Source organism: Choloepus didactylus, chromosome 25 (assembly GCF_015220235.1).
Source record: "Choloepus didactylus isolate mChoDid1 chromosome 25, mChoDid1.pri, whole genome shotgun sequence".
Classification (NCBI taxonomy): Eukaryota; Metazoa; Chordata; class Mammalia; order Pilosa; family Megalonychidae; genus Choloepus; species Choloepus didactylus.
This window is the reverse complement of record NC_051331.1, coordinates 5,135,238-5,192,939: the sequence shown is the minus strand read 5'-3', so window position 1 is coordinate 5,192,939 and position 57,702 is coordinate 5,135,238. Positions and strand designations below refer to the sequence as shown.

Sequence of the window (57,702 nt, the reverse complement as noted above, 5' to 3'; positions counted from 1 at the left end):
AGGAGCAAGTTCTGAAAGCAGAAAGAGAAAAGCAATTCACCACATACAAAGGAAGCAACATATGTCTAAGTTGTGACTACTCAGCAGCCACCATGGAGGTGAGAATTCAGTGGCATGACATATTTAAAATTCTGAGAGAGAAAAATTTCCAACCAAGAATACTCTATCCAGCAAAACGTTCCTTCAAATTCGAGGGAGAGCTTAAATTTTTCACAGACAAACAAATGCTGAAAGACTTTGCCAATAAAAGACCTGCCCTACTTCAGATTCTAAAGGGAGCCCTATCAACAGGGAAACAAAGAAAGGAGAAAGAGATATAGAGAATTTTAACAGACATATATAGTACCTTACATCCCAAATCACCAGGACACTTATTTTTCGCTAGTGATCACACATCTTTCTCCAGAAGGGACCATAAGCTGGGACATAAAACGAGCCTCAAGAAATTAAAAAAAAAAAATTGAATATACTCAAAGCACATTCTCCAACCACAATGGAATACAAATAGAAGTCAATAATTTCTGAACTGTAACTCCACTATTTACTTCCTATATGATATAAAATACACAAACTCTAATGACAAATCAGTGGTTTTGAACTCAATGTAAAATATGTAATTTTAGACAACTGTATAAAGGTGGGGGAATGGAGGAGTATAGGAACATATTTCATGTGTCCTACTGAAGTGAAGGTGGCATCAAAGAAAAACAAGACTGATATGGATTTAAGAGGTTAATTTTAAGCCCCACATTAAACACAAAGAAATTATCAGAGCATATAACCATAGAGATGAAATGTAAAGTTTGGGTTAAGAGAAATGGGGAAAGGGGCAATGGGGAGTTAAGAAATGAGTGTGGAGTTGCTGTTTGAGCTGAAGGGAAATTTCTAGTAATGGATGGTGGGAAAGAGCATTACAATATTCTAAATGTGATTAATCCCACTAATGGAAGGCTAGGGAGGGGGTGGAATGGGAAGAGTTAGGCTGTATATATTCTTCCACAATGGAAAAAAAAAAGACAGTTCTAAATAGATGACGATTGAATGCCAAGGATGAACTTGGATGGGATTGGAGGATAGAGGACAGATGGCTCAAAGGGACAGTTGAGACATAAGGTAAAGGAAATATAGATTGTAAACTTTGTATCATTGTTGAATCTCTTGTACTTCTTAGCTGCGCTTAATGGGATTGCATAAAAGAATGTTCTTGTTCATGGGAAGTGTATATGTGAATTATAGTGTATGTTCAAGGATGTGTGCAGCTAGCTCTCATATGTTCAGAAGACAGAGCAATAGACGATGGATGATAGGGAGGGAGGGAGGGACGGAGGGAAAGAAGTAGTGATGTCACAGCACGTTAAAGTTGGCGGATTGAGCTATCAGGGGAGGGGGTCAGGGTACGACCATACACAGGAATTCTGTGTATGGGGTTAGTATTGTTTTTGCAACTGTTCCTATAACTTTGGATTTATTTCAAAATAAAATAAATAAATAAATAAATAAATAAATAAATAAATAAATAAAGGCAAAGAGATGGATTTTCCTCTGGAGCCTCCCAAAGGAACACAGCCCTGCTGACCCATTTTGGATTTCTGACCTCCACATCTGTGAAATAATAAGCTTGTGTTGTTTAAAAAAAAAAGAGACACTGAACAAAAATAGTTATCTAGATACTGCTTGTCTGTGCCTAGTGTTACATGATGAGTTTAAGACTTTTTCCAGAAAGACAAAAGCTGAGGGAGATCATCAGAACTACATTTGTCATACAAAAAAATGCTACATGGAATTTTTCAGGTTGAAAGGAAAGGACACTAGACTGTAGCTCAGGACAATCTTAAAAAATAAACATCTAAGTAAATGTAACTACCTGGGTGAATGCAATTATTCCAGCATTATTGCATTCTCAGTATGTAACACTACTTTTCATTTCTCACACGATGTAAAATACAAAAGCATAAGAAGTCATCATACGTCTATGTTGTTAGGTATGAACTAAATAAGAGGGAATGTTTTAAGTGAAGAATATTATGGGTGAGACAGAGGGGTATAAGAGCTGAGATTGCAGATGTTTTTGAAGTCAAGTTAACATCATTTCAAACTATTGTGTTATAGATTTTGGATATTAAATTTAAATCCCATGGTGACTGCAAAGAGTATGTCTATAATATACACAGAAAAGTAAATGAGAAGGAGATCAATTTACATCAGTAAAATAGATCAACTATACATGAAGGAAGGCAGCATTGGAGGAAATGAGGGACAAAAAGGTGTAAGATGTATAAGAAACTAGTAAGAAAATGACTAAATTATGTCTTGCCTTCTCAGTAATTATTTGTATGTAAATGAATTAACTTCTCCAGTTAGAAGACACTGGCAGAAGAGATAAAAAAAAAAATCCTGATCCAACAATATATTGTTTACATTCAACTACTTGAGAGTATACCCAATTCTCAAATAGTTGAATGTGAAAGGATAGAAAAAAATATTCCAAGCAAATAGTAAATAAAAGGGCTGGTTTGGCTATCTTAATAGCAGATTAAATAGCCTTTAACTAAGAATAAGTTACAAGAGAACAATACTGAACAAATCTCAGTGGAAGTTATACAACACACTCTTGAACAATCAAATGGTCCAAAAATAAATCATGTCAGAAATCAGGAAATATCTCCAGATGAATGAATTGGAAACTCAGTACACCAGTGTTTATGGGATGCAGTGAAATCAGTGCCAAGAAGGGAATTTATAGCTACGGATGCCTGTTTTAAAAAATAAGAAAGAAAGAATAAAAAATCAACCACCTAACTTCACCTCAGGAGGAACAAGGAAATGAAGAGTAAACTGAACCTAAAGCTAGTAGAATGCAGGAAATAATAAAGATTGGAATGCTAGAGATAAATGAAATGAATAGAACCAATGAAACTAAAAGTTGGTTCTTGGAAAAGGTCAATAAAATTGCAATCATTTAGTCAGACTGAATAAGAAAAAAGAGAGAGGATGGAAATTACTAAAATCCACAGTGAAATGGGGATACTATTAGATATAGAAATCAAAGGATTAATGAATACTATGAACAACTGCATGCCAACAATCTGGATAATTTAGAAGCAAAGGATAAATTCCTAAAAATCCAACTTACCTAAATTTTCTGGGGAAGAAAAAGATTTCAACACACCTATAATATGTAAAGAGACACATCAGTAGTCAGAATCCACCTATGAAAGAGAAGTCCAGCACCAGACAGCTCCCACGGTGAATTCCATGAGGCATTCAAAGAAGAACTAACTCTGATACTTCTCAAAATCTTCCAAATATAAAAAGAGGGAACTCTTCCTAATTCATTCTATGAGGCTAATGATTAATATAATGCCAAAGCAACATAAAGACATAAAGGATGCCACTTTCACTATTGCTGTTGAGGATTGAACTGGGATTCCTTGCCGAAATAATTGGGTGAGAAAATGAAATAAGAGACATCAGAATTGGAAAGGAAGAAGTAAAATAATCCATATTCATAGAAGATATGATGCTTTATATAGAAAATACAAAAGTATCCACAAGAAAACTTCTAGAGCTCATAAATGATTTCAGTCAAATGCAAGTGACAGGATTAACATGCAAAAATTGGTTGTGTTATCCCAAAGTAATTTGGGCAGATAATAAAAAATATATTTGCAGCCTCTCCCCACCCCACCCCAAGGATCTGGGGGAAGGTGCAGAAGTGTTGGGCTTCCTCACCTGGACTGGTATTGATGTTGTCACAAACATTGGGACTGGCAGTTTGATGTGCTGAGCCCTTGTACATGGGACTTGCCCTTATGAAGCTCATTACTGCAAAGAAGAGGCTAAACCTGCATATAATTGTGCCTAAGAGTCTCCCCCTGAGTACCTCTTTGTTGCTCAGATGTGGCCCTCTCTCTCTCTAACTGAGCCACTTCGACAGGTGAACTCACTGCCCTCCCCCCTACGTGGGACCCAACTCCCAGGGGTGTAAATCTCCCTGGCAATGCAGGATATGACTCCTGGGGATGAATCTGGACCCAGCATCGTGGGACTGAGAGTATCTTCTTGACCAAAAGAGGGATGCAAAATGAAATGAAATAGTTTCAGTGGCTGAGAGATTTCAAATGGAGTCAAGAGGTCACTCTGGTGGACATTCTTATGCACTATATAGATAACACCTCTTAGGTTTTAATGTATTGGAATAGCTAGAAGCAAATACCTGAAACTACCAAACTCCAACCCAGCAGTCTGGACTCCTGAAGATGATTATATAATAATGTAGATTACAAGGGGTGACAGTGTGATTGTGAAAACCTTGTGAATCACACCCCCTTTATCTAGTGTATGGATGGTTGAGTAGAAAAATGGGGATAAAAACTAAATGACAAATAGGGTGAGATGGGAGGTATAGTTTGGGTGTTCTCTTTTCACTTTTATTTTTTATTCTTATTCTGATTCTTTCTGATGTAAGGAAAATGTTCAGAAATAGATTGTGTTGCTGAACACATAACTATATGATCATACTGTGAACAGTTGATTGTATAGCATGGATGATTGTATGGTATGTGAATATATTTCAATAAAACTGAATTCAAAATGAAAAAGAAATCGGTTGTGTTTTGTATACCAGCAGAGAATGTTCATAAGAGGAAGTTTCAAAAAAATTCATTTACCACAGCATTCTAAAGAATAAAATACCTATGGATAATTTTTTGTCTTGATTTTTTTAATGCAGTTTTATTGAGGTATATTCACACACCATACAATCCATCCAATGTATACCATCCCTGGCTACCAGTATCATCACATAGTTGTGCAGTCATCAGCATAATCAATTTTAGAATATTTGTATACCTCCAATAATAATAATAAGAGGAAGATAAAATAAAAATATAAAGGAAAACCCAAAATATCCCATCCCATTTCCCTCCATATTTTTGACCCCTTGTATTGGTGTGGCACATTTGTTACTACAGATGAAAGAATATTAAGGTATTACAGTTAATTCCAATAGGTACATATTCTCCCAAATTTCCCACTTGTATTAGTGTTGTACAGTGCCAGAGAAATGCTGATATAATACAATGAATTATTGTATAACCCTGAGTAAGTGCAGAACATGAAGATATTGTGTCCTATGCAAATGCTAACCAAAGAACACCTTCAGGAGAGCAAATTATGGTAATCCGTGGCAAGTTTAGCCATTCTTTGGATGACAGTGAGCTTTTCCTTCCAGTTGCCCCTGTCTTTTCGTAATGCATGCATGAACAGAGTGGGCTCACTGGGAGGGATAGAAGTTATTCTTGGGCTGAGAGTCATTGACTTAGACTCACTGAAGCTGATTTGGTTGCAGACACTGCTGAGTTCCTCAACCTCCAACAGCATAAGTCAAGGCTGAGATCCACATGGACTCTTACCCTTGGAGGATGAGTTAACCACTTGTTGACAGGTTGATAACGTTGTAGCACTGCCTTAATGGAAAGTACAACACTTCTGATTTGATAAATAAAATGCTGTAAAAACAATTTAAAATAATCTTTCAAATATATCCCTGATCTGGCCTGAAAATAAGACAATGATTGAGCCCCAAAATAAGATAAAATAGGGAACTATTTTGGGTAGGGGAGTTCACATGCAGCTGTAATTTATTTTTCCTTCAACATGTTATTTTGCAATACTTTCAAACTTAAAAGATCATTACAAAAATGAAAGAAACCCAATCCTGGAGATACCCAGATACATAATTTATAAAAAATTTCCCCTTTTCTATATGATTCCCTCAAGTTAGACAGAAGATAAATGAAATGGAGAGAAGAAAAACAATTGAATGTACCAATGAAATTAAAACTGGTTCTTGGAAAAGTTTAATAAATTGCAAACATTTAGCTAGACTGAAAGGGAAAAAAAGAGAAGAAGCAAATCACTAAAATCCAAAAGGAAATTGGGGACACTGCTTCTGATACTGAAAGATAAGAAGTATTATTAGTGAATGTTATCAACAATTGCACACCAACAGTTTAGATAATCTGGGAGAAAATCCCTAGAACTCACAAGTTACCTAAGCTGACTGAAGAAGATCACAAGAGATATTTAGGAAGTAAAGAGATTGGATCAGTCATCAAAAACCTCCCAAGAAAGAGAAGTCCAGGCCTAGAACGTTTCAGTGGGGAATTCTATTAACATTGAAAGACAAATTAATTCCAATACTTGTCAAACTTTTCCAAACTGAAGAGGAACAAACTCTTCTTAACTCATTCTATCAGGTTGCTGTTATTGTGATACCAAAGACACATAAAGATAAAATAAGAAAAGCAAACTGAGAACCAATTTCTTTCATGAAAATAGATGCAAAATCCTCAACAAAATACTAGCAAATTGAATCCAACACTATATTAAAATAACTAACCACCATGACCAAGAGGGGTATGTTCCAAGATTCAAGGATGCTCTGCATAAGAAAATGTATCAAGGTAAAACACCACATTCACAGAGCAATGGGGAAAATCACAGGAAAACCTCAACTGATGCATAAAATGCATTTGACAGTGTCCAACGCCATTTCACCACAAAAAACACTCAGAAAAATAAGAATATAATGTAACATCCTCTACCTGATAAAGGAAACATATATAAAAACACAACTAATCTTATAGTGAGTGCTGAAAGAGGGAAGGCCTTCCCCTTGAAGTCTGGAATAACACAGGAATATCTGCTTTCACTGTTGCTATTCAGTATTGTACCAGAAGTACTTGCCAAAGAAATTAGACAATAAAATAAATTAAACACATTAAAACAGCAAACAAAGAAGTAAAATTAACTGTATTCAGAGACGACATGATGATATGGAAAATATGAAATCATCCACAAGAAAATTTCGTTAACAAAAAACAGGGAAATGCAAAGCACAAGATTAACAGGCAACAATCAGTTGCGATTTTACACACCAGGAAATAACATTCCTAAGTGGAAAGTTTCAAAAAAATTTATCCACCAAACTATTTAAAAGAATAAAATACTTGGAATAATTTTAGAGAGGTGAAGGACTTATACACTGAAACTACAAAACACTCCTGGAAGATATTAGGAAAGACCTAACTAAAAGGCAAGACATCCAGTGTTCTTGGATAGGAAAATGAATATTACTAAGATGTCAATAATACCCAAAGTGATTTACAGCTTCAACCCTTATTCATACGGAATTTCACTTCACCAGGGCTGCAGCACTACCTTAGGCTATTGCATTTATTTATTTCCATGTCTCTTGGCCTGTTCAGACTGTTTAAGTGGAAGCAAAATATCTTACTCTTTTCTTCATTCCCAGCCCATAGTTTAGTGCTTACCATTCAGTATTACTGAATAAATATTTATTGAATTACTGAAAACAAATGGATGAGTCTGTTGAACTGATATTGATAATGATGGGGGAGGAAGGAGAAGCAGTGAAATGGGAGGAAATATTGTTGAGAGAGGACAGCTCCATGAATGAGAATCAACACCAAAGGAGACAGCTTGGGGATAGAAGATATAGTAGCATACCAGAATCACTCTCTACAGCCAGTGACAGGGAAGTCATGTGTTGAAGACAATATCCTGCCTGAATTTTCAGTAGTAAAATATTTAATACAGGCAATCAGTTTTATATAAAATTATGGGAAGTGTTGGAGGATGAAGGTGTATGGCATCCCCTGCCAGATGAAAGCAACTTCTCTTGTGTTTAATGCTCTTGGTGAAAAATCATTTACCTCATCACAGGCTTTGCCCGTGTTGCAAAAGTCTGTGTTAATCAGCTGCAGAAAGAGGTCACATACTGCACTAGACCCAGCATGTAATTAATTTTCAATAATGCACATTCCATCTCTGATATATGACTTTCTCCTGTGCTGTCCACAACATAAGTTAGGTGGTGGGCATGTAATAGACATTAGGAGTCATGGATTTTCAAAATTGGGGTATCACTAATCTCTGTGATTATTCCAGTGATGTAATGTTTCTCCTTAAAAATTATTTTCATAGACAGGAACATTTTCAGGTAATTTCCCTTGGCACTTCCTACAATAACCTTGTTCATTGACACATCGTAAATAGCAATGTGCACATTTTGCACATTGCCAACCATGATTTTTTGGCTATTTATCCCATAAGTTAGGAAGTAATTCATAGCTTTAAGATCGACTGTGTTCTTTGCAACATAAGCTAAGGTGAATGCTACATTTATCACCTGACCTCAGAGCCCTTGCTTTGTTTGGCCAGCCCAAGTGGCATTTTGGGATCTGTTATTATCTGAAACAGTGTCCAATTGTGAAAAAATGATCTGATCATTTTGTTTTTTTACTCATTTCACTTTCTTTGTCAATGGTATGAATTCATCTTATTTTGTAATTCACTAACCCACAGGATGAGACTGTTTTTGGTCATACCGCACAAGAACTGCAGTTGTCAGAGAAAAGAGATTCTATTCTTGTAGTCCTAGATAATTCCTGGTTTTTGATTGTGCAATAATCTGAGAATTATAAATCCTCAAATTGTCATTTTTGGGGAAATCTCTCTAATGAATTTAAAGCCCCATTTTATTCCACATTCCTTGAATTATGATTCACAAGAAACTCATTTATCACATAAACCAGTCACTTTTCCAAAATCTTCCCTAGGCTGTCTCATGGGGTTCCTGAAAACAATGTTTTGTCAATTAGTGTTATGCATTACACTAGTGGTGTGCATTTGTCCATTGGAAATAGTTACCTTGTTTTCACTACCAAAATGTTCATATATCAATTCCTAAATTCCTAACCTGGAAGATCTGTATTTTTGCAATCAGTTCTTGTATCAAATAGTTTACCTGTGTGGCTTATTTTCTTTAAGCAGAACTCTCTTTCTGAAGAAAAGAAAAACTCCCTTTAAGGATGTTGGGAAGAAATTCAGTAAGCATTGTAATGCTTAAGTAACATTGTTGACAAGCTAGAGGTATGTCTCTCAAGCATTGTAACACTTAAGTAATATTGCTGAGAAGCTAGAGGTATGTCTCTCAAGTAATTGGAAGTGTAGATAACACTGAGAATCAGGGCATCTGGGAACATTATACTTCTTCTATCATCAGGAACATTGTGTAATCAAGAAAATGCCACTGAAATTGCTCGCTCCACAGATGCACTGCATTTTTGGCAATCTACGTAGTAGTATGCTCTTGCCATAAGTATTGCTTATATATGCATATTTCCATAATATATAAAATGATCTTACTCAACAACAAAAAGACAATCATCCAAATTAAAAACGGGCAAAAGGAATGAATAAACACTTTTCCAAGGAGGAAATACAAATGCCTAGGAATAATTTTATCTGAAGCAGTGAGAGATGAAGATACTGAAATGTACAAAACACTGCTGAAGGAAATTAGGGAAGACCTAAGTAAATGGCAAGACAAATGTTTTTTTGGCTAGAAAGGATTAATATTATTAAGCACCAGGCCTGCAGGACCACATTTGGGTATTGCATTTATTTATTTACACATCTCTTGGTGTGTTTAGGCTGTTTGAGGAGAAGCACAATAACTTACTCTTCTCAATTATCAGACAATAATTTGGTTCTTACCATGGAGTATGCTGAAGAAGTATTTGTTTCATGATTTAAAAAACTAATGTGAAGAGAGTTGGACAGATATTGCTAATGATGGGGGAGAAAGGAGAAGTAGAGGAACAATAGGAAATAATGTTGAGGGAGGGCATTCCCGTGAATGAGATACACAGGAGGAGACAGATTAGACAGAAGACATTTTAGTGCACCCAGAATCTCTCTCCAGGATCAGTGATACAGACATCATCATGAGAAACCTTGTGGTACCAGAGTAAACACCTAAAGAGAGGTGACTCCTGGGAGGAAGGAGTCCACTGAGATAAGAGGTGAACATGAAGCTCCAAGCTGTCTCCAAAGGGTCAAAAGTTGCACAAAATTTCATTGTGTTTTTCTTTCTTGTCTCTGGTGAACTAAATATCTCCAGGAGTAGAGAGACAAAAGAATAATCATTCATGGCACTCAAGGGAATGAAATCCCTGCAGGCATGGGAGATCTAAATGCTCCAACTACACTATCTCATCTACTTTACTAATCTCTGGTGAGGAGGAAACACAATCTTGCCTTCTAGAGACCTCATGAATGGTGCCATCTCCCTGCCCTTCCTGGGAGCAGAGCTTCCAACTTCATCCTTCATCCAAGGAAGAATCTGCCTCGGTGATCAGACCCCTCTTTGATAATTTCTGGGTGAGTCACAGAATCTTCACCAGAGCAGGGGGAAAGTATTATGAGGATAGTGACCAAGATATTGGTTGTATCTTTCAGGGCATCAACAGAGAAAACCCATAAAGGGAGCTTTATCGTACATGTCCCACCTAGTGAAAAAGCTAGAGAGGAGTCACTGCAATACCCTGAAGTGGCACTAAAATCCTGGTGAGGTGGGTTCCCTGTGCTTCACCTATTCAACCCTCCTCCCCACTACAGAATCCACTGGCAGCCAGTGATCATTCTATTGTCTTTATTTTTTTGCATAATCTGTAAGTTAATATAATTGAAATTATGATCATGTATCATGTTTGGTCTTGTTTCTTTCAATTAGCCATGATCATTTAAGATTCATCCTTGTCCTTTTTGGCTGGATGGAATATTTTTCTTATCACTGACTAATATTCCACTGTATAGATAGAGCAGAGTGTGTTTATCTATTCACTTACTGAAGTACATCTTGGTTGTGTTCAGATTTGGGAGATTACAAATAAAGCTGCTATAAATATTCTTTGTGGGTTTTTGTGTGGACTTAAGTTTTCAAACAATTTTACCCAAGAGTAAAATTGCTAGATTGTGGTAAGAATCTGCCAAACTGTCTTAGGTTCAGATCTTTTGCCCATTTTTAAATTGGGGGTTAAGAAGTCTGTGTATATTGGGATGCAAATCATTTATCTGATACGACTATGCAAATATTTTTCTTGAAATCAGTGGATTTTCTTTTCATTCCCCTATGAATGTTTTTCACAGAAAAGTGGTTTTATATTTGAATAAAATCAAACTTATGAAATTTATTCCATCATGTGTCTTGCCTTGGGTGCTATATCTAAAAGTTCATCACCAAACCACCCCAGATATGTTTTATTCTAGAAGTTTTAGGTTTTACATTTTAGGTTTAAGCATAGGATTTATTTTGAGTTAATTTTTGTGAAAGGCATAAAATCTGTGTGTAAGCTCCTTTTGAGTTTTGCATGTGTGTGTCCCATTGTTCCAACAATATTTGTTGAAAAGACCATACTTTTTCCATTGAATTGCCCTTGCTTCTTTGTCAAAGATCAATTGATTGCATTTGTGTAGGTCTACTTCTGGGCTCTCCAATATTAACCTGTGTGTCTATTTCACCAAAACAACAGAGTTTGGTTATTGTGTCTTTGTAGCTAGACTTGAAATCAGGTAGTATTTATCTTTCAAGTTCTTACTTCTTCCTCAGTATTGTTTAGGCTATCTAGGTGTTTTCCTTTCCATAGAAGCTTGAGAATAATTTTTCAATAGCTACAAAAGAACTTGCTGGCATTAAGAATGGGATTGAGTTGAATGTATAGATCAGTTTGGGAAGAAATGGCATCTTAACAATATTAGGTCTTCCTATCCATTAAGATGGGTTTATTTGATTGTATGTTTTTAACTTTTTATTGTAGTAACCTATATGCAACTTAAAACTTGTCATTAAACCATTTTCAGGGGTATCACTTGGTAATATTAATTCCATTCAAAATATGTGCTTCCATCACCAATATGAATTGCCCCAGCTTTTTTATCACTTGGTTCAAAATGGCTGGTCAAAATGATTGTAAAATAAAATAAAGTCTAAGAGCTTTTTCAGGGGGGTTTACTGCCTTGGGAAAATGTTTACAGTTATGAAAAAGTATGGCTACTCAACAACAGAGTAAAGGAGAATCAGGAGCAGTTGGTTTCCATTTTATTGTCAGATATTGTGCCCTAGATATGTCTATATAAAATAAGGAATAATTAATTAAATCTGTTTCTCAGAGAAATGATAGCATTTGAGTTAATTTGCTGATCACTGCTCATGGGCAAATATTCATTGTTCTGGGCTCTTTTCCAGCAGTTTCATCAGCTACATGGAACCAGAAAACCAAACACATGTTTCAGAATTTATCCTCCTTGGACTGTCAGAAGATACAGAAGTGCAGCCCCTCCTCTTTGGGCTGTTTCTGGTGATGTACCTGGTCACTTTCTTTGGAAACTTGCTCATCGTCCTGGCCATCTTCTCTGACTCCCACCTCCACACACCCATGTACTTCTTCCTCTCTAATCTGTCTTTTACAGATATGTGTTTTATCTCCAACACTATCCCAAAGATGCTGTTGAACATCCAGACAAAGAGTAAAATCATAACCTATGAAAACTGCGTCACCCAGATGTACTTTTTCATTCTTTTTGTAGAAGTAGACAACTTCCTCCTGGCTGTGATGGCCTATGACCGCTTCGTGGCCATCTGTCACCCCCTGCACTACACGGTCATCATGAACCCCCAGTTCTGTGGCCTCCTGCTGCTGGCTTCCTGGTTATTGAGTGCTCTGGTCTCTCTTTTTCAAGTCTTAATGGTTTTGCAATTGTCTTTTTGTACCGAGTTGGAAATCCCCCACTTTTTCTGTGAACTTGATCAAGTAGTCCAACTTGCTTGTTCAGACACCTTCCTTAATGACCTAGTGACATATTTTGCAACTGGAATCTTGGGTGGTATTCCCCTCACTGGTATCCTTCTGTCTTACTCTAAGATTATATCCTCAATTTTGAGAGTTTCATCCATTGGGGGCAAGTGTAAAGCATTTTCCACCTGTGGGTCTCACCTCTCTGTAGTGTCCCTGTTTTATGGTACAGGTCTTGGAGTGTATCTTAGTTCTGCTGCTACCCAAAACTCAAGGGCAAGTGCAATAGCTTCAGTGACATACACAGTTGTCACACCCATGCTGAACCCCTTTATCTATAGTCTTCGAAACAGGGACATAAAACATGCCTTAAAAAAACTCTTCAGCTGAGAAGCATTCTCTTGCTAAAAGGATCCTTTGCTCAAGTTTAGATATTTTCTTATGATTAAGAGAGGTTAAATATAGGGGCTCTATCTAGATACTCTTATGGAATTTAATCTCTTTTTGCCTAATTTCTAGAATTTTATCTTTTTACACTTCATCCATCAAAAACCCCTGAATCTTCTCTTTCTTTTTTCCTGTTTAATATAATTTTATTGAAATATATTCACATACTATACAATCATCCAAAGTGTATAACAATTATTCATATTACCATCATATATTTGTGTATTCAATACTACAATCAATTTTTGAACATTTTTATCACTACAAAAGATAAAAAATAAATACAAAAAGAATAAAAATAAAAGTAAAAGAGCACTCAAAGCGTGTCATACCCCTCCTCTCCGCTCATTTACTTTTTTAATTGTGTAAAACAATTGTTCATAGTATTATCATATAGTTGTGCATTCTTCACCACAGTCATTTTTAACATTTTCCTTACTCCAAAAAATAAAAATATGAATAAACATAGAAATTGAAAGAACAGTCAAAATGTCCCACATCCCATATTATTCATTTACTTTTTGTCCCCATTTTTTCTACTTATTTGTCTGTACACTAGGTACAGGGAGTCTGAGCCAGAAGGTTTACACAATCACATGGTCACACCATATAATCTATATAGTTATATATTTGCCTTCAAGAATCAAAGATACTGGATTGAAATTTAACTATTTCAGATATTTCCTTCTGACTGTTCTAATAAACTAAAAACTAAAAAGGGATATCTATATAATGCATGGTTACCTCCAGAATGACCTCTCAACTCTATTTGAAACCTCTCAGCCACTGAAACTTAATTTTACTTCAATTTTCTTCCCCCTTTTGGTAAAAGGACTTTCTCAACCACACAATGCAGGGTCCAGGCTCATTCCTGGGAGTCATATCCTGCAGTGCCAGGGAGATTTACAGCCCTGTGAGTCACATCCCATGTAGTGGGGAGGGCAGTGAGTTCACCTGCTGAGTTGGCTTAGCTAGAGAGAGAGAGAGATCACATCTGAGCAACAAAAGAGGCACTCAGGGGGTGACTCTTAGGCACAATTATGAGTAGGCTTAGCCTCTCTTTTGCAGTAACAAACTTCATAAGGGCAAGCCCCAAGATTGAGGGCTTGGCCTACTAAGCTGGTGGTCCCCAATACTTGCAAGAATATCAGGATTTCCACAGCTGGGGAAGTTTAATATTTCAAGATTTTTCCACAGTCCCTCAAGGGGGCTTTGTACATACTTTTTATTCTCTGCCCAAATTACTGTGGATTATATAGGGGCTTCATGCTAACCTGTACAAACAACAAGGTTTCATTCCCTAGTCACAGTTCCACATAATTATGGATTTGAGTGAACTGACCATACAAGTCAAATTACGTACTGCTACAGAAAATACATATTTTGTGCCATATCACCATCTATTCCCTTGGTCCTTTGCAGAAGCCAGAGTTCCAAAACGTGGTTAGTAACATCCTATACCCTTTAGTCAGATCTAACCCAATCACAACCAAGTTCATTTCATTCACATCTCCACTCAAAGTCTGATCTCCTTTTCAGTCTCTCTAGAAGTTGATTCTTGGGGCAATGCCAACAGTCACAGCTGTCGAACTCTGGCCCCGAGTCCCAGGTGCCACACAGACACCCGAAGATACAGGGACTGAACATGTCACACACAAAGAGCTCAGAATCTCAACAATTCAGAAATAACTGTTACAACTCATGAATAAATCTGACTGCTGTAGGAGCTTACAATCTAGGAACCTCCACACAAGCATTCCCCTGATAGCCCATGCTCCCAGATTCAATTCTCAGGGTTTACACACTGTTATTAGTCCATATTAGTTAGGCTTTATAATGTTTGTCCTTTCAATTCTGGTTTACTTCACTCAACCAACTGTCCTCATGGTCCATTCACCTCACTGCATACCTCATAATGTTATTTTTCTTGCTGCTTCCTCATGGAAATACACTCTTATATTTGTACATTTAATCACACATATTGACCACTCTAGTTTTCACTAAGTTATACAGTCCCAGTCTTTATCTTATATCTTTTCTTTTGGTGTCCTACATGCCTCTAGCCTTCCTTTATCAACCTTCCTCACAGTCATCTTTGTTCAGTGTACTTACAGGATTGTGCTACCATCACACAGTATTTTGCTATCCATCTCTGGATCTATACAATCAATTGTCTAGAACATTCTATACTCCTTCAGCATCAAGTGCCAGATCTCTACCTTCTTTCTGTCTCCTGGTATCTTCATTTCTACACTCCTTTACAAACCTCTCTCTCCTGTTTTTCCCTATCTGTCTGTAGCACTCCCTTTAGTATTACTTGTAGAGGAGGTCTCCTAGTCATGAACACTAACATTGTCTGTTTATCTGTAAGTATTTTAAACTCTCCCTCACTTTTGAAGGACAGTTTTGCCAGATAGAGAATTCTTGTTTAGCAGTTTTTCTCTTGGTATTTTGAATATGTCATACCACTGTGTTCTTGCCTCCATGGTTTCTGTTGAGAGATCTGCACTTAGTCTAATTGAGCTTCCCTTGTATGTGATGAATTGCTTTTCTCTTGCTGCTTTCAGAATTCTCTCTTAGTCTTTGACATTTGAAAATCTGATTAGTAAGTGTCTTGGAGTAGGTTTCTTTGGATCAATTTGGTTTGGGGTGCTCTGGGCCTCTTGGACCTGTAATTTTATGTCTTTCATACGAGTTGGGAAATTTTCATTATTTCCTCTATTATTCCTTCTGCCTTTTTTCCTTCTGTTTTTCTTCTGAGACACATATAACATGTATATTCATGTGTTTCATGTTGTCTTTCAGTTCCCTGAGACCAGCTCATATTTTTCCATTGTTTTCCCTATCTGTTCTTTTGAGCTCAGGATTTCAGATGTCTCGGCCTCCATGTCATTGATCTTTCCTTCTGCCTTTGTAAGTCTGCAGTTTTATGTCTCCATTGTGTTTTTCATCTCTTCCCTTGTGTCTTTCATTCCCTTAAGTTCTGCCATTTGTTTTTCAAGCTTATGAATTCGTTCTTATGATCACCCAGTGTCTTCCTTATATCCTTTATCTCTTTTGTCACATTCTCCCTCATTTTGTTGACTTAAGAGATTTGTTGAACATCTATAATTAATTGTTTCAATTCCTGAATCTCAGTTGAAATGTTAGTTTCTTCCTTTTACTTGGCCATATCTTTCCATTTCCTGATGTGGCTCATTATTATGCTGTCTTGACATGTGGATTTCTTGGTTGGTTTATTCTGGAGGTTGTTTTTTTTTTTTTTTTTTTTTTTTTTTCTCTTCTACATACAGTTTTCTTGTTGGGTGACTTGGATTTCTATCTTTTTTTTTTTTTTGTTTCTCTCCCTGGCCAGTTGTCAGATTTGTTCTGCCCCCCAGTCTTCTCTCCAAAATCAGATGCCCACCATGACCTGCCACAGGGATGGGAGGTAAGCACTGGGCACTGCAGCATATTTACTGTGACTGGTAATACAAATCTGCTGGCTTCCAGAGATGATCAGTTTTCCACCAGCTAGCAAGACCTGGGTTTGATTTGGGGCCCTTCTTTAACAGTCGGATCTTCCCTATTTCTCAACCAAAACAGGGCTTTGTTTCCATACAGGGCATATAGACTAGCTTCTGTATTCCTGTGCCAGTTTAGATATATTATGTCTCCCAGAAAAAAGCCATGTTCTTTGCTGCAATCTTCTGGAGACAGATGACTTCAAGTTGATTAGGTTGGAGCCTTTTGATGATTTCCATGGAGATGTGCCTTGTAACACTTTTGATTAGAGTATGATCTGTTGATTGGATTGTATCCATGGACATGTGGCCCCACCCACTCAGCTTGGTTCCTGATTTAATTACTGGAGCCCTATAAAAGCTGAGATATAGAAGGACTTAAGAGCATCTACAGCTGAGAGACATTTTGAAGATGGCCATTGAAAGCTGCAGCTGAGACAGACATTTTGGAGAATGCCATTTTAAAATAAAACCTGGGAGCATCAGTTCTGAAGGGGACAGTGGTGCTTTTGAACACAACTCCTACTTTTTGAAGGATGTTCCACAAACAAGAAATATTTGGTCTCTGGTGGATGCAGTCCTAAAACAACCAACACAAGAGAGTAAGTCCCTCATTAGAGAAGTCACTTTCCATTGGCAATTCACCACATCTTAGCATTTGTAATTTATTCATCATATCAATTACTGGGAAATTAGGTTTCCTGGCCATTTTAATTTATTCAGGTCTCTCAGAGCTTATAATCTTGTGGGAACAACAAGGTATAAGCAAATAAGCAAAGCAATCACCATATAATTACTTGTTGCCATAAGGCTCTGAAGAAAGCAAAGTTGGGATGCTGGGTGAAGAATAAGGGTGTGGGGAGGGGACAGTCCTCTTCAGATTGAGTGACCCTGCTCACACACTTGTAGATGATATTTGTGCTGAGACAATTAGCAGGAACCACAAGGGACATTCAAAGAGACACAAATTCAGGCAAAAGCAGGTAGTGTGTGTAGAATTCCCCAAATGTGAATGTCCTTGGTATGTTTGAACAGCCTCAGACTTGGTCCTATGGTTAGACGGCAGTAGTACGGTGGGGATTGGTGGGGTGGTAGGTGGAAATGTTAGGTAGAGAACAGTTTTGCAGGATTTTACCTTTTTTGCATGCAAAGGGGTTTGAATTTTATTTGAAATTCATTTAGAACCCAATAAAGAGTTTTAAGCAAGGAAAGGACATGATAAGTTCATGTTTTTTCTAATATCACTATGACTATTATAGATATGGGTAGGAGGTAAGTTTAGAAGCAGGGAGGTTTGGCAAAGGGCTAATCAGTTATGTAGGTGACAGCTGATGGTGGCTTCGACAATAGTAGTGATAGCAGAATTGGAGAATAATGCATATTCCATGCATATTTTGGGTATAGGAATTCCTGATCATTTTTATGTGGGATGTGAAGGAGCAGGAAGATTCAAGGGTTTTGCTAATGTTTCTGACTTAAGTAACTGGCTGGGTGGGAGGGACTTTAATGTTTTAGGAAAGCTAAGGAAGGGACAGATTTGAAGAGAAAAGATAGCATTCCAGAATTTAGTTTTGTAGATTTTTGTGGAATAACCTATTGAAGAAGTTAGTATTTAGTGGATGAGTCTGGAACTCAGAGAAGAGGTAGGGGCTATGGCTCTCCTTTTGGGGGCACCTTTCCATCTGATTAAATGTTTGAGAAAATACAATATACAGAATATAATCAAATGTATGTAAACTTGCTGAAAGAATTTCCTGCTGAGTTTTGATTCCACTTTTACGTCTTATTTTACTTATCTATCAGATTTTTTTTATTCAGTTTTATTGAAATACATTCGCACACCATACAATCATCCATAAAAATATGGAACGCTTCACGAATTTGTGTGTCATCCTTGCGCAGGGGCCATGCTAATCTTCTCTGTATCATTCCAATTTTAGTATATGTGCTGCCAAAGCAAGCACTATCTATCAGATTTTTAAAATCTAATTTTCTCATTCACACCCAAGAGTATTTTCAAAATCTAGAATTTATTGAGTCTGCTCCCTCAAGTTACACGTATTTAACCCTACAAGAGTCAGTTATGTGTTACTCACAGCTGGTTTGAGTCAAGAACCTTGAAAAAAGGTTGATATTGTGTAATGGACAGACTCACCCATGGATACAACCCTGTGAACTTACTTTCTCATTAATTCCTTTATATATATATATATACATTTGAGATTGTTTACATACCATACAACTATCCAAAGATCCAAAGTGTACAATCAATTGCCATTGATACCATCATACAGCTGTGCATCCATCACCACAGTTAATTTTTTTTCAATTTTCAGAACATTTTCATTACTCCAGAAAAGAAATAAAGATCAAAAAAAGAGACTCAAATCCTCCCATACCCCTAACCGTGCCCCCTCTATTATTGATTCATAGTTTCGGTATAGTACATTTGTTACTGTTGATGAAAAATGTTAAAATACTATAAAAAACTGTATTATATAGTTTGCAATAGGTATATTTTTTCCTATATGCCTCTCCATTATTACCTTCTAGTTATAATGCCATACATTTGTTCTAGTTCATGAGAGAGATTTCTAGTATTTGTATAGTTAATCATGGACATTGTCCACCACAAGATTCACTGTTTTATACATTCCCATATTTTAACCTCCAACTTTCCTTCTGGTGACATATGTGACTCTGAGCTTACCCTTTCCACCACCTTCACACACCTTTCGGCACTGTTATTCTCACAACATGCTACCATTACCCCTGTCCATTTCCAAACATTTAAGTTCCCCCTAGTTGAACATTCTGCTCATAATAAACAAACACCCCCCCCCTTCTTTAGCCTCATTCTATATCCTGGTAACTTCTATTTCATGTCTATGAATTTACATATTATAATTAGTTCATATCAGTGAGATCCTGCAATATTTGCCTTTATGTGTCTGTCTTATTTTACTTGACATAGTGCCCTCAAGGTTTCTTCATCAACCCCTTTCTTTTAGGACAGTTTTGTTCACACACCATACATTCCATCCTAAGTAAACAATTGATGGTTCCCTGTATAGTCACGTATTTATGTTTTCACCACCATCACTGCTATTTGTATGAGGACATCTCCATTTCTTCCCCAAAGAGGAGGAAGAGTCAAAGAAGGCATAGAGACAAAAAAAAAAAAAAAAAAAAAAAAAGAAAGAAAAAAGAGAAAGAGAGAGAGAAATAAAACAACAACAACAAAAACACATGACAACTAGAAAGCAACAAAATGCAAGAGAGTATTAACCTAAAGTAGGATAAAGAGTCAGACAACATTATCCATGCCAGGAGTCCCATATCCTTCCCTTATCCCCTCCCACCTCATATGCATTTAACTTTGTTGTATCGCCTTTGTTCTATCAAAGGAAGCATAATACAATGTTCCCATTAATTATAGTCTCTAGTTTGCCTTGATTGCATTTTCCCCCCAACCCCACCCTATTTTTAACATCTTGCAATGTTGACATTCATTTGTCCCAGTCTTTACCCTTCATCTTTTGTTCTGGTGTCCCACATGGTCCCAACCTTCCTCTTTCAACCATATTCACAGTCATCCTTGTTCAGTGTACTTACATTGCTGTGCTACTATCTCCCAAAATTGTGTTCCAAACCTCTCACTCTTGTCTTTTCCTTTCTGTCCGCAGTGCTTCCTTTAGTGTTTCCCGTAGAGCAGGTATCTTTTTCACAAATTCTGTCATTGTCTGTTTGTCTGAGAATATTTTAAGCTCTCCCTCATATTTTAAGGACAGTTTTGCAGGATATAGGATTCTTGGTTGATGGTTTTTTTATTTCAGCATCTTAAATATACCACCCCACTACCTTCTTGCCTCCAAAATACTTTCTATTGAGAAATCTGCATAGTCTTATCAAGCTTCCTTTGTATGTGATGGATCACTTTTCTCTTGCTGCTTTCAGGATTCTCTCTTTATCTTTGACATTTGATAATCTGATTAATTAGTGTCTTGGTGTGGGCCTATTCAGATTTATTCTGTTTGGGGTATGCTGCACTTCTTGGATCCATAAGTTTATGTCTTTCATAAGAGATAGGAAATTTTCATTGATTATTTCCTCTATTATTGCTTCTGCCCCTTTTCCCTTCTCTTCTCCTTTGGGGACACTGATGACACATACATTCTGGATTTTCACTTTGTCCTTAAGTTCCAGGAGATGTTGCTCATATTTTTCTATTCTTTTCTCTGTTTGTGTGTGTGTGTGTGTGTGTGTGTGTGTGTGTGTGTGTGTGTGTGGGCTTTCAGGTGCCTTGTTCTCCAGTTCCTGAGTGTTTTCTTCTGCCTCTTGAGATCTACTTTTGTATGTTTCCATTGTGTCTTTCCTGTCTTGTGTTGTGCCTTTCATTTCCATGGACTCTGCCAGTTGTTTTCTCAAACTTTCAATTTCTACCTTATGTACACCCAGTGTTTTCATTATATGGTCCATCTCTTTTGCCATATCCTCCCTAAACTTTTTTGAATTGACTTAGTATTAATTGTTTAAGTTCTTGTATCTCAGTTGAAGTGTAAGTTTGTTCCTTTTACTGAGCCATAACGTCATTTCTCTTAGTGTAGGTTGTGGTTTTCTGTTGACCAGGCATGGTTTCCTTGGTTATCCCAATCATGTTTTCCCAGACCAAAACAGGCTCTGCTCCTAGAAGGAAGAAATATTCAGTATCCAGTTTCCCTGAGGGTGTGTCTTAGAAGATTGATACACCCTGTGAGGCCTCAGGTCACTGTGCTTTTCTGCCCAGCAGGTGGCACCTGTCAGCCTGTAACTCCAGAATGGTGTAAGGAGGTGTGGCCCATGGCTGTTTTCCCCAGGCTCTGGGGTCTGGTTCTGAATGGAAAGTGGGTAGTAGAGCTGGGCCCTGCCCCTTTCCTCTTAGGGAAATAGGCCCTGTAGGGAGAGGTCATTAGCATTTCAATGGTCTCTCTCTCTCTGCCTGTGCTATCTCCACCCTTGTCTGGGAACCAAAAATGGACGAGGCTTTCTCCACTGAGCTGAAACAGGAACAGAAAGCCCCCTTCAGGGCCAGACTGGCTTTCCAAGGTCAGTCTTCACCCAAAGCCGCATGCCCAAATTGTTTTTAATGCTTAAGAATGCTATTTAGAACTTTATACCTTCTTAATTTTCTTAGATTTCTCACTTATGTTGTTTCCCATTTCAAAAAAAAAAAAGCACTTTTTAGATAACTTAAGGTAAAACAGGACAAGACATAATACAAAACAAAATTTTAACCAAACCACAAACAAAACCAAGACCAAGAATCAAAGCCAAGTCCTAGGCAACCAAGTCTTTCCAGAAATCTGAAACTTCCATTGTAGTAGAGATATTATTCTGTTAATTTCAACATTGTATCTTTGATATCTAGCACCAAGCCTAGTACATAGCAGATGCACAATAGATAAACATTGTCATGGTAGCAGTATGTTATGCCCACACTTCAGGACCCTTAGCAGATGCTATCAGTGCCCCAGTCACATCCCTTAACCCACCCAGGATATCTACATACAGATCTCTTATAAGCCTGCAGATTTCTGCATTTCTTTGTTGAAGGGCAAAACTTTGACTAGTGTTTATTGACTTTGACTAGTGTTTATGATTTCTATGTTCCAGAAATAAAGGAGAGAGAAAGATAGAAGCAAATTAAGTGGTCTGACTTTGCTGTCATTGAATTTATGGTTCTGTTAAACATGAAACCCTTTATAGAGTACAATATGAAACTTTCTGTACCCAAGTGCTAGTTTTTCCCTAAGAAATGGATAATTGTGACTTGAAAACTCAGAGCAGAGGTTTGTAGACTTTGTCTCCTTGTACCATTCACTGAGGGGAACCTGTGAGTAAAAGGCAAGATGGAATGAGTGGGCAGGATGTGGAATGGCTTAAATCCATTTCACACTCTGCTCTTTAGAAGGGGAATGTATAACACACTTTAATGTCATTTATTTTGTACTGCCACAGCCAAGAGAACCATTAAATTAAGAATGACATAAAACAGCCTACTGCAGAGATCCAACACAGCTCATCAAGGCTTCTTATTCTTCTTCCTGCCTCCTTGAGTAGTTTGAATTTTCCTGTCTGTTGTTCCTCACCTTCAATTTGAATTCAATTCAACTAACGTTTATTGAGCAGCAAATATGTAGTAGTACCTGTGCTAGGCACTGTAATGAATTTGAAAATAGATATGTTTGAAGCATACCTACATTAGTAATGGAGATGGACAATTGTTATAACACTAAGTGTTTATTTGTAATAAATACTAAAGCAATGGAGAGGAAGAATATGGTTTAGAGAAGAAGCAGGGATGTCTTTCTGGAGAAAGAAAATTCCAGCTGGGCACTGAAGCACAGGATGTGGATTTGGGCCTATATCAATGTGGATATAGGGTTTTTAGGTGGAGAAGGGGATTGGGAAAGTAAGGCACAGATAACAAGGTATAGCCAGGAGAAGACTGGGGTGGCCAGAATATGTTGGGTTTGCAGTTTGCATACTGGAAAAAAAGGGTCTGATGTGAATGCCAAACTCCTCAGGATCCCCTTATTAGCCAAAGGGGGCAGGGACAGAGCAAAGACCTTTTGACAAGGGGATTATAATAGCAGGAATGTTCGGGTGCAAATAATAGAAACTTGATCCCAGCTGTTTTGAGCAAAAAAGGAACATGTTATGATTAGGCCTGGCTGGTCTCAGGTGCTCAGATGATGCTGTCAGGTAACTTGCTCCATCTTCGGGCTTAGCTGGCATCTGGGTTGTTTTCATATTCAGGCAGCAAATGATCACCAGCAGCTTCTGATATATATACTCTCAGCTTACACTGGAGGGAGGGCTTCTATGTTTCTTTGCTCCAGAAAAAAAGCAATCATGGTCTCAGTCTCCTTGGCCTGGAATAAATCATATGCCCATTTTGAACCAATCACCATGGCAGGGAGGCAGGGCTGGATACACAGTTTGCAAAACCCAGTGCAAAATAAAAATGTGGGGCAATTTGCGAAAGAGCAGGAGAAAAATGCCATTAAAGATACTAAAATATAAAGCTATTTCATTTATTCTGCATTCCCTCTGCAGGATGTGTTAGATTTAGGTCCTGGGCCCTCACCCTATCCCCACCCTTAGGTATTTTAGAGCCACCACCCTGCCCCACCCTAGGAACCCTGCAGGTCTGCAATAAGCCACTGCCCCCACCCTTAGGAATCCTAAACATTTAAAATTTTAAACTTTCCCGCTCCCAAGTCCCTGCTCTCAAACCAGCCAATGGAAATCTGCCAACTACCCCCTTTCCCAAATGCAGCCACTGACAGACAGCAAACCTAAACCTAGCAGCCTCCCCATCCCTGGAAAAAGAACTTTCCCCGTCCTCCCACCAGTATAAATTAACCTTCTCTTCCTCTTCAGCCTGGCGCGCTGTGACGTCATGAGGCTGCGCCGAGCGACGATCCCAGATCCCGGAAGTGCCCCTGCTCCAGTTTTGGCGCCGGACCTGGGACCCAAGGTCTGAACAAGGTGCTGCTCTGTGGGTTCCTGGACCCCTGAGGTGGGACATTGGCGAGTCTCAGCTCCGTGACCGACGGAGAGACTTTCCTCCTAGAACTGGATGAGAGGGTTTCTTGCCCCCCATGTCCAGGACCCCGAGGGCTGCTGCTGCAGATAACAGGTTTGATGAGTGAGTGTGGACGACTCATGGGCTGGTACAAGCCTTGGTCTAGTTTCTCCGGTTCTTGGTCTTGTCTTCTGTTTGTTTGTGGGCTGTTTGTTTCTTCTTGAGTGTCACATAAACTGCTGGAGCTGTAAGTGGGAGACTGCACTTGGTTTGGGTGCCCAGTGGCACATAAATTTATACCAAAGCTGTTTTTGGAGGGTGAAGCCCCAGGCATGGGGGATTAGCCATTGGGACTTGGTTTGGAAGGAAGCAGCCCCTGGCATTAAGGGAGGTCACGAATTTGGGTGCCTAGGTTTTGGTTATTTGGGTGCTCAGTGGCACATAAAGCCATTGAGACTTGGTTGCCTAGGACTTGGCTTTGATTCGTGGTCTTGGTTTTGTTTGTGGTTTGGTTAAAATTTTGTTTTGTGTTATGTCTTGTCCTGTTTTACCTTAAGTTATCTAAAAAGTGATTTCTTTTTTTTGAAATGGGAAACAACATAAGTGAGAAATCTAAGAAAATTAAGAAGTTATGAAGTTCTAAATAGCATTCTTAAGCATTAAAACAATTTGGGTATGAGCCCATGACAAAAACAAACAAACAAACAAAAAACAACAACAAAGCCTAAAACGTTTATGCAAAGTAATTTGGCTTAAGTATAAATTAGAGGATGGCCACAAGTGGCCAAGCCAGGGATCAATAAAATATATTGTTATTTTGCAACTAAATTTATTTTGCAAGAAAATGAACAAATAAGATAAAATTCTATATGTGCAGTGTTTGATGACTCTATCTTAGTATAAAAAGTTCCAAGGAAAATGTTTCAGGCATTGTGTTTAAACAGCCAGCCAACCCCCTAGCCTCTCCTTAAAAGCCCCAGAGTAAATAAAACCCTAGCCCTCAGTATAAAACAGTGCTGATTAAGATTCCCAGCCCGCAGGTGGTTGAGGCTTTTGAACTCCAGGCAGAAACTTTGGTGGCTGAGATTTCTAGACCCAGGATGGGTCCTGTGCCCCCGATCCTGCTAGAGTTTGCAATTTTTGCACTTCCCTTTCCCTCCCCACCCCCCAGAGCCTACAACTTAGCCACTCCCTCCTCTTCCTCTCCCTCCAACACCTTGTCAGAAAGCTGAGAACCAGCCCCTCATGCCTATGAATTCCCTGAAATGGCCTTCCCACCTCATATCGTGAGTGATGTGAACTTCAGGCAGGGTGTCTCTGCCTCTGGAGGACACAGGCAGGGACAGTGTCTTTTCCCACAAGGGCCAGCTGAGATAGACACAAGGTGTGAGCAATCTCCTGTCTCTACCCCAGATCTACACAACTGGAAGAACTGGGTCCCCAGTTATCAAGAGGATCCGAGGAAAATGAAAAATGTGTTTAACTTAATTTTTGTAATGCATAATCCTAAGTGGGCTGATACAGAAACTTTGTTAAATGTGCTATAACCTCAAAAGAAAGGAGAATTAGAAATAAAAGTGCTCAATTATGCTAATTCTTTAACCAATGATAAACCAGAAAGTCCAGTTCATGCCCCAGGAAATCTGAGTATTCCACAAGTAGATCCCCTATTGGGACCCAAGTAAACAAGCTGGCAGAACAAAATTAGGTCACTATAAAGCTTGCATAATTGTGAGACTAAGAAATGGAGTTCATGAACAAAATAACTTCAATAAAATTCAGGAGGTTGTCTAACAGCTGGATGAAAATCCATCCATGTTTTGAGAACGATTATTCAAAGCTTACCTAAAATTTACTAATATAAGCCCAAAGGACCCAATAAATCAATGCAATGTAATTCAGTCTTTTATTTGTCAGACTGCCCCTGACATTCATCAGAAATTACAGAAAGTTAAGGTGGCCTTAAGTTACCAATCTCAGCACTGGCGAAAATTACATATAATGTTTTCTATAATTGTAATGCAGCTCAAGGAAAGGTCCAAAAGAAAGCTATTACCTACAAAGCTAACTGGGATACTGATGTCTTAAAAACATTCCTGAATAGAAGTTTTCATCAGCAAAAGGAGTCTGAGAAAGGTAAAACCCCCAGGGCCCCAAGGAAACTGCTGGGCCCACAGCATATGCATATTGCAGGGGGGAGGGAGTTTGGAAATGGGGATGTCCCAGCTTGATGCAAAGGGAAACAAGGGACCCCAGCAATCCAGTGTCCACAGCTGACTGGAGACAGGAGAGTGAACTTAGTGATTAGGCCCATCCTGATCCCCACAAAGAACCTTGGATCGCAAGGTCTCCAAGTGGGTAAGAACTTAGTAAAATTTCTGGTAGACAGGGGACTTAATTGCACTTGAAAGGAATCAGTCCTTGTTATAAGCATGTCTGAAGTTGCTAATGTTTCCCAGCATCAGCAATGCCAAACTGGAAAAAGGTCAATTGACTTATAAATTTCTTTACAAGGTCCCCCCCCTTCACTGCTGTCTCTCTCCCCCTCTCTCTGAAATGAATTTACAAGTTCTGACTCCAGGAGCAGGCCTACAAACTGCATTGAAAGATCCAGGCAAACCACAACTGCCTAAGGAAGAAGAGCTGTGAAATAGCCAGAGATGTATCAGAAGTCACATTAAGATTGCAGCCATACATGATTCCAACACATTCAAACAATGTCCGCCTAGATGAAGAGAAGAGAGGGCATTTTTGCCACCAATTAAAAGATTTTAGAATAAGGACTAATAACAACAAAAACTCAAAGTTACAAATTTGTCCAGAATTTAAGAGTTATAAATTCAATGTTAGAAAACATACATCCCACAATATCTAATCCGTATACTCTCCTCACCTATATTTCTGATGCATATACTTAGTTTGACATTAAAAAATGCCATTTATTGCATCTCAATAAATAAAGACTCACAAAAACTCTTTGCATTTGAATGAGAAGAACTTGACTTAGAAATAAAACAGCAGTGTAGGTAAAGTATGCTACCACGAAGTTTCAAAAATGCAAGTCTTTTCCAGAAATGTTCAGGGAGTAAAGCTCCACAGCAGATTTTTCTAAGGCAGACCATTTGGCAAGTGGCCATGCCAAAGAACAAAAAGAAACTCAGAATTCTTAGGTATAAGTGGCTGTTGTCAACTGTCAATACCAAATTTTGGATTGATAGCCAAACCTCTATATCTGGACATGAAGAGAAATGAAAAACAAACAAACAAAAAAAACCTTAAAATGGACACAAGAAGGTACAATTGCCTTTCAGAGTTTAAAGGCAAATTAATATCAGCTCCAGCCTTGGGCTCCCTGATCCCATTAAGAAATTTAACCTGTCTGTCCATGAAAAGCAGGGCATGACTTACAAGTTACTTTTGGAAATATATAGGACCAGTGGTTTGTTTGTCAAAACAGTTTGACACTGTAGCCCAAGAATAGCCTGCTGGCCCGAAGCAGTGGCAATCACTTGTGAACTCTTATGAGAAACAAAAAGTTTTCTTTGAACTCCCCACGTGTCCTTACTGTTTTTTTTTCTTTTTAATTTTTATTGGGATTGTTCAGATACCATACAATTATCCAAAGATCCAAAGTGTATAATCAGTTGCCCCTGGTACCCTCATACAGCTGTGTATCCATCACCGCACTTAATTTTTGTTCAATTTTTAGAAACTTTTCATTATTCCAGACAAGAAGTAAAGTAAGAGATGAAAAAAGAAAAAGAAAAAAAAAAAGAAAAGGAAACTCAAATCCTCCCATATCCCTAACCAACCCCCCTCAATTGTTGACTCGTAGTGTTGGTATAGTACATTTATTACTGTCTATGAAAGAATGTTGAAATACTATTAACTGTAGTATATAGTTTGCAATAGGTACATATTTCTTCCCTATATGCCCCTCTATTATTAACTTCTAGTTGTATTGTCATACATTTGTTCTGGTTCATGGAAGAGTTTTCTAATATTTGTACAGTTAATCATGGACATTGCCCCCACCATAGGATTCAGTTTTATACATTCCCATCTTTTGACCTCCAGCTTTCCTTCTGGTGACATATATGACTCTGAGCTTCCCATTTCCACCTCATTCATGAACCATTTGGCACTGTTAGTTATTCTCACATCTTGCTACCCACACCTCTGTTCATTTCCAAACATTTAAGTTCATCCTAGTTGAACATTCTGCTCATACTAAGCAACCGCTCCCCATTCTTAAGCCTCGTCCTATATTTTGGTACCTTATATTTCATGACTATGAGTTTACATATTATAATTAGTTCTTATCCATGAGACCCTGCAATATTTGTCCTTATGTGTCTGGCTTATTTCACTCAGTATATATTGCCTTTGAGGTTTTGTCATCAGTCCATTTTTGTTTTTTTTCAGATGGTTTTGTTCACTCACCATACATTCCATCCTAAGTAAACAATCAGTGGTTCTCTGTATGGTCACATATTTATGTGTTCACCACCTTCACCACTGTCTATATAAGGGCATCTACATTTCTTCCACAAGGCAGAAGGGAGAGTCAAAGAAAGTAGAGAGGCGAAAGAAAGAGGAAAAAAAATGACAGCGAGGAAGTAGCAAAAGGAAAAGTAACCTTAAATCAGAATAGAGTAAAGAGTCAGACAACACCACCAATGTCAAGTGTCTAACACACCTCCCCTATCCCCCCCTCTTATCTGCATTTACCTTGGTATATCATCTTTGTTACATTAAAGGAAGCATAATACAATGATTCTGTTAGTTACAGTCTCTAGTTTATGTTGATTGCATCCCTCCCCCAATGCCTCCCCACCTCTAACACCATGCAAGGTTGACGTTTGCCCATTCTCCCACATAAAAGAACATATTTGTACATCTTATCACAACCATTGAACACTCTAGATTTCACCAAGTTACACAGTCTCAGTCTTTATCTTTCCTCATTTCTGGTGTCTCACATGCTCCCAACCTTCCTCTCCCAACCATACTTATGGTTATCTTTGTTCAGTGTACTTACATTGTTGTGCCACCATCTCCCAAAATTGTGTTCCAAACCACGCACTCCTGTCTTCTCCTGTCATTCTGTAGTGCTCCCTTTAGTATTTCCTGTAGGGTGGGTGTCTTGTTCACAAAGTCTCTCATTGTCTGTTTGTCGGAAAGTATTTTGAGCTCTCCCTCATATTTGAAGGACAGCTTTGCTGGATATAGGATTCTTGGTTGGTGGTTTTTCTCTTTCAGTATCCCAAATATATCACACCACTTCCTTCTTGCCTTCATGGTTTCTGCTGAGAGATCTGCACATAGTCTTATTAAGCTTCCTTTGTATGTAATGGCTTGCTTTTCTCTTGCTGCTTCCAGGATTCTCTCTTTGTCTTTGACCTTTGATAATCTGATTATTAAGTGTCTTGGTGTAGGCCTATTCAGATCTCTTCTGTTTGGAGTACGCTGCGCTTCTTGGATCTGTAAGTTTATGTCTTTCATAAGAGATGGGAAATTTTCATTATTTCCTCTATTATTGCTTCTGCCCCCTTTCCCTTCTCTTCTCCTTCTGGGACACCAATGATACATACTTTATTGAACATTCTTTCATCCTTAAGTTCCCGGAGACATTGCTCATATTTTTTTCATTCTTTTCTCCATCTCCTCCTTTGCATGTAGGCTTTCAGGTGTTTTGTTCTCCAGTTCCTGAGTGTTTTCTTCTGCCTCTTGAGATCTGCTGTTGTATGTTTCCATTGTGTCTTTCATCTCTTGTGTTGTGCCTTTCATTTCCATAGATTCTGCTAGTTGTTTTTTGAACTTTCGATTTCTGCCTTATGTATGCCCAGCGTTTTCTTTACAGTCTCTATCTCTTTTGTGAAATATTCTCTAAACTTTTTGAATTGATTTAGTATTAGTTGTTTAAATTCCTGTATCTCAGTTGAAGTGTACGTTTGTTCCTTTGACTGGTCATAGCTTCGTTTTTCTCAGTGTAGGTTGTAGTTTTCTGTTGTCTAGGCATCTGGCTCCTAGGCCACCTCAGTCAGGTTTTCCCAGATGAGAACAGGCTCAGGTCACAGAAGGAGGAAATATTCAGTATCTGGTTTCCCTGATGGTTTTTCTTAGAGGATTGATACACCTGTGCTTTTCTACCTGCAGGTGCACCTGTCAGCCTGTCACCGGCTGGTGTAAGAGGGAGTGGCCTGTGGCTCTCCTCCCCCAGGCTTTGGGGTCTGGTTCTGGAAAAGCAGGCAGTGGAGCTGGGCCCCTCCCTTTCCTCTTGGGAAGCTATGCCCCCTCCAGAGAGGTAACTTGCATATCAATAAGTTCTTTGTTTTTCTGACTCTGCTGATCAAAGTGTTTTGATTTTAAAATGGCTGAGGCTGTCTTTACTGCAAAGTACTGCATGCTGAAAATGGCTGAGGTTTTCTCCACAGAGAGAGAAAGGGACAGAAAGGCTCCCAGGTTCACCCATCAGCCAGAGATAGCACCCGATCCTCTGGGCTCCCCATCCTGAGACAGATATGTCCCCCAACTCTCCCAAGGTCAGTTGTCACCAAAAGCCTCTGTCTGCTTGTTGGGGATTCGCTGTCTGTATTGAGCAGTTAACATTAAAACCCCAGTTGGAGCTGGGCTGAGAGAGTGCTGTTCTCTAGCACCACGAGGCTTCCATGAGGGAGGGGCTCTCGGCTCTCAGCGCAGGTCCGCAGTTTTACTTACAGATTTTATGCTGCAATCTTGGGCATTCCTCCCAATTCAGGTTGGTGGATGATGAGTGGACAGTCACATTTGTCTCCCTGCAGTTATTCCAGGTTATTTACTAGATTTTTTGGTCATTTATGAATTGTTCCGGGGAGGAGTAACAGTCCTCCACTCCCCTCTATGCTACCATCTTAGCTCCTCCCCGTCCTTACTGTTTTGCAGCAAAATGCAGACAGTGGCGCACAATGGAGAAACTAAGTCCTTATCAGGCAGCACTGCTGAACAATCTTGAATGTCATCTTACAGAAAGGAGAATATTCAGTAGCAAATACTGCCTCTCCCACCAGAAATATCAGTACAAAGGGTAGGACTAAGTGCTCTCATAAGTGCCCTCCAGTTAAACACAAGATCATCTATCTGCACAGATTTAAGATATGCTTTTCCTAAAATGCATGTGCACAAAACAATTTTAAAAAACATGGTCAAATAACTGCAGCCAACAAAAACATAAAATATATAGATTTAATTTTTAAGTTGTTAAATATGGTAATGCATCCCAAGAAATTAGTCATCTACTGCAAAGGACATCTATCCATGAGTAATAAAAGACCTAAATGGTGAAAAAAACTAGGAAATAGATTCATGGTCGAGCCAAAAGTCCTTGGAATCTTTAAGTATTTGTTAGAGCCTAAAGACCCTAGGGAAAATTAACCAAGGTACAAAATAAAAATTATTCTTGTCTTGAGCCCCAGGTTGGGCGCCAATTTTCATGGGTTGGTCTCTTTATAGTTCAAACCTATGCTCTCTGTTAGAAAAGGCCTGAGCCTTATCAGGTCAACATTCAGTTGGTTTGGGCTTCATCAAGTAACCTCCCACTCAGTTAAGAGCATAGGGACAGAAAATAGTTTATAAGTAAAGAGCACACATGGCAAGAATTTAACTTCAACACATTTTTACTAAAGGAGCACTTAAGGTAAAAGGAACAAGTTTGCAATGTAAAAATTATTTGATACATTACAAAGTCTGGGAGCCCGTGCTCCTCCAGATGCAGCTGGACATGAAATCAGAGGGCTCTCCCCTTTCTGAGTTACAGATTATTTATAGCCTTTTTGATTTAGAGTACATTTAATTAAATCACACTCTATTTTGACATTTTAACCATGAGTGGTAAATGATGTGTTGTGAAACATGAGTGACCCACAAAGTGTTCTGATCCACGAATAATTCACAAGTGTCTTGATCCAAGAATGGTTCAAGATCAAAGGAGGGTATCCAGCATTATCAGAGACAGCCTTGAATGTCCACAAAACTCTACTGTAAATATTTCTACTAATTAAGATATGACTTCTGTAAGAGCAATATAACTTACCTTTTGCTTATATGAAATCTAAAAATTAGAAAAGAGATTGCTATTACTTGTTTCTAACTTACTGATAGTTTTCCTATTTCAGTCTATGATTAGTTTAGCCATTATATCATGCTGATAAACAGACATTTGATTACAACTCTACGCAGCATTGCTACATTACTTACAACTTTTCTGTGATTATAGTAACAGCTGCAGCCCCATGCTGTTTTCTTTTTACACAGAGGACTAGATGATTACATGTTATCTATATCTAAGAAGGTTGAGAGGGCCTTTCTGCTTTTTTGAAAATATCCACAGCTTTTTTAACTGTTTAGCTTCTCCTTCAGTATAATCTTATAATATAGAACTTTAAGGATGTGAATCATCTGTTCCAGTTATTATAGTAACTGCTTTCTACTTTTTATCACTTGGAAATTGTACTTGAGTATTTTAGATAAGCTTCTAAATCACAAAGAATAACTGATTCTTCACCATCAAAACAGAAAACATCATGTGGTTTATGAGAGCAGCACAGAGAGAAAGAGTCAGCATCCTCAATATCAAATTCCTCAGTGGGGATATTATCCTGTGACAACAGGTCTTTATTTCTTTACACCACTTTGAAAGACAATCTCATGTGCTTTCCCAACAGTCTGAAGAACTCCATTTATCATTGCTTATAGGGTAGATTTGTGGTGATGAGCTACATCACCTTTGTTTATCAATGTCTTAATCTCTCCCTCATTTTTATTCAGTTTTATTAAGCTGCATTCACGTACCATACAATCATCCACAGTGTACAATCAGTTGTTTTCAGTACCATCACATAGTAGTGCATTCATCACCACAATTTTAAATATTTTCATTATTCAAAAAAATAAGAATAAAAATAAAAGTTAAAATGAACATCTCAATCAGCTCATCCCCTCATCCCTCCCTATTATTCATTTAATTTTTGTCCCCATTTTTTCTACTCACCTGTCCATACACTGGATAAAGGGAGTGTGAGCCACAAGGTTTTCACAATCACACAGTTACACTGTGTAAGCTATCTAGTTATACAGTAATCTTCAAGATTACATGTTACTGGTTTGCAGTTCAACAGTTGCAGGTATTTCCTTCTAGCTGTTCTGGTACACTGAGAACTAAAAAGAGATAACTACGTAATGCATAAGATTTACCTCCAGCATGACGTCTCAACTGAAGGCAGATGGAGCGGCAGCCCCACCCTTCCAAGTGCTTGCCCAGCAGCCATGCTCCTTCCAAACACTGGGGTGGAGGATCCGATATCTTCAATCATTGAGGTGATGGCCGTGCTCTTACCACCACCCTCATCAGGCATCTGGTTGGAAAGCAGAATTTTAAGCAAGGGTCACCTTTCTAATAGTTTGTGATATCATATTCTTCATTTTTGTTTAAGGCCTTATCAGAAGTACCCTTAGTGTTCATATTTCTACCAAGAATCTCTACAAAGCATCCTAGGCCTTTTTTTTTTTTTTTACAAGAACCTCACAATTATTCTTGCCTCTTCTTATTACCCAATTCAGAAGCAATATTTAGATTTTTGTCATTTGTAGTCAGTTTTCTCAGCTACAGAAAGCAGATATCAATAAATGGGAATATATTAGCTTATAAGCTTACAGTTTTGAGGCCATGAGCGTGTCCAAATCAAGTCATCAAGGCAATGCTTTCTCCCTGAATGCTGGCCGGTGGTGATCCTGGACCCCTGTCACATGGCAAGGCACATTGTAGCTTATGATGGTGTCTCTTCCTGATTTTTCTTGCTTTCAGCTTCTTGCTTCCATAGTTTTCTGTCTCTTTGTCTGAATTACATTCTTTTATAAAGGATTCTGGTAAAAGGATTAAGACCCTGGGCCACATCTTAACTGGAGTAACCTCATGAAAACCTCCTTAAAATAAGCTTATACCCACAGGAATGGAATTGCTTTCAGAACAAATTTTCTGGCTTACATACAGTTCCAAACCATCACATTCTGTTTGGTTTCTTTTTAAAATTTCTAAGACTCTTATTGTTTACCTCATATCCTTTAGCATTTTTTCTATAGTTTCCTTCATCTTCTTGAACATTTTGAAGATTTTTTTTCAGGCTTTGTTCCATATACCCACATTCTCATCTTATTCATTGGTAATTTTCTGGATTTTTATCCTTTTCCTTTGTAAGAGCCATCAATTCCTGTTTCTTTCTTCATCTTGTACTCTTGCTGCCCTGTGTACATTTTAATATTTTAGAATGTTAACTCTGGGATTTATTCCCTGAGAGGTCTGTTTCTTGCTATTGAAACCAGTTGGTGATAAGACATATTTTCTTGATCTCAGTCCCCCATCAGAAAAGCCTGCCCAACATGAATGAAGTGTGCAGGGTTTTCCTGTTTTACTGGGCCTCTGTCTTATCCCAGGCTTTCGCTTGTTAGCTGTTTTAGAGTTCTCCTGTTTCAGTTGTCCCCTGTGGTTCCCGGGAGACAGACCTCCTTTTCCCAGGTGTTTGATGTCTGCAGGACTTTGTCCAGATTGTTCCAGACTGTCCTAGTTTTTCACAATTCTTTCATTGTCTGAAGCTACTTATGCCTGGAGGAAAAATTCTTGAGGGAGGGACACCTGAGAGAACTTTCTCAGGTCAGTCTCTCCCAGCAAAAACAGGGCCAAGGGCTCACAAGAATGGTGTGGACCAGCTCCAAGGTGCCCAATGGTGTGGACCAGCTCCAAGGTGCCCTCAGGTTGGGGATCACAAAGGATACGCAGTCTTACCTCCTTTGTCCGGTGCTTCATTGGTCTGTAGCTAAGGCCTTTTTAATTTGAGGGCTACAAATTGAAAAGTAGTTGACACCATGTGGATGAGATTCCAGGGGAGTGAAATTTCCCATGGAATGAGACAAATCAAGCAAACATATCTGTTTCCTCAAACTGTCATTCAGGAGAGGAGATTTATGACAGAAAGGAGCCAAATTGCACATATAGAATAAAATGGGTTCTTACTATCAGAAAGAAGAGGCATTGCAATTGGTTATGGTACTGTCAAAGTTTGCTAGTAGTTGCCACCATGGGGATTGACCCCTCCTGAAAAATGCTAGGTGAAATGAGAAAATAAAAATATATCTTTCTCAGTCCCTTGGACTTTGGAGTCATGCAAAGTTTCAGTTTCTATCTTTCTTTAATGTTAGAGAAGAAATACATTCTTGGTTTCTCTCTAACTATAGGATTCATGTTTGAAATTATTCATTTACTGTAGAATCATATAATTACAGCCTTAGATAAGGGATCTAGAAAAATTATGTAGCTTGTTTTTAAGAAGCCAGGAAATAATTTTTGTTTATATCCATCAACATATCCTGAAATTTAATCTGTCATTGAAAGGGCGGAATCATAGGACTTTAAAACAGCAAAAAAAAAAAAAAAAAATTAGATTATTTAATTTATCCCTCTTACTGTCCAGAATGACTGCTCTGAATTTTCTCAGCTGGTTAACTAGGGATGGGGAAGAATTTCAGTATACTACCTCTTCCTTCTATGGATCTTTCTTGGGCTGATACTTCAAAATGATACACTATTTAAAAAAATACATAGTTGAAATGGACACTTACTTGTTATCACCCCAGCCCTGTTAACCTTTTTGGGAATAGGCAATTCCTCTCGCTACCTGCATGGATCAGAGGGAGCCACAATATTTGTGCAATAAAATTCCAGTTTTCTGGCCACAACTGATTTGCTGAAAGGTGGGCATATAAACCAAAATAGTCAAATCAATCATTTCCATAAGAATGTGGAATAAGGTCCAAGAAAGTAACATCAACCTCTTTCTGTTTGGCTGGATATGTAACATAAACACCCTGCAACTGTTGGTTGCCTATTTTTTTGCCAAAACAGGGACAACTGATTGCAATAAGATGACTTAAACTGACTGCAGATAAAAAGCAAGGATGAAAAGAGAGAGGAAAGATTTCTGGGTTCCTTTTTTCCAGTCTTTGTTTCCATGAGAAGACTTTAGTCTCATAAAAGATTCCCTCATTTGTTTCCACTAGATACAGAATGTTCTGTCTTCTTTTTTTCTTCTTTCATTGTTTTTATAGTTAATGAGAAGTTGAAATTCTCAGATAATTCACATATTGACATTTTGGGTTCTCTCATGCACGTTATATCTCATTTCTTCTTGTCGGAAGACTAAACATATTATTGTCTGTCATTCAAAAAGCATTTCTGTGTGTCAGTTGCTATGGTGGGTGCATTACATCTATTATCTCTAAGGCCTTAAAGAAGGAAAGAATACTGACAATATAAAGGTACCATTCAGAATTATTAAGTAACTTGTTCAAGATTCCTCATTTCATAAATGACAGAGAAATTTTACATCAATTTCTCCACCTCTTCCTTAAAAACATTTTCATTAAATGCCTACTATGTTCCAAGTATTATTTCATTGTTACTGAAGATGCACCAGTGAAGAAGATAGACAAGGTCTCAGTTCTCATGGCTTCACATTCTAGTGTAGGATACAGGCAATAAGCAAAGAAGTCAATATAAATATAAGATAGTGGTTAAGGATATAAGAATAAATAAGGAGATAGGAGATAAAAAGTAATATGAGGTTAAGAAATAGTTTAGATTAAAATTATCTAAAAAGCCTGCTTTGCACAAGGACATACATGCAGGGAAGTGTGAGCCAGGCCAAAACCTGCAGGACCAGCTTTCCAGGAAGAGGCAACAAGTGCAAATGGAGCTCTTGCAGACAGACAAAGCAGTTAATGGAACATGAGAAATCTTTGACAATATATCCACATATGAAAATAGAAGTCCTGTACAGATAGTTAGATTTAACAAGAATTTTACAGACAAGGAAATCTAAATGTCTAATAAACTTATAAAAAGATACTGTCAGTGTATTAGAACCACAATATATGTCATTTTACATTTACAGCATTGGCAAATATTTTAAAAGGTATGACATTTTGAAGTGCTGGCAAGGATGTGGAGCAACAGGAACTCATACTCGGCTGGTGGGTGTGTAAAGTTAGTTTAATTGCAGTGGAGAACACATTGAATTATCTAGTAGAAATAGTAGGTGCATGAAACTGCAATTCTTACCCAGACATGCCCTAGAGAAATTCTAACACATGTGCAAATATAAGAGATAAATATATGAATGTTCATAAGAATATATTTCTTTTTTTAACTTTTTATTTTGAAACTTTTTCAAACTTATAAAAAAGTTGCAACAATGATACAAAAACAATACAGATATGTGGTTTCCAAATATTGTCTCCTATTTCATAGGCTGCATTTTTGCTTTTCTGACAAGGTCCTTTGATGTACAAAAGTGTTTAATTCTGAGGAGATCCCATTTGTCTGTTTGTTCTTCGGGTGCTCATGCTTTGGGTGTAAGGTCTAGGAAACCACCTCCTATCACAAGATCTTTAAGATATTGCCCTACATTTTCTTCTAAGAGTCTTATGGTCTAAGCACTAATGTTTAGGTCTTTGATCCATTTTGAATTAATTTGTGTATAAATTGTGAGATAGGAGTCCTCTTTCATTGTTTTGGAAATGGATATCCAGTTCTCCAAACACTGTCTATTGAAGAGCCTGTTCTGTCCCAGTTGCTTTGGCTTGACTGCCTTAAGAAAGATCAGTTGTCCATAGATGTGAGGGTATATTTCTGAACACTCAGTTTGATTCCATTGGTTGGTATATTTATCCTTATTGCAGTACCATGCTGTTTTGAACACTGTAGCTTTGTAATATGTTTCAAAGTCAGGTAGTGTGAGACCTGCCACTTTCCTGTAATCATTGACTAGTTATAGTAGATTTGCTGCAGATTTTTCTGGATTTTCTACATATAGAGTCATATCATCTGCAAACACTGAGTTTTAATTCTTCCTCTCCAATTTGGATCCCTTTTATTTCTTTTTCTTCCTTAATTACTCCAGCTAGGACTTCCAGTACAATGTTGAATAACAATGGTGACAGAAGGCATCTCTGTCTTGTTCCTGATCTTAGAGGGAAAGCTTTCAGCCTTTCTCCATTGAGTATATTAGCTGTGGGTTTTTCATATATTGCCTTTATCATATTGAAAAAGTTCCAATCTATTCCTATCTTTTGAAGTGTTTCCATCAGGAAAGGATGTTGAATTTTGTCAAATGATTTTTCTTCATTTATCAAGATGATCATGTGTTTCTTCCACTTTATTTTATTTATTAATGTGGTGTATTACATTAAATGATTTTCTTGTGTTGAACCAGCCTTGCATACCTGGAATAAATCCCAACTGGTCATGGTGTATAATTCTTTTAATGTGTTGCTGGATTTGATTTGCAAGTATTTTGTTGAGTGTTTTTGCATCTAGATTCATTAAAGGGATCAATGCACAATTTATGTTTTTGTAGTATCTTTGTCTGATTTTTGTATTAGGGTAATGGTGGCATCATAGAATGAGTTAGGTGGCTTTCTCTTCTCTTCAGTTTTTTTGAAGAGTTTGAACAGGTTTGGTACTACTTCTTTCTTGAATGCTTGGTAGAATTCACTTGTGTGAATCCATCTGGTTTTGGGCTTTTGTTTTTTGGGAGCTTTTTGATAACTGACTCAATCTCTTCACTTGTGATTTGTTTGTCCAGGTCATCTATTTCTTCTTTAGTCAATCTTGGTTGTTTATGCTTTTCTAGGAAGTTGACCATTTATTTATGTTGTCTAGTTTATGAGCATATAGTTGCTCATAGTATCTTCTCATTATTTCCTTTATTTCTGTGGGGTCACTAGTTTTGTCTCCTTTCCCATTTCTGATTGCATTTATTTGCATTCACTCACTTTTTTTGTTAGCTTATCTAGGGGTTCATTAATTTTATTGATTTTCTCAAAGAACCAACTTCTGGTTTTGTTAATTCTCTCTATTGTTTCCCTGTTTTCAATTTCTTTTATTTCTGCTCTGATCTTTGTTATTTCTGTCTTTCTGTTTGCTTTGGGGTTAGTTTGCTGTTCTTTCTCTAGTTCTTCCAGGTGAACAGTTAATTCCTCAATTTTTGCTCTCTCTCTTTTCTTTTAATATAGGCTTTTAGGGCAATAAATTTCCCTCTCAGCACCCTGTTTGCTGCATCCCATAAGTTTTGATATGTTGTATTTTCATTTTCATTTGCCTCAAAGTACTTCCTAATTTCTCTTGTAATTTCTTCTTTACCCACTGGTTTTCTAAGAGTGTGTTGTTTAGCCTCCATATATATGTGAATTTTATGACCTTCTGCCTGTTATTTATTTCCAATTTCATTCTATTATGGTCCAAGAAAGTGTTTTGTACAATATCAATATTTTTCTAAATATGTTGAGACTTGCTTTGTGACCCAACATGTGGTCTATCTCAGAGAATGTTCCATGAGCACTTGAGAAAAAAGTGTATCCTTCTGTTGTGGGGTATAATGTTCTATAAATGTCTGTCAAGTCTAGTTCATTTGTCATACAATTCAACATCTCTGTTTCATTTTTGAACTGCTGTCTAGATGTTCTATCCATTGATTAAAGTGGTTAATTAAAGTCTCAACTATTTATTATAGAGGTATCTACTTCTTTCATTGTTCTCAGTGTTTGCCTCATGTGTTTTGGGGCACTTTGACTTGGTGAATGAAGTTATGATTGTAATGTTTTCTTGATGACTTGACCCCTTTATTAATATTTAGTGTCCTTCTGTCTCTTTTAGTTGTTTTTCTTTTGAAGTCAAATTTGTCTGATATTAATATAGCTGCTCCCATTTTCTTCTGGTTGTTGTTTGCATGAAATATCTTTTTCCAACCTTTCATTTTCAGCTTATTTTTGTCCTTGTATCTGAAGTGAGTTTCTTGTCAACAGCATATAGATGGATCCTGTTTTTAAATCTATTCTGCCAGTCTATGTCTTTTTATTGGAGAGCTTAATCCATTAACATTTAGTATTATTACTTTAAGGGCACTACTTTCTTCTACCACTTTATCTTTTGGATTTTATGTCATATTTTATTTTTTTTCCTCTGTCTCCTTTTACCCTTCCTGATAATCTTCATTTCTACCCTCTTCTCTCCTGTCTTTTCCTGTCAGTCTGTAGCACTCCCTTTAGTATTTCTTGTAGCACTGGTCTCTTATTCACAAAGTCTCTCAGGTTCTGTTTTTCTGAAAATATTTAATCTCTTCCTCATTTTTGAAGCAAATTTTGCTGGTTATAGAATTCTTGGTTGGCAGTTTTTCTCTTTCAGTATCTTAAATATATCATACCACTGTCTTCTTGCCTCTATGGTTTCTGCAGAGAAATCAGTACATAGCCATCTTGAGCTTCCCTTGTATGTGATGAATTGCTTTTTTCTTGCTGCTTTCAGAATTCTCTCTTTGTCTTTGACATTGGACAATCTGTTCAATAAGTGTCTTGGAGTAAGTCTATGGTGATCTATTCTGTTTGGGGTACACTGTCCTTCTTGAATCTGTAATTTTCTGTCTTTCATAAGAGTTGGGAAATTTTCAGTATTTCTTCTATTATTCTTTCTACCCCTTGTCCCCTCTCTTCTCCTTTTGGGATACCCATAACACATATATTCATGGAGAGAAAGGAGTAAAACTTTCACACTTAGCAGATGACATGATTCTATATGTAGAAAATCCAGAATAATCTACAGCCAAGCTATTAGAACTAAATGAATACAGCAAAGTGGCAGGCTACAAGCTCAACAAGCAAAAAATCTGTAGTGTTCTTATACACAAATAATGTGCAACAAGAGGAAGAAATCAAGAAAAAAATTACATTTACAATAGCAACCAACAGAATCAAGTATTTAGGAATAAACTTGAAGTCCACAAAAGACCTATACAAAGAAAACTACAAGAAACTGCTACAAGAAATCCTACAGGACTTAAAAAATGGAAGAAAATACTGTGTTCATGGATTGAAAGATTATAATTAAGATGTCAATTCTGTCTAAACTGATTTATAGATTGAATGCAATACCAATTAAAATCCCAGCAACTTACTTTCCAGAAATAGAAAAACCAATAACCAAATTTATTTGGAAGGGCAAGGTACCCTGCATAGCCAAGAATATCTTGAGAAAGAGGAAGGAAGTGGGAGGTCTCACACTACGTGACTTTGAAACATATTACAAAGCTGCAGTGGTCAAAACAGCATTGTACTGGCATAAGGATAGGTATACTGACCAATGGAATTGAATTGAGTGTTCAGAAATAGACCCTCTCATCTATGGACGATTGATCTTTTATAAGGCAGTGAAGCCAAAGCAACTGGGATAGAGCAGCCTCTTCAATAAATGGAGTTTGGAGAACTGGATATGTGTTCTAATTTGTTAATGCTGCCAGAATGCAAAACACCAGAGATGGATTGGCTTTTATAAAAGGGGTTTATTTGGTTGTGTAGTTACAGTCTTAAGGCCATAAAGTGTCCAAGATAACACATTAGCAATTGGGTACCTTCAGTGGAGGATGGCCAGTGGTGTCCAGAAAACCTCTGTTAGCTGGGAAGGCATGTGGCTGGCATCTGCTCCAAAGTTCTGGTTTCAAAATGGCTTTCTTCCAGGACATTCCTCAAAAATGTCACTCTTAGTTCTTGGGGTGTTTGTCCTTTCTTAGCTTCTCCAGAGCAAAAGTCTGCTTTCAAGAGCCGTGTTCAAACTGTCTCTCATCCACAGCTCCTCTCAGCTCCTGGGCATTCTTCAGAGTGTCCCTCTTGGCTGTAGCAAGCTCACTCCTTCTGTCTCAGCTTATATATTGCTCCAGTAATCAAGGCCTATGCTGAATGGGTGGGGCCACACCTCCATGGAAATTTTCTCGTCAGAGTTATCACCTACAGTTGGGTGGGGCACATCTCCATGGAAACAATCAAAGAATTCCAATCTAATCAGCACTAAAATGTCTGCCCCACAAGATTGCATCAAAGAGTATGGATTTTTCTGGGGGATATAATACATTCAAACTGGCACAATATCTATTTCCAAAAGAATGAAAGAGGACTCCTATCTCACACCTTATCCAAAAATTAACAATGGATCAAGGATCTAAACATTGTGCTAAGACCACAAGACTCTTAGAAGAAAATGTAGGGCAATATCTTAAAGATCTTGTGATGGGAGGTGGTTTCCTAGACCTTACACCCAAAGCACAAGCAAGCAACAAACAGATAGACAAATGGGATCTCCTCAAAATTAAACACTTCTGCACATCAAAGGTCTTTGTCAGAAAAGTAAAAAGGCAGCCCACACAATGGGTGATGATATTTGGAAACCACATATCAGATAAGAGTTTAATATCATGAATATATAAAGTGATCCTACAACTCAACAGAAAGATCAACAACCCAATTAAAAAATGAGCAAGAGACATGAACAGAGCCTTTTCTGAAAAGGAAATAAAAATGACTCAGAAACTTGAAAAATTGCTCAATTTCACTGGCTGTTAGGGAAATGCAAAGCAAAACCACAATGAGATATCATCTCACACTTACCAGAATGGCCATTATCCAAAAATCAGAAAATTACAAGTGTTGGAGAGGATCTGGAGAATGAGGGACACTGATTCACTGTTGGAAATGTAGAATGGTGCAGCCACCCTGGAAGACAGTGTGGTGGTTCCTCAGGAAGCTAACTATTGATTGCCATTTGACCTAGCTATTCTATTACTAGGTATATACTCAGAGGAACTGAAAGTTAAGACACAAATGGAAATTTGTAAATCAATGTTTCTCATGGCATTATTCACAATAGCCAAGAGATGGAAACAGACCAAATGTCCATTAACAGACAAGTGGATAAACAAAAGGTGGTATATACACACAATGGAATATTATGCAGCTATAAGAACAAAGACACTGAACATATAATAACATGGATGAACCTTGAGGACATTATGTTGAGTGAAGTTAGCCATAAACAAAAAGACAAATACTATATGGTCTCACTAATATGAACTAATATTAATGAGCAAACTTTGAATGTTAAAGCTCATAATACAGGCTGTCAAGAGATAGAAATAGGGTAGAGTTTGTGCATTAGATGCTGAAGGACTACAGAATGTTCAGCATGATTGAACTGTATGGATCCAGAAGTAGATAGCATAATACTGTGTGATGGTAGCAAAATATTTTACATATACTGAAAAAATATGTCCATGAGGAAACTTGAAAGAGGTGTGCTAGGGGCATGTATGACTTGTGAGGTAAAGATAGAAGATAAAGACTGGAACTGTTTAACTTAGCAAAAGCTGGAGTGGTGAATGATTTTGACTAAATATACAAATATAAAAATGTTCTTTCATGTGGGAGAACAAATGAATGTCAACTATGCAGAGTGATGGAAAGGGGATGGTATTGAGGAAAAATATAATCAAAGCGAAATGGAGTCTGTGGTCAACAGTAACACTATAATATGCATTTTATTTTTAATTGCCCCCTTCCTCTAGAGAATTCCAGGTTTTTTTTCTATAGTGATCAAGCATGTCTTAGTCTCTGCTCTATCTCAGGATCCAGAAATTTCCTCGTACAAAGAATTCAGTCAAAAATATGTATTTAATGAAAAAAGGAAATGTGTTTTAGCATTTTGTTGTTTTTACATTTTTAATTGATGAATCCAGTCAATGTGAACAAGGTGTGTCCCACACAATAAAGCCTTGAATAGATTTATTATCTATGTAAACAGGGCATGTCCTGTCTAATGTAGCACTGATTAGGTTTATGAGCTTTTTTCCCTATATTAAAGGATGATACAATAGAGGTGACATCACCAGAGAAAAAGCTGAACAGTACAGGAATTCAGGAGAAGAGTAAAGTGCTGCTTTCCTGGGGAACCCACTTCAGAATTTTGTTGACCTCGATGAGTCCTACAGTTTGGGTTTCTGATGACTTCTCCATTTAATTATACATGAACCAGCCTCACTCATTCCCATTTCATAAATCCTATCAATTTTCAGACATGTTTTTCCTCAAGGCAGTACTTCAGAATCTTCAAATTGTACTACTTAAATTTCACATACTATTATTTCTCTCTTTACTTTGTCTCTGTTCCCAGATTTGACCTCAAACTTATATTTGTTTATGCATTATCATATATTTATTTATGGTAAAAGGGGACCAACACTTGCCTCAAGCATTTTGTCATAACTAGGCAATGGAAACATAGGAACATGTAAGAGAACCATAAGAATTTAATATTTGATGATGTAAAATCCTTGTTAGTAAAATAATCATACTACTTTGTTTTAATTACAGGAGAATGCATTTTAAAAATGGCAACTTATTCCTTTCTCTATTAAATGCCAGAGACTAAAAGGAAAATTTGTTGTTAGATTTTTTCTTAAGAAATGGTATATTCTTTATATCTAAAGACATATCCTAATTTTATGTTGTGTAATTTTGTTAATTTTTTAAATCACATCTCACTTATAGGAAAATCAATAATGAAGACTTCATTTACTCCAAAAATTCCTAATATTTTGAAGCTTGTTGGCTTTCCAGTCCTTAGGAATTTAGCTTAACCTGACTAGAAGAGAACTATGCTGAATGTTCTTTCTTTTTCTTGGTACAAAAATATGTACATTCTAGAATGGAGTAATATACTTATTCCTTGAATATAAATTTCCACAAAATTATTTCACTTTATATAGTGTCACATGGATGCCCACAGCCTGAGAGAAAGTTGGTAGATTGCAAGTTCTCTAAAAAGTAAAAAAAAAAAAAAACAACGAAGTATTATCTTCCTGTAGATTGGTTATATTACTGCTCAAAACAACCAAAACCCACAAAACAGAGAGTCTGCTGAGAAAACATATAAAGGTTGCCTTTGGGTCATAAAAAGAATGGTATAATTAAAGGACGTAATCTGTTTTTCCTTATTGCGTCTATGCAATTTACCTAATTAGAGGGTAAATATTTGATAAAATAGGCATAACTTAATTAGATTTCTCATGATTCACATTCCACTTAATCAAGGAGTGTTCTAAAGATTCTAGGTCTCCTGCAGTTATCAGTGCCAAAGAAAGAGGGTTTACCTTCAAAACAGTGTTTTTGCTAGAGAACAAAAGAAGCTCTGAGCTCCAAAGTGTAGAGGAAACATGCTCAATGGAGACTGCTTCATTTTGTTTCCCAATTTATTTGAGTTCTTGTGAGTGTTGGGGATAATTTTTACCAGGAGGGACAGCCCTCCCTTTTTCATAAATCAAAATTTAATCAGAATGTAATTGTTTAATCTGACTTAGGCATTTGGGGGCAGATATTCTGAGGGTATGTTAGAAGATTATAACATGATATTTCTCGGTATTTAAAATGTGTAAGTTATTGTTTGAAGGGAACCTTGCCTGATCTTACCAGAGGTTGATTTTTCTGCATTTAGACCAGTTTTGAGAGAGAACATAAATAGATAGTTGGACAGAGGGATAGATAGAAAGATAGATAGTTAGATCTATAATGGCATATTGGGTGAGTTTTCTGAATAATAGGAGCTCAATTGAATAGTGGAAACAAAAGACTAAGTTTGTTGAATTCAGTGAAGGCATCTCTGAAAGACTGACATTTGAAATGTGATTGAAAGAAAATGAGTATGGAATGAGAAGATATGTTTGTGGATTGGACTGGAAATGAAGCATGAGAATACTCCTCAGTAGAGATAATAGCAATGTTTAATTATGCTTCATTTTTTCAAGAGGTCATATAAGAGATCAATCCCTGAATGCCTGGTGGAGCCTTTAACTAAGATTTGAGATTGGGGGAGGAGTAATATTTACACTTTGGGTATAGAAGAGTGTTTTGCACTGTATTTCATTTTAGGTACACATAATTAAGCAAAATCCATGGTAACTCAGCAATAGTATCCAGACAAGTGTTTTATCAGTTTCAATTTAGAGATAGCAATGGAAGAAATTAAGGAAATTGAATAAATGTGTCAACAGACCCATTCAAGATGTTGCAACAGTGTTGTTTGAGTTCTTTGTAGTGGACATGGGGAAGGAGTGTCTAGAGTAGTTTGAATACAATCAAGGAGACTGTGATGTCAAAGAAAGCAAGGAAGAAAAGAAAGTTCTGAAAAGGAGATTGTGGTCCAATTTTTGGTTCCAAGTAAGGAATTATTCACTGGGACAAGTTTTATGAAAGGGGATAGCAGGGTTGAGCCTTGTGAGTCAAAGGGTGAGGTGCATATGAGGACAGGGTAGGTGCTTTTTCAGTTCATCAAGGGGAGGGTATGGAGAGCAAAACTTGGGAGACAATACATTCAGAGGAAATTTGCTTCAGTTTTTTTCAAAGTGGAAGAGTCAAAAATGAATTTAAATGATGAGATGGATTGTGAAGAGAGGGAGAGATTTCTGATAAGGAGATTTAATTTATAATTGGTAATATAATTCACAATGAAACATGAGATGGAAATCAGTTGGAGACATTGGACTTAGCCAGAGGTAACATGACTTTTCTATTTAGTAGGAGAGAAGGGATAACTAATGTGTATGCATTCAGGGATATTTGAAGATATTGTGGTATTTTAGTATAATTTGGAAAATTAAATTATCCATCTGCTTAGGAGGAGTTAATCTCATCTGTTGAAAATGTGTAGAAATGATAGAGTGCATGAGATTCAAAAGGCATGGAGAAGATTTGGAGTATTCATGTAGTATGCAGGAAGGAATTAATTAGCAAGACAGAATACAGTTACCAGGTATATTTGAAAGCTTCTAGAATTTGTGAATCTGTGTTTAGACCAGGATCAATATCTTACTCCAGTACTGTGCCAGATGTAGTCATGGAAAATTGCAGGTATTTGGAGTCACTGAGTATTGAGGGTTAGATTGTTAGATGTGGTAAATAACCATAGGGACATAATGTTGGTCTTGGTAATTGTTGAAATTACAAATGTGAAAAAAATACTTGGCAGTAAAAATGAGAGATAGGTGATGATGTTTATCAGGAGGGTCAGTACATTTTAGGTCCCCATGGAGGAGGAAAATCTGGTTGTGGGTAGTAATTTTGTGACAAAGCTAGGAGGGGAGGTTGTGGCCACAGTGTGGGACTTCTGATATTTGATATGAAAGAGATATTCCAGGTAAAAATCTGACTAATATGTTACACTCCAAGAATTTAAGCTTGGCAGACAGGCAGAGCAAAATTCTAAATCAAGCTGTGTCATTTTCTAGTCATGTAATTTTGGCATAATACTAAAATTTTCAGAACTCTGATCATGTCATTTGTTAACTTGGTAAAAAAAGAACAATGAACGGCAGGATTATCATGAGGATTAAATAAGCAAATACAGTTAATCACCAGGCAGGGTCACACATTATACACCTTATTTTCTCTTTATTTCTGGGCCTCAGATACAACTTGGTGAGTTTAACCTACTATTGCTTATGACAAATTATCATCAATTGTCTGTGAAATATATTTAATAATTAACAGTGCTCTAGGGATAATTTACTGGTTATACATGATTAATGCTTTCACACAGATGTACAAACACGCACACACATACCTACAACACATAGACATAGAGAGATAGATAAATGCATGCAAATTCCTACAAATGAAGATTAGTATGGGACCGGTCTACAACAACTCCTTTACTTAATTATCAGATGAAGCAACTAGAAAGCCTCACAAACCCCTTCAATCCATGGTTTCTGACCCTTCTTGCCTTGAGTATTGTAGAACAAGACAGAAAACTTATGAACATGTACCCCTGTTACTTTCCTACACAGGGGATTTTGAGTTCTTGATTTGGAGGATGGACATCATTGATCTTGCCAAATGAAGTTAGTTCAATTGATTAACCCCATCATAAATTAATTTTGAAGTTGCATAATAAATATCCAGATCCGTTAGGGAAAGATCTGAAAGTCAGTTTTGAGGGGTTTGAGGCAGTGTTCTTTCCAGAAATCCAAAGGAGTTGAACCAAGATGATTTAGCGCAATTTCATAAAGAAGGGCAGGGGCAGGATAGGGCAGGGAGGGAGGGAATGAGTGTTCAGAGGGCAGGTAGATGTGGAGCAGCAATGGTGCTGCATAACCAAAGAATACGGGGGGAATTTCCACAATATTTTCCTGTAGCAGAAGACCAAAATCTCATGTGGTATGAGTTAGAGATACCTATTCTTGAGTCATAGGGGGATTGAAAAACTCTGACCACCAAGGGACAATTAGTACATGAAACTTGATTTTCATGTTCTTATCTTTAAGATACCTGTATTCACATTTTCATTATTAGCAACATGAGCCATGGCCTTCCTCTGTTTCTCTTAGAGTACACTACAGGTTTCTGCTGGTTAGACTGGGGGGTAGTTATTTCCAGCTGAAGATTTGGGAATATGTGACAAGTGGGTCTGGAAAATGTGGACAGGTTTTGAGTCTCATGTCTTCTTTCTCCATCCTCAGCATTGGATGCTTATTGCTGAGACTGAGAGTGAAAAACCAGAGGAAGACGGTTGGTAGCAGAACTATCGACAATGCAAACACTGGTGAGAAGGGAATTACTATTTCTACTGAAATAAAACTGTATTCAAAAATATGCCTAGCCCTCCTACTGGCCTGGCAGATGCTAAGTACAGTCATGAAATAATCACATATTTGAGATCCATTTAAGTATACCCAGGACTCTGGTATAATTATGGTGGTCCAAGAAGTGAATTAGAAATCTGTTTACCATTTACACTAATTTGTTCCAGCCTCTGTTAAAGCTGTGTGTTCACAGAAGAGATGTGAGAGGATTTATTTGCCTCATGGAGCCTGTGATCTCAGTTGGGAGGTAATTCGCTCATTCACTATGTTAGTGGTAGTAATGTGCTTAGGATTGTGGTGAACACAGGGGATAGAGATGAGTAACTGCACAACCTAACACTCCAATAGGGAGGCATATGGCTCATCAGGTGAGTTCAATCAGTCCAGTGTTATGAGTGGCAGGGTCATTGCTATACTGTGTTCAGGAGAGAATTAGAAAGAGACCACAAAAGGCAATGGAAATTATTTATATTACCCAATAGTAAACTTCTTATACTTTTGATAGAATATATTTTCACACTTGGAAAAGAAATTCTCATTACCATCTTGTCCCCAGTTAAACATTGTCTTGCATGTTAACAGCATTTGTACAACTTGGCAAGTTGAAGCAATGAGTAGGGAATATTGTTTCCTTACTTTAAGCTGTGCACACAGGAGGAACATTGTAAGGACGGTAAAATTTTAGGACCACTGAAAATACTTGAAGATCTGCTGAGAAAGAGAGACCAGAACCAAGGAAGAGTCTATTTATCCTTGAACAGAGTCAAGATGAATATACAAGAGACACAATGAAAACTGCATTTGGAGGTGTAGGAGAATATTGAGTATGGGTGGCCTTCTACCAGATGAAGAGTCAGCCTAGGACTGTACTTAAGTATACCAGCCACAGGGGGCCATGGTTTCTGTTACTGCACATCCTACCCTCATATCATAATAAACACCTGAGTTTTGTGGAGTTGAAAGAGGAAGAACCTACTGTCCCCAAGTTCTGTTTAAAGTTTGTAGACTTCTATAGAAATACATACATTGCTTTGAGTCTTTCCACCATTTTATTGAATCAGATTTATCACTTGCACTTAACAAGTGTTGGTTAGATAGGAATCATCAGTCTAACTTGTAACATTTTGTTAAACCATTTCATAGACAAGGAAACTGAGATCATTGCAGCTGCCTCAAATTGGTTAAGTTGAATTTCAAATTTGTGTCCAGGTGGAGGTGAGATGTCACAAAATGGGGTAAGGAGACAATATTACATGAAAAATGTAATTTATTACTCCAAGAACCTGGGGAGACAGGGTTGCCATGTGGAGTCAGTGTGAAGTGTGAACAGCCCTCTTTGTGTTTAGGCAGCAAAAAAGCAGAGCAAAAAGGATCAATGGGTTTCTGCTTTTAATGTGGCATAAGGGAGTAAGTTAGTAGATTTTCCACAGGTGTTAGAAATTGGTTAGTTTAAAGCAAATACCTATGAAAGGGGAAGGACACTCAGGGTCCCAGGTTTGTAGGGATGGTTACCATAGCATTTGGGACCACCTGAGGGTTCTGGGTGATGCATGTCAGTGATGTGGGTGGTGACCAAAGAGGTCGGTTTGAATGCTGGTGAGTTTAGACTGGAGGGATAGACAGTTGTTAATTAGGCCATAGGTCAGTGTTAATGCAAACGGCTTCCTGCAAGATGGATGCTGAGGCAGAATGCAAAAATATTTTTATAGGATGGATGGGAATAATTCAATAATCATTATGTTAAAAAGTGGAAGATCATGAATAATGCTTCCCTAATGATGAGTCTGTGTATTTATTTGAAATTGATGGAGATTTACTTATGGATTCTCATGAGCAAATTTGATGATCATTGTTGTCAGTTTGTGGGCAATTTTCAGGTTACATCACATGATATGTTATGCAGTATTGCCTTCTGGTGAACTTGTTTGTATGCTGAGTTTGTATGTCTCTGTGAGTGTATCTGAAAGATAGATGCCAGGTTAACAGTAAGAATGATGTGACTGGAATTCCTAACACAATTTTGTCTTTTTATACACACAACGCTTTCCCTTCCTCAGTGCCATCATTTCAACCAATGTACTATGGATATTGGTAGGAATAGCCTTGTGTGAACTCAGTTGCCTATGATGTTTTAGGAATCGGTGACCTTCAATGATGTAGCTATAGATTTTGATGCAGAAGAGTGGGCCTTGATGGACACAACACAGAGAAACCTGTTCAGAGATGTTATGCTGGAGAGTATCCATCATCTGGTGTCATTGGGTGAGTTTCTTAAAATTTTCCCTGTCATATATACATCTGTCCATCTATCCATCCATCCATCCATCCATCCATCCATCTAATCTTTCATCAATTAATTCAAGTATCTTGACAACTTCCCCACATTCCACTCTGATTTCTGCTCTGATTCTTTTATAAACTTGTGACTACTTGTAAGAAACTATCTCTTCTAGTTTTTCCTTACATCTTATTTGTCAAACCAGTGTCCTGTGATATTCCTGACTAAAATTTCATGTCATTTTTGTGGCTCAACTTCCACAATTCAGAACTCTTTGAGAACTCAATGAATATTATTTCTATGGATAAAATCAATGTTCTCTAAATAGTTATTATCCTACTGGGCTCTGGTGCAGTTTCAGAACACAGTAGAAAAATAATTGACATGCTCTTTTCCACATAGAACATAGATTGGGTGGAGCCTATTTTAATGGATTCTTTTATAAAATACTCTTCAACTACTCTGAAGTTATAATTGTTCCTGTATATAAAGACTGAGGATACTGTTGTCTGTGAATTTAGGCATGGACATCAACATATACATAAGGACTTTGAGGGTCAGGATCATCCATTTCTGCAAATGGATTATCAATATACAGTGTTTAAATTACACTCCCTTGTGCTGCTTTTCACAGTTTTCCTTATTGTTCTTAGTTGTTACTCCCTAGATTTGATGACCATGAATGTGTATCAACATTGAACTCAAAATCTATGCTTCTGTTTCTCATAATAGGGTATCAGCTCTGTAAATCAGAAGTGGTTTCCCAGTTGGAACAAGGAGAGGAACTGTGGAGAGAAGGATTAGGATTTCTCCAAGGACAGAGTACAGGTGAGTTCTTGGGCACTGTACTTCAATAAGATGAGGGACCTGGTCAATGAATGAGAAGGTCTTTAGAAACATCAACTGAAGATTTCCTTAATTGAGTGATATTCCCTGAAATGTAGGCTATGACTTTGGGGGAAAACTCCACAAATTGTGCAATGATTCTATACATGTATCAATCTCTAGTTAAGAATCCATCTATGATTGTCTTTGGCTTAGGTAAAGAGATATTTATGTCCTTATAGGAGTCAGTCTTACACATAGTGGCCCTTTTCCTGTCCTTCTGTATGAGGAATTCTCTCTTACCACCCACCATGCCATCTTATTATTTTCCCTAACTTTAATACCAAAAATATCTTAGTTCTCTATTTCCATAAAAAGTTTTGCAATGTTCTGGAATGCACCTTAATTTTAGGTTCTTTCCCATTTAAATGACAATATTTGAAACATAGTCACTTTAGTCTTGGAAGTGTTTTAATATTTCAGGTGGCTAATGCTACTATGTAGTGTTTTTAAAATTATTTCAGGCAGACAAAGTGACCACAGAAAAGAAGAAATAATTATACCATGTATCTGCAATAAGGACAAATATACCATCGAGTCAAAGGTAAGCTTATAAGTGTGATCAGCGGTCTTCCAAATAAATAGCTGGGATTGAATAGTCTAGGAGTTCAGCACAATCATCTGACTGTAATTAAATATGGAAGTAAATAATGTCCTGTCAATAAGTTTTGGAGAGTTTCAATTAAGGGAAAAATTAACCTGAGCTAAAAACCATAACCTGAAGTCTTATAAAACTACAATGGCCTAAACATGTTAATATACCTATTCTTTGAAACATATTGAAGGATTCAACATTACTTAGATGGCTCTGCAGTTGAGATTCTAAAAAGAATCTCTACAAACAAGAAAGTAGCCCATCCTTTTCATGTAGATAACATGATGAATTTTAACTGAAGCCTCACTGAATTATTAGACTAGAGAGTTGAATTGATGAGTATATGTAGGCATACCATTAACAATTTTTCTTCTCATTTATAGCAGCAGATTTCTAACATTGGAGAAGATCCCTTTGGAAGTATTGATTTGGGAGAAGATTTAATTCACTCAACATTGGCTGACATGGAAACAAAGCCCTATCTAAATGAACAATTTCAAAAAACTGTCAATTTCACATCATTCTTTAGTAGACATAAGCAAATTCGGGCAGGAAGTAATTCATATGACTGTCATCTATGTGGAAAAGCCTTCAGAAATATTTCTGTCCTTAGACAGCATGAGAGAACTTGCACTGGAGAGAAACGATATGTCTGCCATCGATGTGGGAAATCCTTCAGTCGATGTTGTAACCTTAAGGAACATAAGAGAAGCCACACTGGGGAAAAAGCATGTGTCTGCCACCAATGTGGGAAAATCTTTACTGATAGTTCTAATCTCAGAGTACATGTGAGAACTCACAAGGGGGAGAAACCATACGTTTGCCATCTATGTGGGAAATCCTATAACTATCGTGTTAACCTTAGGCAACATGAGAAATCTCACACAGGGGAGAAACCATATGTCTGCCCTTTTTGTGGGAAAGACTTCACTCGTAGAACTGCCCTCGGACCACATGTGAGAACTCACACTGGGGAGAAACCATACATCTGCCATGTTTGTGGGAAATCCTTCAGTCATTGGTGTAACCTTAGGGATCACAAGAGAACTCACACTGGGGAGAAACCATATGTCTGCAACACATGTGGGAAATCCTTCAGTCAATGTGGTAGCCTTAGTAATCATAAGAGAACTCACACTGGAGAGACACCATATGCCTGCCATCTATGTGGGAAATCCTTCAGTCAACGTGGTCACCTTAGGGGACATGAGAGAACTCACACTGGGGAGAAACCATATGTATGCCATCTATGTGGGAAAGGCTTCACTCATCGTACTGCTCTCAGGCGACATGCAAGAATTCACACTGGGGAGAAACCATACAACTGCCAACGATGTGGGAAATCATTCAGTCATTGTGGTAGCCTTAGGAATCATGAGAGAACTCACACTGGGGAGAAACCATACATTTGCAATGTATGTGGGAAATCCTTCAGTCAGTTTGGTAGCCGTAGGAAACATGAGAGAACTCACACTGTGGAGATACCATTTGTCTGCAATATATGTGGGAAATCCTTCAGTAAAAGTGGTCGACTTAGGCAACATGGGAGAACTCACAATAGGGACAAAGCAAATGTCTGCCATTTATGAGGTAATCCTTCAGCCAATGTGGTACCCTTAGGCGAATTCGGAGAACTCACATGGGAAGAAACCATATGTTGGCTTTTTTTGCGGGGAAGGCTTCACTGTTAGAGTGACCCTCAGAAAACACAAGATAATTAACACTGGGAGAAAACATGTCTGCCATCTATGTGGGAAAACTATTAGACATAATTCTACCGTTAGGAACATCATAGAACTCATTTACTATGTTGGGCATGTGGAAGGGTTTTCAGACAGCTACCAACTATAAAAAGTTAAAAAAAAAAACAAAAAACACACACAGGAGTATAAATCCCTGTCAATGTGATCAATGCCTGAATGCCTTTTTACAATCTATCCTTAAATAACATGATTACACTATCCTGGGAGGAACACTCTGTAATTACATATAATAGATTTCAGCTGAGCTCCAGCCTTGGCATATACAAGAATAGCTCAGAATAGGAATAACTGCAAAACCAAAATACTGGATATTTGGAAAGACATTATCAATGGGAGGAAACTGAAGGAGAATTCTAGGAGATAATTATTAATAGAACAATAATTCAAAGATGAAATGTGTGAAATCCATTGCTTACACAGCAATGTGTGGAATATATGTGAAGTTTCACATTTTATAAAATATTCTCTGAAAATATATATATATGAATGAAGAAAAGTCCTTGGTGGCTTTGAATTTATTCATCAGTGTTTAATTTCTCATATTGAGGAAATGTCAACCCTAAAATAAAATCACCAAGTGTTCAGCTGGAGTTCACATCAGGAATATCAGACAGGGGAAAACATCTAACAGCAATGTTTTACAACACAATTCAACCATGAATTCAGTTTTACCTGAAAAATAAATTAAAACTAGGATTGTGAAGTGATCCGGGAATGCTGAATGCATTATTTTTTAATGAGTTGTAGGGAAGGAAGTCAAAGTTTTTCCCAATACACTTGCAAATAATTATGATGTGAAAGCTGTAGCTGAAAATTCTATAATGTTGGTCAGCTTCTATTTTTTCATAGAAATGTAAACATAAATATGATGAGTGTTAAAGCAGGGAACTTTGTTAACTGAAGAATGTACAGACCAAGATTATGTGTCATAAATATTATATACTTTGAATAAGTATGCATATAGCAATAATGAATAGAATATAAATAGATAACGTGGGATTAATTTCTGGTGATGAAACATTTTCCTTTACACTGCCACTATTGGTCTTGTACCTTAAAATGGAGTTAAAATTCACTCTAAAAATTATATGGTTGTAAGTCATGGAGTATTGGGAAGACAGGGGATGGGAATTCTCCCAATATTGATTAGGCATTGGTGTCATTCCCTCCATTAAAAATGGGTTGTGGGGGCAGCGCCGCTGTCGAGCTTCCTGCAGTGGTGGCCACCCTAGCGAGTGCCGTGGTGGGGGCAGAGATGGGCCACGGCGGCGGCGCCTCTTCGACTGGCCTGCAGCGGCCAAGCCCGCACGGAAGGTTAAGCCTCATATGTATGAAGATAATTTACAGCAAAATGCTAGCAAGATAAAGAATTTCAAGGATGAAAATGCTGAAATTGTCCAAAATATATCCATTTTGGAACAATCAGTGAAATGAAGAAATGTATAACAGAAACCAAGAGGCAAAATATTCTTCTGTCTAAGGAGGCAAATAAATTTAAGAAGGAAAATGCTTGTCCTAGGAATGAGAATGAGCAGGCAAAAATGACCACATCAGCACTTGAGGAAGACCTGAAAGAAGTACAAGTTAAGCTGACATCCTCAGTGTTCATTAACTGTAACCTTGAAGATATGTTTTGTTTTTGGAAGTATTCCCCAATTAGCAGAAATGATTTGAAATTGGAAAGGTACAGAATGGCTTTGTGCTTTCAGGATTCTCATACCTTTCCTTTCTCTACCTCAAACAAATCCAGTACATTTTTTTAAATCTACATGCACATTCATATGGGGGAAACTATTTTACCTTTACAGAATATCAAAAGCAGTTGAAAGATAACTGCAAGTCATTGAGGTCTGCAAAAAGAGCAAAAGAAACTGAGTGCAAAATACTAAGCAAGAAATTAGAACACTTTCATGAAATCTATCAACAGACAATGAATCTGCAGAAAAATAAGATGTTCTTTGTCATTGTTATATAACTAGTGTATGAATGAATGTGTTGAAACTGTAGATAATTGTTTTTTATATAATTACCCCATTATTTTTGCTGTTTTCATCTGTACAGAATAAGGTTCAACCTTCTGTCTTAATTTCCATACTCTACAGTTTCTTTTCATTCCAACTGATTATCAGAGCTTCTTGCCCATAATTTATTTAGGGTGGCAGAGATGGTACTAGAATCACTTCTTCCATGGTTTTTAATGGTCCATTTCTTTTCTGTTATGGAAATAAGTGAATAATACCCAAAGGGGAACAGGCTATCTATAATGGCTTTCTATAGCAGGGGAGTCAGCTACCATCACTCACCTGACGCAGCAAATCAAAGGCGGATGGAGGAATGGGCTAGAATTATAATGGGAAAAGGGAAGATTTCACCTGTGTCCTGTTTGGAGACTGTTGGCATGGAGAAGATGAGTATGGATGGGCTAATTAGAAGTGGGGCATCCTGTGTGAAAGGTTAGTGGCTAGCATATGTGGTCTTTCCTGGTTGTCCCAAAGTTGAAACCCGGACAAAAAGTAGGGAAGTTGTCCGTTATTGTTCAAGTCCCGATGTCACAGGTTCATCTCTCTACACCTCAAACCCATGATCCCTGTTAGAAAAGCCCTGAGCCTTATCGGGTCATGATTCAATGGGTTTTGGCTTCATCAAGTAACCTCCCACTCAATTAAGAGTATAGGGACAGACAATAGTTTATAAGTAAAGAACACTCAAGACAAGAATTCAACTTTAACACATTTTTACTGAAGGAGCACTTATGGTAAAAGGAACAAGTTGACAATGTAAAAATTAATTCATACATTGCCAAGCCTGGGAGCCCCCACATGAGATCAGGGAGCTCCCCCTTGTCTCAGTTACAAGAATTTATAGCATTTTTGATTTACATTCAATCAAATCATATTCTGTTTTTACACTGAAAGAGTCTTTATGAATACAAATGTCTCACAAAGCAAAGCGCCTCAATCCATGAGTGGTTTAAGGTCAAAGGAGGGTATCCACCTCATCAGAGACTTCACCTTGAATGCCTGTAAAACTCTACAGATAATATTTTTAATAATTAAGCGATGACATCTGTAAGAGCAGTATAACATACTTTTACTTATATAATGTCTAAAAATTAGGAAAGAGATTACTATTATTTGACCAGGTGATTACGTGTTATCTAGGTCTAAGAAGGTTGACAGGGCCTTTCTGCTTTCTTGAAAATATTCACAGCATTTTTTAATCATTTAACTTCTCCTTCAGTATAATCTAATATAGGACTTGCAGGATATGAATCATCTGTCCTAGTTATTATAGTAAGGCCTTTCCACTTTTTATCATTTGAAAATTGTACTTGAGTGTTTTTAGGTAAAAGTTCTGTTAAATATGCTTCTATATCAGAAGGAATAATTGGTTCTTCACTATCAGAACAGAAAACAGGTGGTATATGAGAGCAGCAGAGAGAGAAGGAGTCAGCATC

General features: G+C 37.5%; 2 protein-coding genes and 1 non-coding gene across 9 annotated transcripts; 2 read left to right on the top strand and 1 right to left on the bottom strand.

Annotated features, from left to right (window-relative positions):
• The first annotated feature begins 12,131 nt into the window (after positions 1 to 12,131).
• On the top strand, positions 12,132 to 13,052 carry LOC119520572 (olfactory receptor 7A17-like). Its single transcript, XM_037818518.1, has one exon. The coding sequence runs from the start codon at positions 12,132 to 12,134 to the stop codon at positions 13,050 to 13,052; it is 921 nt and encodes a 306-aa protein (XP_037674446.1).
• Positions 13,053 to 18,469: 5,417 nt separating this feature from the next.
• LOC119520671 lies at positions 18,470 to 18,576 on the bottom strand. Its single transcript, XR_005214210.1, has one exon. It is a non-coding gene; the product is annotated as a U6 spliceosomal RNA (small nuclear RNA).
• A 5,501-nt stretch (positions 18,577 to 24,077) lies between these two features.
• On the top strand, positions 24,078 to 55,222 carry LOC119520249 (zinc finger protein 596-like). Of its 7 annotated transcripts, XM_037817950.1 has the most exons (7): positions 24,114 to 24,296; positions 26,208 to 26,318; positions 48,602 to 48,684; positions 50,860 to 50,986; positions 51,735 to 51,830; positions 52,352 to 52,431; positions 52,866 to 55,222. In XM_037817950.1, the coding sequence occupies exons 3-7, from the start codon at positions 48,673 to 48,675 to the stop codon at positions 54,069 to 54,071; spliced, it is 1,521 nt and encodes a 506-aa protein (XP_037673878.1). In that variant the 5' UTR covers positions 24,114 to 24,296; positions 26,208 to 26,318; positions 48,602 to 48,672; the 3' UTR covers positions 54,072 to 55,222. The 7 variants fall into 7 exon arrangements, with proteins under 7 accessions (XP_037673882.1, XP_037673878.1, XP_037673884.1 ...); XM_037817954.1 differs by lacking the exon at positions 26,208 to 26,318 and having other exon boundaries at positions 24,078 to 24,176; XM_037817956.1 differs by lacking the exon at positions 26,208 to 26,318 and having other exon boundaries at positions 52,869 to 55,222.
• Positions 55,223 to 57,702: the final 2,480 nt, after the last annotated feature.

Coding starts and splice junctions, on each gene's coding strand:
- LOC119520572 (XM_037818518.1), top strand. CDS start 12,132: ATGGAACCAGAAAACCAAACACATGTTTCAGAATTTATCCTCCTTGGA.
- LOC119520249 (XM_037817954.1), top strand. Junction 51,831..52,351: donor TCTCCAAGGACAGAGTACAG/GTGAGTTCTTGG, acceptor AAATTATTTCAG/GCAGACAAAGTGACCACAGA. Junction 52,432..52,865: donor AATATACCATCGAGTCAAAG/GTAAGCTTATAA, acceptor TCTCATTTATAG/CAGCAGATTTCTAACATTGG.